At 43.0% G+C, this 71389-nt stretch overlaps 5 protein-coding genes across 5 annotated transcripts in view; 2 read left to right on the top strand and 3 right to left on the bottom strand.

Moving 5' to 3' along the window:
- Positions 1-1314, top strand: part of LOC139408699 (ring finger protein 208) — a 9842-nt gene extending 8528 nt beyond the window's left edge. The window contains exon 2 of the mRNA XM_071152917.1: positions 1-1314. This exon is cut by the window's left edge and continues 894 nt beyond it. Coding sequence (XP_071009018.1) covers positions 371-1162 — 792 coding nt within the window. The 5' untranslated portion in view covers positions 1-370 and the 3' untranslated portion in view covers positions 1163-1314.
- Positions 1315-6449: 5135 nt separating this feature from the next.
- On the bottom strand, positions 6450-13737 carry LOC139409968 (uncharacterized). The gene is made up of 6 exons (XM_071155384.1): positions 13060-13737; positions 10748-10912; positions 8763-8946; positions 8576-8655; positions 7506-7603; positions 6450-6775 (listed from the first exon to the last, which is right to left on the bottom strand). The coding sequence occupies exons 1-6, from the start codon at positions 13720-13722 to the stop codon at positions 6691-6693; spliced, it is 1275 nt and encodes a 424-aa protein (XP_071011485.1). The 5' UTR covers positions 13723-13737; the 3' UTR covers positions 6450-6690.
- A 2385-nt stretch (positions 13738-16122) lies between these two features.
- LOC139409967 (ciliary microtubule inner protein 2B) lies at positions 16123-22898 on the top strand. The gene is made up of 6 exons (XM_071155383.1): positions 16123-16207; positions 16862-17085; positions 17183-17337; positions 17795-17927; positions 22430-22642; positions 22804-22898. Exons 1-6 carry the CDS (start codon positions 16143-16145, stop codon positions 22896-22898), a joined length of 885 nt encoding a protein of 294 aa, XP_071011484.1. The 5' UTR covers positions 16123-16142.
- Positions 22899-23566: 668 nt separating this feature from the next.
- On the bottom strand, positions 23567-52885 carry LOC139408694 (AP-4 complex accessory subunit RUSC2). Its single transcript, XM_071152915.1, has 10 exons — positions 52853-52885; positions 33122-34465; positions 32654-32954; positions 31544-32545; positions 26598-26674; positions 26254-26428; positions 26009-26114; positions 25854-25900; positions 25033-25747; positions 23567-24947 (listed from the first exon to the last, which is right to left on the bottom strand). Exons 2-10 carry the CDS (start codon positions 34403-34405, stop codon positions 24836-24838), a joined length of 3819 nt encoding a protein of 1272 aa, XP_071009016.1. The 5' UTR covers positions 34406-34465; positions 52853-52885; the 3' UTR covers positions 23567-24835.
- Positions 52886-53178: 293 nt separating this feature from the next.
- LOC139408695 (ATPase phospholipid transporting 8B5b) lies at positions 53179-70846 on the bottom strand. Its single transcript, XM_071152916.1, has 28 exons — positions 70517-70846; positions 65228-65309; positions 64992-65050; positions 64742-64855; positions 63603-63701; positions 63406-63467; positions 61237-61309; positions 60974-61044; positions 60748-60830; positions 60467-60625; positions 60250-60338; positions 59899-60086; positions 59226-59434; positions 59045-59088; positions 58742-58907; positions 58227-58415; positions 57885-58000; positions 57569-57733; positions 57340-57451; positions 56984-57089; positions 56732-56882; positions 56084-56267; positions 55700-55923; positions 55430-55513; positions 55065-55310; positions 54720-54858; positions 54407-54537; positions 53179-54301 (listed from the first exon to the last, which is right to left on the bottom strand). The coding sequence occupies exons 2-28, from the start codon at positions 65280-65282 to the stop codon at positions 54038-54040; spliced, it is 3582 nt and encodes a 1193-aa protein (XP_071009017.1). The 5' UTR covers positions 65283-65309; positions 70517-70846; the 3' UTR covers positions 53179-54037.
- Positions 70847-71389: the final 543 nt, after the last annotated feature.

Raw genomic sequence — 71389 nt, 5'->3', positions numbered from 1 at the left:
AGTTTTAAGAGGACTAACTACCAGGCTCGGACTGTTATCGCTGTCTATCAGTAGTGTTATCAGCGGACAGTGTTTCTGTGTGATAGGGAAGTCTGTTTCACTGCTCCAGGTTTGAGGGCTCTGGCTTTAGTCCTCAGTCCTTCTGTCCCACATAAAGACTCAGGGTAACAGCACCACAGACGTGGGAGGCCTTCTAATTGAAACAATGGACAGAATCATACGTCCCCATGTCCCCTCTAATGGCTGACTTTGACACCCCCAGTTCACTTCAGAGCCCCACCCCACGCCCAACCCAAGCCAGGGGCATTGCCCGCTGAACCACCCACAGCCCCCTCTCTCTAACAAAGACACAGACACACAAATAAGCTTAATGTCCATGTCCTGCCTCAGGCGGCAGCCTGTGACAATCCCCATGGATACCGTCAAGATCATCCAGTCGGAAAAGTTCCCCCGGGAATGCACGGTGCCAGTCACCCAGCCTTGCTTCACCCCTCCCCCACGGGTGGCATGGGATGGAGGGGGAGAGGGAGAGATCATTGTGAACCAGGCGTGCAGTGACCTAGCCCTGGAGATGACCTGCACTGACCTGCCCCCCACCAGACCCATGGTCTCATCTCCCCCAGCTCCCATGGGCCGCAGGGAGAGCTACCTGGCCCAGCGCAAAGCCAGCGCCGCAGAGATCTGCTACCACCAGTTCCACTACAAGATGGAGGACGTCATAGTCAACCAGTACGTGCTGCGTTCTTCTTCCACCTCCTCCTCCACCTCCTCTTCCTCCTCAGGGCCCGTGATGCCTTGTGAGCCCCTGGACTGCCCCACCTGCGGCCACACCTACAACTTTGCAGGCAAGCGTCCACGCATCCTCTCCTGCCTGCACTCAGTGTGTGAGGAGTGCTTGCAGATCCTCTACGAGTCCTGCCCCAAGTACAAGTTCATCTCGTGCCCAACGTGCAGGCGTGAGACGGTGCTGTTCACTGACTATGGGCTGGCTGCCCTGGCCATCAACACCAGCATCCTGAGCCGGCTGCCCTCTGACCCCAATGGCCCGGTGCAGTGGGGCGGGGAGGCCGACCGGAGCTGCTACCAGACGGTACGCCAGTACTGCCAGTCAGCCTGCACCTGTCAGATCGCCAACCCCCTGTCCTCCTGTGGCATCATGTAGAGACCTAGGCAGGGGCCAAACTGGCATGCCTCCTCTCTTCTCACGTACATACAACCCGCCTCCTCTCTTCTCACATACATACAACCCGCCTTCTCTCTTCTCACACACATACAACCCGCCTTCTCTCTTCTCACACACATACAACCCGCCTTCTCTCTTCTCACATACATACAACCCCACACAGATGTATCTCTATATTTAATAGCACAGATGGATGCGGTCTGGGTCAAATGGATCGTGAAGGACACTGTCTTGCAGACGAAAACAGGGAAATAGCAAATAAATGTATTTTATGTATGAAGTATGAATCCTATTCCCCCTCTCTTGTTCGGATGTGTTTGTCATTGACATCTCTTTACATGGGAATGCTAGGGGAGGCCTATCCCCTCAACCTTGGTCAATAAAGAATAAACAAATTATTTTAAAAAACCCACTGCTGTTTGGTCTGAACTGGCTGTAGATGTTCAGTCATGTAGAGACTATTATATAAGGTTGTTAGGTTGATGATTTAGGATTTAGGATGTTTATACATTTATCTGAAGTCACACCTCTGTCTTGTGGTGAAAGAGTAAAAAGCCCCATAGCTCAGTTCATCATTAGACTAACTCCTCCACGCGTCATTACCGCTGCACTGTTTACTGTCAATAATAAGCGGTACATTGGTAATCGTCTGTGATTCTGTGTAGGTGTAATTGTTATGATGATCTGCCTATACATTTCAACACAGGGTTATTTGGAGTGCTGATGACTCATCAGTTACTATAAATAAATCGTCCCTTTTCTCATGGAAGATGTTATTTTCCTGGAACTAATCAAGTGCATAACAACTGGGGTAGTCATGATCAGGTGCATAACAACTGGGGTAGTCATGATCAGGTGCATAACAACTGGGGTAGTTATGATCAAGTGCATAACAACTAGGGTAGTCATGATCAGGTGCATAACAACTAGGGTAGTCATGATCAGGTGCATAACAACTGGGGTCGTCATGATCAGGTGCATAACAACTAGGGTAGTCATGATCAGGTGCATAGCAACTGGGGTCGTCATGATCAGGTGCATAGCAACTGGGGTCGTCAGGATCAGGTGCATAGCAACTGGGGTAGTTATGATCAAGTGCATAACAACTGGGGTAGTCATGATCAAGTGCATAAAACTGGGGTAGTCATGATCAAGTGCATAACAACTGGAGTAGTCATGATCAAGTGCATAACAACTGGGGTAGTTATGATCAAGTGCATAGTAATTGGGGTAGTTATGATCAAGTGCATAACAACTGGGGTAGTCATGATCAAGTGCATAACAACTGGGGTAGTCATGATCAAGTGCATAACAACTGGGGTAGTCATGATCAAGTGCATAGTAATTGGGGTAGTCATGATCAAGTGCATAACAACTGGGGTAGTCATTACATTATCAAGTGCATAACAACTGGGGTAGTTATGATCAAGTGCATAACAACTGGGGTAGTCATGATCAAGAGCATAACAACTGGGGTAGTCATGATCAAGTGCATAACAACTGGGGTAGTCATGATCAAGTGCATAGTAACTGGGGTAGTCATGATCAAGTGCATAACAACTGGGGTAGTCATGATCAAGTGCATAGTAATTGGGGTAGTCATGATCAAGTGCATAACAACTGGGGTAGTCATTATCAAGTGCATAACTGGGGTAGTTATGATCAAGTGCATAACAACTGGGGTAGTTCTGATCAAGTGCATAACAACTGGGGTAGTCATGATCAAGTGCATAACAACTGGGGTAGTCATGATCAAGTGCATAACAACTGGGGTAGTTATGATCAAGTGCATAGTAACTGGGGTAGTAGGAGTGGAGATAAAAAAAAAAGGATAAATAAAATAAAAGGAGCATAAATTATAAAATGATATTATATTCAATCAAGATCCAGTAAGGATAACTAAATCTCTGTTACGATTGCATTAATAAGTGCCTCAAATTTGTTGCAATGAAGATCTATTCAAAGTATGTTTCATATCTTGGTACAGGGCATAGCAGCACAGAACAAGTGTTCTGAACAAACATTACTCTTTCATTTAAGACAGCATATTTATTCTTCTTTTCACTTTTGGTATATTTGGTATACTTAAAAGGTCCAAAGCAGCCGTTTTTTTTTTATCTCAATATCAAATAATTTGATATTAAACATTAAGGACACCTGCTCTTTCCATGACACAGACTGACCAGGTGAATCCAGGTGAAAGCTATGATCCCTTATTGACGTCACTTGTTCAATTCACTTCAATCAGTGTAGATGAAGGGGAGGAGATGGGTTAATAATGAAGGATTTTTAAGCCTTGAGACATGGATTGTGTATGTGTGGGCAAGACAAAAGATTGAAGTGCCTTTGAACGGGTTATGGTAGTAGGTGCCAGGCGCACTGCTTTCTGTCGAGAAATGCAACGCTGCTGGGTTTTTCATGCTCAACAGTTTCCCGTGTGTATCTAGAATAGTCCACCACCCAAAGGACATCCAGCCAACTTGGCAGAACTGTGGGAAGCATTGGAGTCAACATGGGCCAGCCCCCAGGCTGCCAAAGGTGCTTCCACCAAGTATTAACTATGGGGTGTGAAGACATAAACAATCAATACATGTATCAACCTATGTGTCATCAAAGAGGGTCAACCAACTTTCTGGTAGAGAATACACTGAGTACTATTATTGTTGCCCATAATAAAGCGCAGTGTGCTATGATAAACTGCATCTAATGGCTTTAATGAGATGGCAGCTGTGTTCATATACTGTAGATGATGTCATCATAGTCTGGGACCAATAGGAATGTCGACTGAACAATCTGCTTTCTACTATTTACCGAGAGGCATGACCTATTTCTTAGTTTTACCTGCATTCAGTACTAATTCAGGTCAATAATGTTTTTCTGTAATACAAGAGGGCAGACTGTAGTTCAAATAGAGCCTGGTCAACTGTGGCGGCAATCGCATCTACAACAGTATCATCGACATACAAGTGCAGGTTGTCAATTTTGGTAATATAAACAGTGAAAAGTACAGGACCCTGAATCGAACCCTGCGGGACACCTTTCGTTATGTCCAGAAAACCTGATTTAACACCATCACATTGAGTTTTATCTGTCAAGTAATTTTTAAACCAGTTACATGCAGCCTGGTCTAGGCCAAATGAGGAAAACCTCTAAATTAGCAGTGAGTGATCAACAGTATCGAAGGCCTTTGACAGGTCAATGAAGGGGGCAACACAATGTGGCCTTTTATCCATACAGTTAACCACATAATTTATAACTAAATAACTAATGGGGCGGCAGGTAGCCTAGCAGTTAAGAATTTCCAGAAAATCTGGCGATGTGCCGTTGAGCAAGGCACTTAACCCTAATTCCTCCTGTATGTCGCTCTGGATAAAAGCATCGGCTAAATGACTAAAATGTAAACGTAAATAACTAGGGATCCAGCAGAGATAGTGCTATGACCTGGTCTAAAACCCTACTGATGTACAATTAGAATACATTTCAAAGATAAAAAAGATCTTAGCTAAGAATTAATCAAGGATTCTAAAATTTTAACTAGGCAAGAAAGTTTAGAAATAGAGTGATAATTATTTAGTTCACAAGGGTCACCACCTTTGTGAAGGGGGAGTACATGGGCCGCCTTCCAAACGTTGGGGATAGTACCAGATATAATCATCAGGTTAAAATATGGGTTATTGATTCAGCAATCAGGGGGGCAGAGAGCTGCAGCAAAAATGGATCAAGAATATCAGTGTATTTTTTATTTACATCAATCATAAGCAAGGCATCTAGCACATCACAAGTAGTAAATTGTTTAAATGAAAACAAAGATTAACTACAAGTTGACGGGTTAAATGTTGAGTCAGCGAGAGGCTGGCAGAGTGAAGAGCAGTCTATTGATTGACCAGGGTCAATTAAACCACCATTTCTCTCAAGTAAAAAGCCTGCCGAGATAAAATGACGATTAAAAGCATCACTTATCCCATTCTTCTCAGTTATAATGCCAGAGTCAGACAGGACTTGATTAGGCAGGGAAGAAGATGAATTTGTATGCTTCAGTGCATTAGCTGTTTTTCAAAATTCTGAGATAGAGCATAAAAAATAGCTTGATTTATACTGAACAAAAATATAAATGCAACATGCAACAATTTAAAAGATATTACTGAGTTACAGTTCATATAAGGAATTGAAATAAATTCAATAGGCCTGAACCTATGGATTTCACAACTGGGCAGGGGCACAGCCATAGGAGGGGCACAACCACAGCCATGGGCATAGGCCCACCCACTTGGAAGCCAGGTCCCCACAAAATGTCTTTATTACAGACAGAAATACTCCTCAGCACCCCACCCCCCCCCCCCTCCCCCTCCTCAGACGATCCTGCAGGTGAAGAAGACGGATGTGGAGGTCCTGGGCTGGCGTGGTTACACGTGGTCTACGGTTGTGAGGCCAGTTGGATGTACTGCCAAATTCTCTAAAACAATGTTAGAGGTGGCTTATGGTAGAGAAATTAACATTGACAACATTTTTGAGAAATAAGCTTTTTGTGCTATGGAAGATTTGGGGGATCTTTTATTTCAGCTCATGAAAAATGGGAACAAGACTTTACATGTTGCATTTATATTTTTGCTCAGTATAGCTTTCGTAATCGAGATAGTACATCTGCTTCTCAGTTGTCCGAAAGATTGTCAAATTGACAGTTGTCTGAAAGATTGCCACCTTTCAGTTTTCCTTGCTTTGGCCCAGGTCTGATTTTACATCTTAATGAGCTCAGATAGCTCATAAGAAAACCAACGGTTATATTTATCTTTGCCTCTGAATTGTTCAAAAGGGGTGTGTATATGGAGTGAAAAAATATGGAGGAGACATTTTCTAGAGCCAACTCAGGATCCTGAATACAAGAGAGAGTGGCTAAATCAGATTATAAACTGGGTGGTTCGAGCGCTGAATGCTGATTGGCTGAAAGCTGTGGCATATCAGACCATATACCACGGGTATGATAAAACATTTATTTGTATTGCTCTAATTACATTGGTAACCAGTTTATAATAGAAATAAGGCACCTTCGGGGTTTGTAATATATGGCTAATATACCATGGCTAAGGCCTGTATCCAGGCACTCAACGTAGCGTCGTACATAAGAACAGCCCTTAGCCATGGTATATTGACCATATACCACACCCCCTCGGGCCTTACTGCTTAAACAGATGTCATGTAAAAACCCTTGAGGAGAAACAATTTAAAAAGTTATCTTCTTAATTAAACAAGGATTCGTATTTTGATGTTTGGTATATTTAAAACATACTGTGGGACAATGATCACTGAGATCACATTAAAATTCCTATTTAACTACTAAGAATTAGACAATAAATATACATGTCAATATCCATATAATGAGATGACTAAATAGATTTGAGTCCTATTCATCCATAGCTTTGTGTAAAAGTGCTACAGTATGTGTCCTCATTCTCCAAGTCTTAGAGGAGGAATGTTACCAATGACTGTAATGTTGGAACATTCTGCTCTTCTCATTCTGGCACAGCTTTCCTGCTCCTGAACAGCTGTCCCAACCAACGCCCGCTAGCTTTCTTCACGGATGAATTCATCTGTTGGCTTTATGTGAAAGAAAAATCATGCACCAGAACCATTAAAGATTACACTGAAATTAATATTTATGTCTTACAACATAATTCCTTAGATGTACAGCGAGCACTGGTGTACCACACCCCACTCTGCAGCCCCCATTGTGGGGGGCCCAACAAACACTGGTTGGGGGTCTTTCCCCCCCAGATAGCATATGAACACGTCATAAGCCATAGCAAAATGTTTAGTTTTAAAACTGAAACATTTTCTCTCTGCCTCATGGCAAAATGTGTAGAATAGCAAGAAATTAGCTTTAAAACTACACAATTTTCCCTTAGCCTCTTGGCAAAATGTGCAAAATAGCATGAGATTAGCTATAAAGCTGCACATATTTCTCTCTGCCCCATGTGTAGAAGTCCTAAAACATATATTTTTTTTGGGGGGGGGGGGGGTTGGGCAGAAAGACCTTGCGGGGGGGCCTCGCGAAACTGAGGTAGGCCACTAACATAAGCCTATGTGTGATTGTAAACAAAGAGGCCATTTGGAATGGGTCAGAGTGAATTATCATGAACATATGCCTAGGCTAAATATGTGCTCTCCACAGCTCCTCAGCACTCTCTGCATTATCTATGCAACAGTGCATCATTCCCATTTGGCTGCCATGTTAGAGCAGCCATGGACATTTTATAAGAGCATCATGCACAGTATGACAACACACACGCACACACACACTGTCCTCTATTTGTCAATGTTGTCTCACCTGGATTTCTCTGTGGTCTCCCTCCTCAGAGAGCCAATCTTCAGCTTCCAGGTCTTTGTCCTACTTCCCTGTTCTTTCTTTCCTGCTTCTTCTTTCTCCTGGGGAGAAACATACAGTAGATATTTGTCAACGGAGACATTGATGCAAAACATTTACACATAGACACAAGCATACTTTCACACAGACATACTCTACCATAGGTTTGCATGCATCTAGCAACACACACAAATACAGAAACACAGCTTAAATATCAAAATCAAATCAAACGTTATTTGCCACATGCGCCGAACACAAGTGTAGACTTTACCGTGAAATGCTTATTTACAAGCCCTTAACCAACAGTGTAGTTCAAGAAGAAGAAAATATTTACCAAGTAGGCTAAAATAAAAAGTATCACAATAAGAATAACAATAACGAGGCTCTATACAGGGGGCACCGGTACCGAGTCAGTGTGCGGGGGTACAGGCTAGTTGAGGTAATCTGTACACGTAGGTGGGAGCAAAGTGACTACGCATAGGTAACAGACAAACAGCGAGTAGCAGCAGTGTACAATTGTGTCTATTTGAGTGTGTATACAATATGAGTAAGTGTTTGTGTGTTCATGCATGACTCCTTGCTGTCCCCAGTCCACCTGACCGTGCTGCTGCTCCAGTTTCAACTGTTCTGCCTTATTATTATTCGACCATGCTGGTCATTTATGAACATTTGAACATCTTGGCCATGTTCTGTTATAATCTCCACCCGGCACAGCCAGAAGAGGACTGGCCACCCCACATAGCCTGGTTCCTCTCTAGGTTTCTTCCTAGGTTTTGGCCTTTCTAGGGAGTTTTTCCTAGCCACCGTGCTTCTACACCTGCATTGCTTGCTGTTTGGGGTTTTAGGCTGGGTTTCTGTACAGCACTTTGAGATATCAGCTGATGTACGAAGGGCTATATAAATAAATTTGATTTGATTTGATTTGATGCATGCTTGTTCCCGTGTGTGTTTGTGCATACATGCATGCTTGTGTGTATATGTGCGTGTGTGCGTGTATGTGTGTGTGTGTGTGAGTTGAGTTCACATCATCTCACCTGCTTTTCATCATCCTCGGGATGCTCAAGCAGATCCTCTATAGTCCGGTACCTCCTTCCAGACACTTCCTTCCCCTTCTCTAGAACACACACAATTCAAAACCTTCAGTTTCAACCTAAATACACCAATGATGACACAGTATTTGACAGTTTACGCTGTGGGAATTATCATTGGATGGTAACTCACTTAGATGTCCCATCATGAGCACTGTGTCCGATGTTGACCTATGTCGAAAATGCTGATGCACATTACTATTGCTATGAGATGATTGGCAGGGTAAGTCCTCATAATCTTTGACTTCAAGTCTTTCATTGGCAGAGGGGCCGCCTTCCTCAGAAGCCTTGAAGTCACACTGGTTGCGTTCTGAATTCTATACGGATAGAAACATCAAGTCAAATGTTGGTTAATTACAGTTGATGTCGGAAGTTTACATACACCTTAGCCAAATAGATTTAAACTCAGTTTTTCACCATTTCTGACATTTAATCGTAGTAAAAATTCCCTGTTTTAGGTCAGTTAGGATCACCACTTTCTTTTAAGAATGTTAAATGTCAGAATAATAGTATAAATAATTATTATTTCAGCTTTATTTATTTTATCACATTCCCAGTGGCTCAGAGGTTTACATACACTCAATTAGTATTTGGTAGCATTGCCTTTAAATTGTTGAACTTGGGTCAAATGTTTCGGGTTGCCCTTCACAAGCTTCTCACAATAAGTTGGGTGAATTTTGGCCCATTCCTCCTGACAGAGCTGGTGTAACTGAATCTGGTTTGTAGGCCTCTTTGCTCGCACATGCTTTTTCAGTTCTGCTCACAAATGTTCTATAGGATTGAGGTCAGGGCTTTGTGATGGCCACTCCAATACCTTGACTTTGTTGTCCTTAAGCCATTTTGCCACAACTTTGGAAGTATGCTTGGGGTCATTGTCCATTTGGAAGACCCATTTGCGACCAAGCTTTAACTTCCTGACTGATGTCTTGAGATGTTGCTTCAATATATCCACATAATTTCCCCTCATGATGCCATCTATTTTGTGAAGTGCACCAGTCCCTCCTGGAGCAAAGCACCCCCACAACATGATGCTGCCACCCCTGTGCTTCACAGTTGGGCTGGTGTTCTTCCGCTTGCAAGCCTCCCCCCTTTTCCTCCAAACATAACGATGGTCATTATGGCCAAACAGTTCTATTTTTGTTTCATCAGACCAGAGGACATTTTTCCAAAAAGTACGATCATTGTCCCAATGTGCAGTTGCAAACCGTTGTCTGGCTTTTTTATGGCGGTTTTGGAGCAGTGGCTTCTTCCTTGCTGAGCGGCCTTTCAGGTTATGTCGATATAGGACTTGTTTTACTGTGGATATAGATACTTTTGTACCTGTTTCCTCCAGCATCTTCACAAGGTCCTTTGCTGTTGTTCTGGGATTGATTTGCACATTTCACACCAAAGTACGTTCATCTCTAGGAGACAGAACGCGTCTCCATCCTGAGCGGTATGACGGCTGCATGGTCCCATGGTGTTTATACTTGCGTACTATTGTTTGTACAGATGAAAGTGGTATCAAGTTTTTTGAAATTGCTCCCAAGGATGAACCAGACTTGTGGAGGTCTACAATTTATTTTTCTGAGGTCTTGGCTGATTTCTTTTGATTTTCCCATGATGTCAAGAAAAGAGGCATTGAGTTTGAAGGTAGGCCTTGAAATACATCCACAGGTACACCTCCAATTGACTCAAATTATGTCAATTAGCCTATCAGAAGCTTCTAAAGCCATGATGACATTTTCTGGAATTTTCCAAGCTGTTTAAATGCACAGTCAACTTCGTGTATGTAAACTTCTGACTCACTGGAATTGTGATACAGTGAATTATAAGTGAAATAATCTGTCTGTAAACAATTGTTGGAAAAATGACGTGTGTCATGCACAAAGTAGATGTCCTAACCGACTTGCCAAAACTATAGTTTGTTAATTAACAAGACATTTGTGGAGTGGTTGAAAAATGAGTTTTAATGACTCCAACCTAAGTGTATGTAAACTTCAACTGTACCTGTTACACTGACTGTGTCAATGGTCACAGCACATCTTGTCAAATATTGACTTGTTTATATACCTTCATCCACATAATTCTTTATTTACACATCATCCTGAGATGCCAAATGTCAACATATCTTTTTACCTGGCTCCCCTGCTGCTCCCAGAGAGCATCCATCTCCACCTGTAACCCTTGGTTACGTAGCTGTAGCCTGGCGATCTCCTCCAGCATCCGGCATACCTGCTCCAGGTAGCCCAGCCCAGGGGTGAGCCCCTCATACTCCTCCTCACACACATCCTTCTCCCTGATCTGTAAAGACGACACATGCAGGAAGGTAACAGTGCACATGGAAAAGTATACAGTAAATTAACTCTGGTGTATTACTTCACAAAACATTTATTGCTCAGAATAGATTAGCAATCTAAAGCTATGACTTCTGGGGCAGCAGACCTAACTAATCAGCAATGCACATTTGTTGCAGATACGTGGTAGTTGAGTATTGGCCTGAGGGCACACACTTAATGTGTTGTGAAATCTGTTGTGAATGTATGGCAATGTTTTTAAAATTGTATAACTGCCTTAATTTTGCTGGACCCCAGTAAGAGTAGCTAATGGGGATCCTTAATAAATACAAATACATAAAGTGCACCGTCATTAGGAGCAGGAAATAGATTTCTTCCCCAAAGAGAGCTAAGCTAATGAGGTGGCCTTTAACTGACCTTTGCCCTCCTCATAAACACTCAGCACCCTGTCTCTGAGTCCTGGCGAGAGCAAAGACCTCCACATACACCGACTAATCTCCCCATTTAATAAGACTTAATGATCCTCTATTACTGAGGCAAACATGAAACACAAGCATCTCTTTGCTTCATTACACCAAACATTGTCAACATGACCACTGGATAATAACTACACAAAGAGGAATCCTTGGTGCAGAAAACGGATCATTTGTGTAACGATTAAATACTATCTCCGTCAAAATGAGTAAATCAAGAATTTTCCCCCAATGGGACTGCCCTCGCTTCGCCATCTGACGCAGAAGCGCGACATGTCCGTCACAGTCTTATCAACAACACAGCAGACTGCTCAACACATCACCCACACACTCCATCTTCCCAGGCAGCCCCACACCAGCTTGGCTCCATTCCACTCATTCCTGTTGCTCACCTGGACAGACTGGTTCACTGTCTGATACTCTACAACAGACTATAGGCCTGGATGGATACTGTCATTTACTGGCATAGTAACAAACACCACCTCGTGACCCATGCAACCCGAAATTGTTCAAACTGTTCCCACCCTTCTTGTTGGCGGAGAGAAAATGTTGCCATTTTAAAGATCATTCCCTGCAATTCTACACATTTGGCCATGAGGCTTGATAGAAAATGTTGCAGTTTTAAACATAATTTCCAGCAATTATACACATTTTTCCATGTCTTGTGTGTGCTATGGTACCTGAGTGACTCAACAAAATCAATGTGGGCCACCTGGGGCGCTGAAGCCCCTGGGCACATAATCCTGTCATGATAACTACAATATTTAGATAGCTAGATGGGTAAGTCAGGCTAACCAGCTAACATAGCCAGCAATTGATCAACTGGACATCTGATTTGACAGGTTTAAAATAGCTCTCCAATGTCTGTCAGTGAATGAAATAACAAGAGGAAAACTGCCCATGCACTACAACATTTCGAAAATACATTCTACTATTACAACTCTCAGCAGCAGAAAGTTAAAAGTCTGAGTTCCTAAAAAAAGCTAACAGATTTAGATGACAACCCACAGACACGACACTGATTCAGTCGATGCAATTAGCGTTTGTTTTTCTGTGTGTCTAACTGTGTGTGTGTGTGTGTTGCAACTGTTAACTCTGGGAATGGTAAAACGCTCATTTCCTCCCTGACATTCCTTCAGTTCATTGTAAAAAAAAAAAGACATGAAAGGATTTATGTTCGGTATACCGCTTGAACATGACAATGGACTTCTGTCTGGCATATTGTGTAATATGTTTTTGAGTAATAACATATGTCATAACAACAACAACAACAGTGATAACAATCCCGATTCTAATGTACGTTCAATACATTTGGGAATAAACTTTCAAATGACTACTGAAAATGTCCTATACAACCAAGAAGAGGTTGTATATATATATTGCCAAACATTCAGATGGTGGAGATTTTGGAAAAGAAACTCAACACTATGGATCACTGTCTAGTCCCATTACATTGACATTTTAGTCATTTAGCAGATGCTATTATCCAGAGCAATTTACAGGAGCAATTATGGTTATGTGCCTTGCTCAAGGGCACATGGACAGATTTTTCACCTAGTTGACTCGGGGATTCGAACCAGCAACCTTTTGGCACAACACTCTGAACCACTACTACTTTCAAGGTAAGAAAACAGTCAGAGAATCATGAGATTGAAGTAAACTCCTTTCAATATAAACCTACCTCTGTGTTTGTCTGAGCAGGCAGTGTCTTGTGATGTGGGCAGAGCCCTCCTCTGTGCTGCAGCAGAGCCGTTGAGGCCTGTTCTTCCACTACTGACTGGCTGACTGTCCTCCTCAGACCAGCACTCCCTGACCTGTGACTTGCCCTCTGTATATGGGTCACTGTGTGAGGTGATGGTAGTGAAGCCGTGTGACACCGCTGTCGGGGCACAGCGTCTCTGTCTCCAGAGTCTGCCCTCCTCAGTGCCTGCTCCAATTTTAGGTGCATGACCGCAGCCAGCTCCCTGTGCCGCTGAGCCCTGGGGCAGAGGGACAGGGAAGAAGAGGAGCAGGAAGATGGCAGAGAGAGGACAGGAGAGCATGAAGGAGGGGTAGAGGGGAATCCCTCCTCGTCACTGACTGTAGGATCAATATCTGTATTACTCGTGGACACAGAGGGAGGAGAGGAGGGGAGAGAAGCCTCAGAACAGATCTCCACCCCAGAATCCTCTGTATCAGACCGCATCAGTGTCCCCACGTTAGATTTAGACATGAAAGTGGCCCCTGAAAGCATGAGGGAATCTCCAGATTCACCTCCTTCCCACTGGCCCTCCATAGCTACTCTCTCCTGGGGGCCCTCAATCACCCAGGTCTCCAGAGGATTGGTAAAGCGCATGAAATCCATTTCAAAAACCCAAATTCTGTCCCCTCTTCCTCATTCTTCTTCTGCTAAATGGTAGCAGCACGAGGTAGAAAATGAAAAGTCCCTGGTTTAGAGAAGCCCATAATCATTAACTGAGGTGAGTTTGGGATGTAGAATTTGAAACATCCCTGATGCTCCGCCTGCATTCTTATGACACACCTCCTCATCAATCATCCTGTCACGGCGCTGATGCTGCATGCATATAGAGGCCTGTGTGGAGCGGCTGTTCCCCGCAGGTATGACAGGGGCAAGCCATGACAAGGCCAAAGTGATAGCAACACCATGTGTCAGTCCCACAGACTGACTGTGGTGCCTCTCAACCAGTTAGCTGCTGATGAAAGATCAATCTTTCTGGACAATAATACCTTACATAACAGAGAGGTTTGTCATGTATGTGAGTGGGTAGGTGTGATGTGATGTGAGACAAGATAGATTGATAAGACAATCTAGGTAAAGCATCTGTAATAACTCGCGTCAGGGTAGCCTAGTGGTTAGAGAGTTGGACTAGTAACTGGAAGGTTGCCAGTTCAAACCCCCGAGCTGACAAGGTATAAATCTGTTGTTCTGCCCCTGAACAGGCAGTTAACCCACTGTTCCTAGGCCTTCATTGAAAATAAGAATTTGTTCTTAACTGACTTGCCTAGTTAAATAAAGGTCAAAACAAAAAAAACTCCAACACAATGTGATATCTGAGATTCAGAACTTGGAATGTGTAGAAGGTGTCTTCCTGTCTGCTTATTCTGATAAGGATCTACATTCCAGTTCCCTCGTGAATAGTGACGGTATGTCTCATCAGGTCAGAGACACAAAGAAGATCAAGATGTCCACACAATTTTATCGGTTGTCACTTAGTCATGAAGTTTGTATGTGGCCTAAAACTCCAAAGGCTGTGACCTATCTGAGCCACTTACTTACACAAGCATAGCCTATACATAGGCTGCCACTCGCTTATATTCTATTTGGATTTACACATAACTCATTTGTTTTGAGTGTACAGGCAGAATCGGCACCTGTAAACACTGATGTGAAATGAGAAGATTTTTTTGTTGTTGTTTTATTAATAGTTTCCTTACTTTTTAAGATATCAACGCTAAAGTTAATAGTTCAACATGGTAATGTCTTTGCTGACCCTTTCAAGTTGATAAGCGCTGTATATAATACATCTATTATTAACGGTACAAAGGATTTAAATGGACATGTACAATCTGATTTCCTGGTTTATCTATAACTCAACCCTCTCTTAACCAGTCCCTTAGCTTTCTCAAACTAAGTTAAGATATGCACCATGGGCCAGCATACCACATGTGGTGTTGTTATTGCTTATGAAAATACTTTTTTTTTTTAAAGGTTTTCCAAACTTTCCAAGGTGGAGGAAAATCTATCCTGACAGACCTTAAGGGTCCTTGAGGCAAATTTGTCCAGGATGAGGAAAGATACCTACATACAAAGTTTCAAGTCTCAAAGTTTAAAAAATACAAAGTTTCAACCTACATACAAAGTTTCAAGTTTCAAGTCCACTTCTAGTTTCTGTGTGCCAAATTAGTAAAAAGTTAATAATCTATGTTTGAAATATTTTACCATATCAAGGGAAAAAAAGTATACAAGAACAACAACAGGTTTCAGAGCTTTACTGTGAACACCTACTAAATACTATAGATGTATTTTATATAGTGCTTTCATAAGAATCTCAAAGTAGCTGGCAGGGAGCTGAAAGTTCATGGTAGACGATCTTCCCCAGCGGGATGATGATGTAGTTCAGAAGAGTAGTAGCTTGAGTGGCCCAGGAAATATCCCAGCCAATGCAGCAATGCTGCTTTAATTCACCAGGTGTCGCTATTTCATGCCACAAACTGTATATCCTTTCAGATAAGTAATTTTCTGTCAAAATGAACAATTAATCAACTCATTTATTTATACATACACAAGATCTGATAATAAAAGTGGGGGAAACATGTGAGATGGCTAAAACAGTAGGGCTTGTGTAAAAACAACTTTGGCTATAGAATAAAATTTAAATGTGAAATGTAAATATTTGGTAGGCTAGTGTTCATTCAAATGACACTACACCTATTTGACCATAAGGTGCATGGGAATGTGTGATGGCGGTGCTTATTTACCACCGCGGACTGAAGGAACACGTTGTAGCCTACAGTACAGCACTTAACAACCACAACAAGCTTTAGAATGTTGGGGGCAAAAGGCGCACAGATGAACGTCTTACCTCACAAAGCCAACAATGACGGAATAATGGATTCTTGACCTGGTCTAGTCGAAGAAATATCTCTGCGCGTTGTCCACATCCTCTCCACCTGACAACCACACACAAACACAGAACTGCAAAGTTGGCTGCTGTCCGGCGTCCATCTCAAGTTCCGTGTTCAGTGGTACAGTGTGCGGTCAACATGGATGAATTCCCCCCCAAATTCAGCAAGGTGCTGGTGACACCTGATCCGCAGTACATACCGGGGTAGGTTATTCACATTGAAACTACCTCTTTGAATTCTATCTAATGAATTAATTAAATATACACTCTAATAAGATGCGTGTTATATTGACATGTTATTTGTATCACGTGCATGGTGTGCTATTTATATTTAAATTCTAAACCTTTTTAATGATGCATTATTGTATTCGTGCATCATTCCATTGATTTTATGCTTGCGCATACCTTTACATTTTACTTGATTATATTATGCCTTTTTATGTCGTTACACATAGCATACATTCGGCCAACTATATGCCTAAGGAATTAACACAAACAACTGAACAAACCTACACAAAATGTCCATGAGCAAGAGCAAGTCCAGTGCTCGACGCCAAAAGTATTTTGTGATAGCCATCACCCATGGCAACCGTTCCCAGGAAGGTTGATATCTGAGGCTAAACTCGCTGACATTAAGGAACACAACACAGCTTAAACTAAATACCATGAGATCCATACAGTCACCTTTCACCTCAATAAAGCCTTACTTAGATATAAGCATTGTAAAGAAAAAAAAAGAGTTTCAAATATTTACACTAGGCCTACTGTCAACATAACAGAGAATAAATCCAAAAAGGCCTGTTTGAAATCTAATCACAATCCTCACCACAACCACCACCTCCCTCTCTATGTCCTCAGGTATGCAGGTTACTGCCCCCAGCTGAAGTACCACCTGGGGAAGACCTACGGCCAGCTGACTGCCAAGCTGCTGTCCTCTCCGGAGGTGTCACGCTCACGTCGCCTAGTCCTCCACACGGGCCGCTTCCCCTCCACAGAGACAGACACGGGCCCGCGGGACGAGAACTGGAGGAGCCACCATGGAGAACGCAGGAATCTAGAGAGGATGATACCGGGCTACACTGGTAAACACACTGTTACTCAGTTTTCATACATTAAGCAGAACATCTCTTCCATCTGTAAAGTATGCTTTGCATTGTTTTGACATGGCGTCTTTTCCAGGCTTTGTCCCCAAAAGCCAGAACTACTTCTCCCGTACCTACGCAGAGACGTGTCGCGAGGCACTGTCTGAGTTTGACCGAGACCAGCAGAGGAGGGTTCGTCTGGCACCAGCAAACATACCGCTTGTCAGCAACACCACCAATTCCGAGTTTAAAGTAATCAGCTCTAACCTCTCTCCTATTCACACACACACACACACACACACACACACACACACACACACACACACACACACACACACACGTTTAATAATCCATGCTGAGATCCTGTGGCATTTATCACTCTCTGTCTCAGTCTAAATGAGGCCGGCTGCATGACCTGAAGAGCTCTCCAATCATAGATTCAAACCAATTAAGTATTTGAGATTCACAGCCATTGTCTCTCGTTGTGTAGGAGCTGACAGGAAAGCTCAACAACACAAGCAATTACTGTTAGCCACTTAGGTTGATGGAATGATAACTTTACATTGATACCATGCGAGAAAATCTTCTCCTCTTATAATCAAAGGTCTATAGTCTGGGATAGGGCCGTTGGTAAGAGCCGGAAGCTTGAATACCTTCGCTGTCTCAACCATAGTGTCTGTATGTCTGCCATTCTGTCTACCCCCGTCAGCCTCGGAGACTGAGCCCCCCTCTGACGGCCATCTCCAAAGATCCAGACCCCTACGAGGCCCTGGACCCCTGGAAGCCCAAAGTGTCTCCTTACTTCATGGAGGACAGCAGTCCACACAAGTACTTCATCTCAGGTAGGTACAGTATGCTACAGGTACCATTTAAAAAAAACTCATACACAAGATGGCCAAAAGTATGTTGACACCCCTTCAAATGAGTGGATTCAGCTGTTTCAGCCACACCCGTTGCTGACAGGAGTATAAAATCAAGCACACAGCCATGCAATCTCCATAGACAAACAGTGGCAGTAGGACTTGGCACCGTCATAGGATGACATCCTTCTAAGTCAGTACGTCAAATTTCTGCCCTGCTAGAGCTGTCCCAGTCAACTGTAAGTGCTGTTATTGTAAAGTGGAGACGTCTAGGAGCAACAACAGCTCAGCCGCGAAGTGGTAGGCCACACAAGCTCACAGATATGGGACCGCCGAGTGCTGAAGCTCGTAGTGCATAAAAATTGTCTGTCCTCGGTTGCAACACTCGCTACTGAGTTCCAAACTGCCTCTCAAAGCAACGTCAGCACAATAACTGTTCGTCGGGAGCGTCAAGAAATGGATTTCCATGGCAGAGAGCCGCACACAAGCCTAAGATCACTATACGTAATGACAAGTGTCAGCTGGAGTGGTGTAAAGCTCGCAACCATTGGACTCTGGAGTGATGAATCACGCTTCACCATCTGGCAGTCCGAATGACGAATCTGAGTTTGGCGGATGCCAGGAGAACGCCAATGCATAGTGCCAACTGTCAAGTTTGGTGGAGGAGGAATAATGGTCTGGGGCTGTTTTTCATGGTTCGGGCTAGGCCTCTTAGTTCCAGTGAAGGGACATTCCAGTGAAGGGACATCATAATGCTACATTCTATACAAATCTGTGCTTACAACATTGTGGCAAGAGTTTGGTGAAGGCTCTTTCCTGTTTCAGCATGACAATGCCCCTGTGCACGAAGCAAGGTCCATACAGAATTTTTTTTTGAGATTATGTGGAATAACTTGACTAGCCTGCACAGAGCCCTGACCTCAACCCCATTGAACACCTTTGGGATGAATTGGAACGCCGACTGCGAGCCAGGCCTCATCTCCTGACATCAAATCAAATCAAATCAAATTTTATTTGTCACATACACATGGTTAGCAGATGTTAATGCGAGTGTAGCGAAATGCTTGTGCTTCTAGTTCCGACAATGCAGTAATAACCAACAAGTAATCTAACTAACAATACCAAAACTACTGTCTTATACACAGTGTAAGGGGATAAAGAATATGTACATAAGGATATATGAATGAATGATGGTACAGAGCAGCATAGGCAGGATACAGTAGATGGTATCGAGTACAGTATATACATGAGGTGAGTATGTAAACAAAGTGGCATAGTTAGTGGCTAGTGATACATGTATTACATAAGGATGCAGTCGATGATATAGAGTACAGTATATACGTATGCATATGAGATGAATAATGTAGGGTAAGTAACATTATATAAGGTAGCATTGTTTAAAGTGGCTAGTGATATATTTACATCATTTCCCATCAATTCCCATAATTAAAGTGGCTGGAGTTGAGTCAGTGTCAGTGTCAGTGTGTTGGCAGCAGCCACTCAATGTTAGTGGTGGATGTTTAACAGTCTGATGGCCTTGAGATAGAAGCTGTTTTTCAGTCTCTCGGTCCCAGCTTTGATGCACCTGTACTGACCTCGCCTTCTGGATGATAGCGGGGTGAACAGGCAGTGGCTCGGGTGGTTGATCTTTATGGCCTTCCTGTAACATCGGGTGGTGTAGGTGTCCTGGAGGGCAGGTAGTTTGCCCCCGGTGATGCGTTGTGCAGACCTCACTACCCTTTGGAGAGCCTTACGATTGTGGGCGGAGCAGTTGCCGTACCAGGCGGTGATACAGCCCGCCAGGATGCTCTCGATTGTGCATCTGCAGAAGTTTGTGAGTGCTTTTGGTGACAAACCAAATTTCTTCAGCCTCCTGAGGTTGAAGAGGCGCTGCTGCGCCTTCTTCACGATGCTGTCTGTGTGAGTGGACCAATTCAGTTTGTCTGTGATGTGTATGCCGAGGAACTTAAAACTTGCTACCCTCTCCACTACTGTTCCATCGATGTGGATAGGGGGGGTGTTCCCTCTGCTGTTTCCTGAAGTCCACAATCATCTCCTTAGTTTTGTTGACGTTGAGTGTGAGGTTATTTTCCTGACACCACACTCCGAGGGCCCTCACCTCCTCCCTGTAGGCCGTCTCGTCGTTGTTGGTAATCAAGCCTACCACTGTTGTGTCGTCCGCAAACTTGATGATTGAGTTGGAGGCGTGCGTGGCCACGCAGTCGTGGGTGAACAGGGAGTACAGGAGAGGGCTCAGAACGCACCCTTGTGGGGCCCCAGTGTTGAGGATCAGCGGGGTGGAGATGTTGTTGCCTACCCTCACCACCTGGGAGCGGCCCGTCAGGAAGTCCAGTACCCAGTTGCACAGTACGGGGTCGAGACCCAGGGTCTCGAGCTTGATGATGAGCTTGGAGGGTACTATGGTGTTGAATGCCGAGCTGTAGTCGATGAACAGCATTCTCACATAGGTATTCCTCTTGTCCAGATGGGTTAGGGCAGTGTGCAGTGTGGTTGAGATTGCATCGTCTGTGGACCTATTTGGGCGGTAAGCAAATTGGAGTGGGTCTAGGGTGTCGGGTAGGGTGGAGGTGATATGGTCCTTGACTAGTCTCTCAAAGCACTTCATGATGACGGAAGTGAGTGCTACGGGGCGGTAGTCGTTTAGCTCAGTTACCTTAGCTTTCTTGGGAACAGGAACAATGGTGGCCCTCTTGAAGCATGTGGGAACAGCAGACTGGTATAGGGATTGATTGAATATGTCCGTAAACACACCGGCCAGCTGGTCTGCGCATGCTCTGAGGGCGCGGCTGGGGATGCCGTCTGGGCCTGCAGCCTTGCGAGGGTTAACACGTTTAAATGTCTTACTCACCTCGGCTGCAGTGAAGGAGAGTCCGCATGTTTTCGTTGCAGGCCGTGTCAGTGGCACTGTATTGTCCTCAAAGCGGGCAAAAAAGTTATTTAGTCTGCCTGGGAGCAGGACATCCTGGTCCGTGACTGGGCTGGATTTCTTCTTGTAGTCCGTAAATGACTGTAGACCCTGCCACATGCCTCTTGTGTCTGAGCTGTTGAATTGAGATTCTACTTTGTCTCTATACTGACGCTTAGCTTGTTTGATAGCCTTGCGGAGGGAATAGCTGCACTGTTTGTATTCGGTCATGTTACCAGTCACCTTGCCCTGATTAAAAGCAGTGGTTTGCGCTTTCAGTTTCACACGAATGCTGCCATCAATCCACGGTTTCTGGTTAGGGAATGTTTTAATCGTTGCTATGGGAACGACATCTTCAACGCACGTTCTAATGAACTCGCACACCGAATCAGCGTATTCGTCAATATTGTTATCTGATGCAATACGAAACATGTCCCAGTCCACGTGATGGAAGCAGTCTTGGAGTGTGGAGTCAGCTTGGTCGGACCAGCGTTGGACAGACCTCAGCGTGGGAGCCTCTTGTTTTAGTTTCTGTCTGTAGGCAGGGATCAACAAAATGGAGTCGTGGTCAGCTTTTCCGAAAGGAGGGCGGGGCAGGGCCTTATATGCGTCGCGGAAGTTAGAGTAACAATGATCCAAGGTTTTTCCACCCCTGGTTGCGCAATCGATATGCTGATAAAATTTAGGGAGTCTTGTTTTCAGATTAGCTTTGTTAAAATCCCCAGCTACAATGAATGCAGCCTCCGGATAAATGGATTCCAGTTTGCAAAGAGTCAAATAAAGTTCGTTCGATTCCGATAGCGTCTCTCCAGTGAGCCATGTTTCCGTGAAGCAAAGAACGTTACAGTCTCTGATGTCCCTCTGGAATGCCACCCTTGCTCGGATTTCATCAACCTTGTTGTCAAGAGACTGGACATTGGCGAGAAGAATGCTAGGGAGTGGTGCACGATGTGCCCGTCTCCGGAGTCTGACCAGAAGACCGCCTCGTTTCCCTCTTTTTCGGAGTCGTTTTTTTGGGTCGCTGCATGGGATCCATTCCGTTGTCCTGGGTGAAAGGCAGAACACAGGATCCGCGTCGCGAAAAACATATTCTTGGTCGTACTGATGGTGAGTTGACGCTGATCTTATATTCAGTAGTTCTTCTTGACTGTATGTAATGAAACCTAAGATGACCTGGGGTACTAATGTAAGAAATAACACGTAAAAAAACAAAACACTGCATAGTTTCCTAGGAACGCGAAGCGAGGCGGCCATCTCTGTCGGCGCCGGAAGTAATGGTCCATACAGAATACAGTGCCCGACCTCACTAATGCTCTTGTGGCTGAATGGAAGCCCCCCGCAGCAATGTTCCAACATCTAGTGGAAAGCCTTCCCAGAAGAGAGGAGGCTGTTATAGCAGCAAAGGGGGGACCAACTCCATATTAATGCTCATGATTTTGGAATGAGATGTTTGACGAGCAGGTGTCCACATACTTTTGCGTGTATGAGTATATGCAACACAATCAACTGTATATGAGTCTCTGTATTGACTAGATCTTCCATTGAGGCATGTATTTAGGTTTCACAGGGTACGTGCCCAAATCTCGCTTCCTGATTGGCACGGGCTACCCCATCACCACCAACAAGGCCCTGGTCCAGTTTGGAAAAGAAATGAGGAGTGACCCCACCTCCCTGCGCCTCCCTGGGGAGGAATCAGGAGTCCTACCCCCCATCCCCACAGTCTACCCATCCCACCGGGGCCTGCTGCCCTCCTACACCGGCCATGTTCCAGGTGGACCTAAACTTATTCAAAACACCATAGTACCAAGCCTCACACACACAGTTCTGAAATCTCCATATTTTGTTTTAAAATGGATCATATCATCACATGGTAGATCATGTGATACTGTAACATTATTGCTTAACTATAATATTATTTTGATCTGCCCACAGGACACAAGTTCAGGTACGGCCAGACCTTTGGGCAGCTTACCCACAATGCCCTGGGGCTAAGCGGCACTCAGAAGATAGAGGCCAGAGCTCAGTAACGGAGGTACAATCCACAAGACAATCACATGATAAATGACTAGGGTAGAGAACACATCATGGAGTCGTGTTGAGTGATGAATCCAAGGACTTTGAAATAAATGCATATGTCTGTGGAACAGCAACACCTTGGTCTGTGGACTCTGTACATCCCAGAGTGAATCGTAATAATAATTTATGACCAGAACATGTACACACTGTGAATATGGGCAGTGGAACACTGTTTCTCCTGTATTTAGCGATATACACTACAGTTCAAAAGTTTTGGGTCACTTTTGAAAGAAAATCACATTTTTGGTCCATTAAAATAACATTAAATTGATCAGAAATACAGTATAGACATTGTTAATGTTGTAAATGACTATTGTAGCTGGAAACGGCAGATTTTTCTATGGAATATGAGCCATCATTATCAGCAATCATCACTCCTGTGTTCCAATGGCACGTTGTGTTAGCTAATGTGCTTTTCTTTAAAAGAATAAGGACATTTCTACGTGACCCCAAACTTTTGAACGTATATTTTTTCAATCTGCTGTACAAATGTGAAACATAAGTCACAAGAGAAATCAATACCTTTTTATTCAGAATGGTTGATTGTCACTGGGAACTTACACTCAGAGAGGGTGCATTCTGTGTAACCTTTATTCAACTAGGCAAGTCAGTTAAGAACAAATTCTTATTTACAATGACGGCCTACCGGGGGAACAGTGGGTTAACTGCCTTGTTCAGGGGCAGAATGACACATTTTTACCTTGTCAGCTCGGGGATTCAAACCAGGAACCTTTCGATTACTGGCCCAACGCTCTAACCACTAGGCTACCTGCCACCCCAGCGTAAACCATTCTTCTAAGGTTTTAGGGGAAGGACAGTTAGGTTGAGGAGGAAATATGATAAACTCACTTTCACATTTATTGCAAAGGCTATAATAACCAAGTCATTCCTGTCACGTAAATCCAGACTTTGCCTTTCTCTTTAGCTTAGTAGTACTGGCCTATCAAAATGGTGTACACCTGAAACACAACATGATAGCTTTATATTGTGCAAACAACACACTCCATTTGGAACCTAACAGTTCCACAAATCTAGACTTCTCTTCCCTAAATATTTACAAAACTCATTAAAAAAAACAGTATGATAAGATATTGTTGTAGGTAGTATAGTACAACCACACACAGTAGTAGGCCTAAATTAGCACCTAATGACTCCTTGAACGTTTGTTTTAAACCATGCTAGAGTCAGACCTCATGTTTGTCTAGTTGAATGTGAAGGCAACCCCCTTTTGGAAGATAAGCCACTGCACAAGGCTGCTGGCTGGCATAATATGTGGCACTAGTAAACATGGCTAGTAAAGATTGCCTTTCTGCATTTTTTGTTGTCATTCCATTCGCACATAGGATAGTCACGGGGTAGGGGTTGGAAAGTAGAGGATCAGATTGACAGTATTAGGAGAATAGGATGCTATTGTATGGTATGCATGCAGCTCCATGACATACTAATTGGTTTCTTCTGCAGAGTCTGGGATGTTGTACAAGGCTTTCAGATCAAGGCAAGACCCTAACATGGGAGGAGCCTCTCTGACCACACAGTTTGATTGACAGGTTCACAGGGAGAATATATTGCATAAATCCCAATTCATGACAGATGAAAAGAAGAACTTGTAAATATAATAATACATGGGGGGGGGGGGGGTTGTTATTGCCTAATAATAACATAGCAAAAAGTATCACCCATGCTCCGATAGTTGTATCAACTGGTCTACTGTGCTTTTCTGACCAGTGTGAGTATGTTCTAGCTGAGGTGTCTGTGTGTAACACTGTGCACTATAACACTGACTCAGGATCATGCGGTTGACATTTTTGGTGGTGTATCTTTTCTTCTCCTCCCTATCCCTCTCCACTCAGCAGAGGGTTGGGTGAGTGTGGTCATAGGGGCACAATGTCTATGTCTGGTGTTTCTGGTCAGGCTGTGGAGCTGGGAGTTTCCCTGACCACACTGTATGAGCCAATAGGCCCAGCTGAGACCTGTCCAACTGCAGCCACTGTGAAGGTCTCCTTTAAGACAAGAGAAATGCAGTTATTAAGGAGGAATTGTAATAACACCATAGGAACAGGTTAGCCAGAGTTAAGTAATTCTGACCTTTTCTGGGCCTGTGTCCCATTGAGATTTTGAGGTGCCCTCTGTGTCCTGGTGGGGGGATTCCCTCCTGATCCAAACAGCTTGGCCCAGCGTAGCCCACCCTGGGAGAGGCTCTCATCCTGGGGGTCTGCCGGCATCCTGGGGGTCTCCGGCCCAGTTCCCTCCCTCCTGCCCTCCTGTGAACTCTCACCTTCTCTCCGCCCCTCCATCCCCTGCTGAGGCTCAGTGTGGATGACATCCATGTAAATCTGTCCATATTCCACCCCCCCCTCTGCGTGGGCAGGCCGTCTCTGCCACCACCCTGGACTGGTGACTGACCACAGACTTCTGCTAGACTTGCCTAAATGCCTCACCCACTTCTCATGACCCATGACCTTTGACCCCTGGGTGGACCCCTGAAGATGCTGTACCAGCTGGTGTGGGTCACCTGGTGGCCTGCTGTTATCTCTGGGACCATCCATAGAACCATATGCCCCCTGTCTGTCTCCTCTCAGTAGGGGCCAACTGGTCATGAGAAAGGTGGAGCATGGTGGAGCTTGTTCCTCAGAGCAGAGCTGTCTGTTTTGCAGCAGGCGGGGCTCCAGCAGCAGGTTGAGGTCAAAGGGTAACATGGAAAGAGGCTGCAGCAGGAGAAGGAGCTCCTGGAACAGAGGCTGACACTGCCCCTGCGACATGGCGAGGAAACCCCATAGATGGTAGTGATCTGTCACCATGTCTGGGGATAGGAGAGTTGGGAAGAGTATGAGAGAGGTATGTTCCAAGAACCTTATGTTTTCTAATTTGGAGAAATTTGGAGAAATTAAAAAAATCTAAACGCATACCTTTTTGGTTGTAGAGGTGATTTAGCCAGAATTCCAAGGCTCTCAAGCTAAAAGAGAGAATATAGGTCCTTCATTTTACAATCATAACATTTAATAAATCACCATTAGAACACAATTTGATACACTAAAAAAGAGTGAGACTTGAAGGGACTCACTTGAGCAGGCCCATGATGAAGGCTCGTAGTCTCATACAGTGGCTGGTCAGCAGGGAGCACTGCCTCACTTTGGACAACAGGCTGTGTAGCACCTGGGTGGTAGGGCCTTAGATAGGAACAGAGACCATTGAACTACAACCCCCATTAGCAAATGCAGCACTGTAATCATACACTCATCAGCATCAAACCTACCACAACCACCCACATCATCATCATTACCATCATCACCACCATGTGTCTCTGACCTGTCTGAGTGGAGGCCTCCACCACATTCCAGACGTGGTTGCGTCGATGACCGATGATCAGGTCAAGTTTGTGGTCCCTAAGGCCATCCTGCAGAATGTTCTGGATGGTGGGACACAGATGCTCCAGGACTATACCACCAATGGTGGGACTCCTTGAGCTGTTCCCTAGCCGGATCTGGAGAGAAGTGGGACATTATCATATGATCATGATCAATAATTACACTTTAATTAAAAATAACATACATTTATGGGAGTTGATTCATCCTATTCAGGGTTACTGTCAGTTTTTGTGAATTGGTTATTCTAGTTCCCTTCAGATTGCTTTTAGCTCTGCTGCACTCTACCTTTTCCACAGGATCTCGACTGGTGCCAAAATGAGCCATGATCAAATCCACTGCCAAGCTCACAGATTTCAGCAGACCTGGAGAAACATGGAAAGAAGCAATCAGGAGTTAGCTCATTTAATATTCTGTGCCATGCAGGGGGGTTATCAAAATGCCTGAGGGACTGACATGAAGCAGATTTGATTCATTAACCAGAAACATCAGACACTGAATAAAAAGGGTGTATATACAGAACCACATGGGAACATCCATGATTCATCTCCCTTCCATCTTGCTCTGGCTCTCTCTAAAATGTCAGGTTACATTCTTAATGCGTATTGAATCTACCTACAATGCTCTCCCCTGCCAAACAGACAGTACATCACTGTTCACGCTTTGCTTTCACAAGACAATGTGCATACAAGCATGGGATTGACATTTACATTGTTTGGTTATAATCATGTGTGTCTGTATTGTGACACTAAAATAACATACATCTGTGAATCATATATCCAGCGTATCAACAACACTGCACCCACTGCAACAAACATAAACTGGAGCTTGCACACTCACATACACACACACACACTAAGTGTCTCAGCCAATCCAATGCAGGGAGAGAAAAATAGGTCATGTTTTAAAGAAACCCCCTTCAGGGTATTGAAGGCACTGCTGCAGAAAGCTCTGCTGCTGTTCTCTTTAGAACCCAGCAGCAGCACAGAGTAACAGACAGTGTAGGATTCCAGTTTCCCATAATGACTGTTCAGTAATAATCTAATTACTCTCCATCTTGAAATAACACTAGATTACTGACACTGTCTACCCACCACACACATCCTCTGATTTATACATTGACATCACACACAGTCAACATCACATCACACAATCCACATGATATGCTCTCAGCTCAAAACACACATAACCATATTAACTTAACTCTGTTTTATTCTACGACCCCCACAAGTTTCTTGGGACTTGTCTGAAGTCGGTACAGCCGACCCGCCAATTTCTGTCTGTAGCGTCCGTACAGTTTTGGCTACACACTAACTATGAGCGCTTTGTGTAAAGTTGAGAAGTACTGTATATATGGAGACTGTTTAGTAACAGGGTTCAAAACAGTGGTGGATAAAGTATCAAAATGTCATTCTGTAGTAAAAGTAAAGATACATTATAGAAAGATAGAAAGTTACTCAAGTAAAAGTAAACGTTACCCAGTAAAATACTACTTGAGTAAATGTATAAAAGTATTTGGTTCCAAATATACTTAAGTATCAAAAGTACATGTAATTGCTAAATACTTAAGTATCAAAAGTAAAAGTAGAAGTATAAATCATTTCAAATTCCGCAAAGCAGACTGCACCATTTTCTTGTTTTTAAAGGTACAAATAGCCAGGTGCACACTTCAACACTCAGACATAATTGACAAAAGATGCATTTGTGTTGAGTGAGTCCGCCAGACCATAGGCAGAAGGGATTACCATGTGTTGTCTTGATGAGTGTGTGAATTGCACAATTTTCCTGTCCTGCTAAGCATTCAAAATGTAATGAGTACTTTTGGGTGTCAGGTAAAATGTATGGAGTAAAAAATACATTATTTTCTTTAGGAATGTAGTGAAGTAAAAATAAGTTGTCAAAAATATAAATAGTAAAGTAATGTACAGATACCCCAAAAAATATTTAAGTAGTACTTTACACCACTGGTTAAAAAATAATAATATTTGTTTCCTGATCTTTCTTATATCTCTGAGATATAGATTAGAGACTTCCTTTAGATTTGTTTTTTGGACTATCTGTTGTTCCATGTAGTGAATATGTTATTCAATGCGTTTGTATGGGCTAATAGTAAGGCCAAATAAACATTTTCATAATTTTTGTTTTACATATACAGTACCAGTCAAATGTTTGGACACACCTACTCATTCAAGGGTTTTTCTTTATATTTACTATTTTCTATATTGTAGAATAATAATGAAGGCATCAAAACTATGAAATAACACATATGGAGTCATGTAGTAACCAACAAAAGTGTTAAACAAATTAAAATATATTTTATATTTGAGATTCTTCAAAGTGGCCACCCTTTGCCTTTTTGGCAAAAAAAAGAGTATCTCATGATAAGCTATAGACCACACTATCTGCCAAGAGAGTTTTCATCTATATTTTTCATAGCTGTCTATTTACCACCACAAATCGATGATGACACTACGACCACAACGAACTGTATAAAGCCTTAGGCAAACAAGAAAATGCTCATCCAGAGGCAGCGCTCCTAGTGGCCGGGGACTTTAATGCAGTGAAACTTAAATCCGTTGTACCTAATTTCTACCAGCATGTTACATGTGCAACAAGAGGAAAAAAAACTCTAGAGAGACACATACAAAGTTCTCCCTTGCCCTCCATTTGGCAAATCTGACCATATTTCTATCCTCCTGATTCCTGTTTACAAACAAAAGCAGGAAGTACCAGTGACTCACTTAATACGGACGTGGACAGATGACGCAGATGCTAAGCTACAGGGCTCTTTTAATAGCACAGACTGGAATGTGTTCCAGGACTCATCCATTGGCATTGAGGAGTATACCACATCAGTCAATGGCTTCATCAATAAGTGCATCGATTACATTGTCCTCACAGTGAATGTATGTACATCCCCTAACCAGAAGCCATGGATTACAGGCAACATCCTCACTGAGCTAAAGGCTAGAGCTGCCGCTTTCAAGGAGCGGGACTAACCCGGACGCTTATAAGAAATCCCGCTATGCCCTCATAAGAACCATCAAACAGGCAAAGTGTAAATATCGGACTAATATTAAATCCTACTATGTTGGCTCCGACGCACGTCGGCTGTGGCAGGCCTTGCAAACTATTACCGACTATAAAGGGAAGCCCGGCCGCGAGCTGCCCAGTGACACAAGCCTACCAGACGAGCTAAACAACTTCGATGCGTGCTTCGAGGCAAGCAACACTGAAGCATGCATAAGAGCACCAGCTGTTCTGGACGACTGTGTGATCACGCTCACCGTAGCCGATGTGAGCAAGACCTTTAAACAGGTCAACATTCACAAGGCTGCAGGGCCAGATGGATTACCAGCACGTGTACTCCGAGCATGCGCTGACCAACTGGCAAGTGTCTTCACTGACATTTTCAACCTGTCCCTGGCCGAGTCTGTAATACCAACATGTTTCAAGCAGACCACCATAGTCCCTGTGCCCATGAACACTAAGGTAACCTGCCTAAATGACTACCAACCCGTAGCACTCACGTCTCTAGCCATGAAGTGGCTCTCATCAACACCATCATCCCAGAAACCCTAGACCCACTTCCATTTGCATACCGCCCCAACAGATCCATAGATGATGCAATCGCTATTGCACTACACACTGCCCTTTGTCACCTGGGCAAAAGGAACACCTGCGTGAGAATGCTGTTCATTGACTACAGCTCTGTGTTCAACACCATAGTGCCCTCAAAGCTCATCACTAAGTTAAGGATCCTGGGACTAAACATCTACCTCTGCAACTGGATCCTAGACTTCCTGATGGGCCGTCCCCAGGTGGTAAGGGTAGGCAACAACACATCTGCCACGCTGATCCTCAACACAGGGTCCCCTCAGGGGTGCGTGCTTAGTACCCTCCTGTACTCCCTGTTCACCCATGACTGCGTGGCCAAGCACGACTCCAACAACATCATTAAGTTTGCCGACGACACAACGGTGGTATGCCTGATCACCGACAGCGATGAGACAGCCTATAGGGAGGAGGTCAGATACCTGGAAGTGTGGTGCCAGGACAACAACCTCTCCCTCAACGTGATCAAGACAAAGGAGATGATTGTGGACTTCTCATCGATGGGGCTGTAGTGGAGCAGGTTGAGAGTTTCAAGTTCCTTGGTGTCCACATTACCAACAAACTAGCATGGTCCAAACACACCAAGACAGTCGTTAAGAGGGCACAGCAATGCCTATTCTCCCTCAGGAAACTGAAAAGATTTGGCATGGGTCCTCAGATCCTCAAAAAGTTCTACAGAGGGCCTCCCGGGTGGCGCAGTGGTTAAGGGCGCTGTACTGCAGCGCAAGCTGTGCCACCAGAGATTCTGGGTTTGCGCCCAGGCTCTGTCGTAACAGGCCGCGACCGGGAGGTCCGTGGAGCGACGCACAATTGACCCAGCGTTGTCCGGGTTAGGGAGGGCTTGGCCGGTAGGGATATCCTTGACGCACCAGCGACTCCTGTGGCAGGCCGGAGCACAGTGTTTCCTCCGACACATTGGTGCAGCTGGCTTCCGGGTTGGATGTGCGCTGTGTTAAGAGGCAGTGCTGCTTGGTTGGATTGTGTATCGGAGGATGCATGACTTTCAACCTTTGTCTCTCCTGAGCCCGTACGGGAGTTGTAGCGATAAGACAAGATAGTAGCTACTAAAACAATTGTATACCACGAAATTGGGGAGAAAAAGGGGTAAAATTCAACAACACAAAAAAAAAAAAAATTCTACAGCTGCACCATCTAGAGCTTGTTTCACTGCCTGGTATGGCAACTGCTCGGCCTACGACCACAAGGAGCTACAGAGGGTAGTGTGTACGGCCCAGTACATCACTGGTGTCAAGCTTCCAGAACCTCTATACCAGGAAGAAGGCTGTTTATTATCTATGCATAGTCACTTTACCCCTACTGTACCTACATGTACATATTACCCCGACTAATCTGTACCCCCGCACATTGACTCGGTACCGGTACCCCCTGTATATAGCCTCGTTATTGTTATTTTGTTGTTGTTCTTTTATTTTTTTATTTTATTTAGTAAATATTTTTCTTAAAACATCATTGTTGGTAAGTAAGCATTCCACTGTTGTATTCGGCGCATTTGACAAATACAATTTGATTTGACTTGAAAATAATATGAAATGCTCTGAGACCAGGTTGATCCATGCTCTATCACCTATACACAGATCAGGCCCCTCCCTCTTCCTCACCTCTCCTCTGCAGGTGGCTGATGGACAGAGACTCGTAGGAGGCTTCAGGTGACAGGCAGAACTCCACAGGTGGCCTACTGTCACTCAGGCTGAAGGAGTCACAGTGCTGTTGTTGATGCTGCTTTACACTGGGCCCTGCAGACACCAGGGGCTGCAGAAGGGCGCTCAGAGAGGACAGAGGGGCCACTGACGAGAGAGCAGCAGTCAGGCTACGATGAGAGGCTGCAAACCCAGTCATAGGGACTGAGGATAGTGGGATTGTCTTATGGGGAAGTAAGGGTGGGTTTGGGGAGAAGGACACCAGCAAGTCTGGATGATGGATGTGACTGTCAGAGGGTGACATGGTTGCTACATGGGAGATGGGGCAGTGAGGGCTGTGGGTCAGGAGGACTGGGTTGAGGCTCTTCTGCTCTGTGGACAGGCGAATGAGATCTTGGCAGATCTGAGCCATGCCTTGGCTCCGTTTGATTGAATCTTTACAATGAGACTGGTTTGGGCTACTGTGGGCCTGAGCTGGGCTGGGGTAGATTTGGTCTAGGTCTTCATAGAGCTGGTCCTGGCATGAATAAGCCTGGGTTAGTTTGGTGCTTGTTTGTGCTTGTTTTGGACTGGCCGAAGTGAGACCAAGGTTAGTGTGGGGCCTGTATGGACTGGAGTGTGTCCAGTTGAGTCTGGACTGGAAGCGTTCTGGACTGGGGGTGCAGGTGGAGCAGGTATCAGAGCTGGAGGGGCCTTCCAGGAGGATGGCTCCATAGCTGCCTAGCGGTGAGGGATGCAGGTGGGTCAGGAGTCTGTTGCCTTTGCCTATGCACTTGGACCCTGGCTGGGAGCTGAAGCTGGGCTTGGTGTTCTTGTGGCTGATGTACTGGTCCAGCAGGGAGCCCAGGGGCTGGCTCTGAGGTTTACCCGCTGGGGGAAGCAGGACGAAGGGCTGGATGGGCAGGGAGGTGGGCCTCTGAGCCTTACTGTAGCGAACCACAGGAGTGGCCCATGAACATGCCCCTGACAGGGAGAGAGGGAGAGGGGATGAAAAGTTTTAAAGATAAGGAAAAACAAGGGTAGATCAGCTGAATCGTAATTACTCATGTACCAACTGGCTTGTTTTCTTACCCTCCTCCTCCGTCTCATGGTTCGGTGACACAGAAGGGTGGTTGGACACAGTGATACTGCCTTGGTTGGGACTCAGGAGTAGGGGGGAGTGGCTGCTACTCTGGCCCAGGGAAACTGCCTCTTGAATGGGACACAGATCCTGGGAGGTGTGGGAGTGGCTGGAGCTCTGGCAGCTGTCTGTATGTCTCTTACAGTAGGCAATCTCAGCAAAGGAGGTGACATGCTGGGAGTCCCAGCTCAAACAGCGAGGATGGTGCAATGGGGTAGCTCTCCTCCCTTCTTTGTCTAAGCCTTCTTCCTGCTGGCCATGGAGAAACAGATAAAACTTTGATTAGTTGACAGGAAAGTCAACTGCTATGAAAGTCATTCTGCTCATCATGCATCTTACAAATTAGTCAAAACCTGAAGAAGAAATTCAAAAGTTGTGCATTTTTTTAAACATACTGTAAGTCATTGTGGTATGCCAACCTGTTTCTCCTCCTGGCTCTGCTCTCCCCGGGCCTTACTGAAGAGGAAGTAGTGGCCCTCTGAGGTGACGCTGGTGGTGCTGGACCAGGCTGGGCTGGGCGAGGTTGATTGGGATGACAAGTCACAGGTCACCAGCTTGTAGTACTTCTGGGTGGTCCCTGTGGGCAGCAGCCTGGCCTGGCTCTGGAGACAGGAAGTGAGGTCAGAGACCTCCAGAGAGGACAGGAGACCGTGGGCGTCGGGAAGGTAGACATTACAGTTGGAGTCCAGCGCCTGTGGTGACCAGCAGGGGACAGAAGGCCCCCCGTCAAGAGGAAAGGAGGTTGTTCTGCCCTCCTGACTGGGGCCAGCAGCTTGAGGACCCTGGGGCTCCTGGGGGAAAGGTTGCAGGTTTAGGACGACAGTGCCTTCTGCTGGCTGGGATGACTGCATTGCAGGAATGCTGAGGTCGTTTGGGGTGGCAGGGTTGTTGCTCTTGTTGTAGATCGCACTAAAGTTGACGAGAACCCCATCTGAGCTGTTGCAGGAGGAGTCTGTGACGTACTCTAGAAGACCATCAGAGAAAGACTCAGGGAAACATTTTGTTTGGCCATAGCTGAAGCAGTAGCTCTCATCACCACATTTTAGCATATTATCTTCAACATCCTCCAGTCTCTCCTGCTCCCCACAGTCCTTCAACACAGTTTTACCCCTGTTGTCATGGTTCTGACTGGCTGATTGGCTAGAAGGTTTGGAGGTCTGCCTCCCAGCATTACTCAGGGCCCAGTTAGAGTTTCCATGCAACTGCAGCACAAAAGAGGAGTCCTCATGGTATCTGTGCAGGTTATCTCCATCACTATCTTCATCCTCCTCATCTTCATCCACCCCTTCATTAGGGAGAAAAGAGTTGTGTAGCCGTAAAGTACCTCTAACTACAGGGTGTTGTTTATGTCTTTGAGAGATTGTCATCTGTGACGCCTCCTCTGATGATGATCCAGAGTCACACTTCCCACTGCTGTCACTGCCCCCCTCCCCGTCCCCCTCGCCCCAGTCCTCGTTGAGGCTCCAGTAGCTGGAGGAGATATGTCTAAGGCGGTTGTGGAAGGGCTCTCTGTGGAGGTTGCCTTGCTCGGGGAGGGAGGCAGCGCGGGTCAGACCCACGGAGCTGGAGCACAGTCGACCAGGCCGCTTGGAAGAGCTGCTGCACAGAGCCGCCTGCACAGGAAGCTGCCAGGGGGGGAGCTGCACCAGGGGGAAGTGACACGCGATCAGAGTGTCCCCTGATAGGCTGGATGTCCTGTTCATTATCTCAGCTCAGCAGTTGATGTTATTACTGAAAGTGTCTCCATGCTCTGAAGGAAACATCTGAAACAGGAGGAAAGGAGAGCATTAAATGGGTTATGATGATACTAGAACAGATAAGCAGCCCAATGCTACTATGAAGCCTCATGCTAAATCTGGAGTCTATAGTCAGACTCAGAATACTAATGCCTCCTCTGCCCCAAGCCATCAGCATGGCCAGCGCCAGAGCTGCATGATTCACTCAGTCAGCCGTGGCGTGCTCCCTTCCTTCCCACCTAGCAAAAGTCACCCATAGCTACTCATAGTGGTGACCCGTCATTCAGGCCAGATGGGGCGGGTCCCGACATTTAGGCCAATTATTTTGGGGGGAGGTTGCCTGTTTTTCATGTTATTTTGCCATTAATATGTGTCACACATCAGTTTGAAAACAATGTAAAAAAAAAAAAAAAAAAAATATTATATTGAGTTAATAAAGCCTCCATACAAACATGGTCTCTTTTTTGCTTTCTTGAGTAAAGCAGGTCCAAAATACAGGTGTTTCAGCCTAGATCCGTGCTCTCTGTGGTGGTGGTGGTGGGGCAGCCAGCGGAAAATACGGAGCGTAGGGGTTGGTAATGTTCTCTAGTTGCGTCGTGAGTGGCTCAGTGTTCTGTCACTCTGTCGCTCGAAAATGCAAGCCCCTTTGGTGCTGCCATAGAGGTACATTAGAATTGTATTTATTTAACTAGGCAAATCAGTTAAGAACAAATTATTATTCACAATGATGGCCTACCAGAAGGCAAAAGGCCTCCTGCGGGGACGGGGGCTGGGATTAAATATAAAATATAGGACAAAACATATCACGACAAGAGACACACCATAACACTACATAAAGAGAAACCTAATACAACAACATAGCATGGCAGCAACACATGAAAACACAGCATGGTAGCAACACAACATGACCACAACTTGGTAGCAGCACAAAACATAGTACAAACAGTATTGGGCACAGACAACAGCACAAAGGGCAAGAAGATAGAGACAACAATACATCACGTGAAGCACCCACAACTGTCAGTAAGAGTGTCCATGATTGAGTCTTTGAATGAAGAGATAAAACGGTCCAGTATGAGTGTTTTTTTCGCAGCTCGTTCCAGTCACTAGCTGCAGCAAACTGAAAAGAGGAGCAACCCAGGGATGTGTGTGCTTTGGGGACCTTTAACAGAATATGACTGGCAGAACGGGTGTTGTATGTGGAGGATGGGGGCTACAGTAGGTATCTCATATAGGGGGAGTGAGGCCTAAGAGGGTTTTATAAATAAGCATCAACCAGTGGGTCTTTGCAACGTGTACACAGAGATGACCAGTTTACAGAGTATAGAATGCAGTGATGTGTCCTATAAGGAGCATTGGTGGCAAATCTGATGGCCGAATGATAAAGAACATCTAGCCGCTCGAGAGCACCCTTACCTGCCGATCTATAAATTACATCTCCCTAATCTAGCATGGGTAGGATGGTCATCTGAATCAGGGTTAATTTGACAGCTGGGGTGAAAGATGAGTGATTACAATAGAGGAAACCAAGTCTAGATTGAACCTTAGGCTGCAGCTTTGATATGTGCTGTGAGAAGGACAGTGTACCGTCAAGCCATACTCCCAAGTACTTGTATGAGGTGACTACCTCAAGCTCTAAACCCTCAGAGGTAGTAATCACACCTGTGGGGAGAGGGGCATTCTTCTTACCAAACCACATGACCTTTGTTTTGGAGGTGGTCAGAACAAGGTTAAGGGCAGAGAAAGATCATTGGAAACTAAGAAAGCGTTTTTGTAGAACGTTCAACACAAAATACAGGGAGGGGCCAGCTGAGTATAAGTATTTAAATGAATGAGAGAGCTTCCTACTGCTTGAGCTATGTTGTTGATGTAAATTGAGAAGCGTGTGGGGCCTAGGATCGAGCCTTGGGGTACTCCCTTGGTGACAGGCAGTGGCTGAGACAGCAGATGTTCTGACTTTATACACTGCACTCTTTGAGCGAGGTAGTTAGCAAACCAGGCCAAAGACCCCTCAGAGACACCAATACTCCTGCCAGGTTGTGCGCTACTGGTAAGAAGTCAGGTGCAGGAGAGTGGAGAGTTGTGATCAGGCGCACACTTTAATTGGCAGAAGTAACAACAGACGGATGCAACTGTGTCAAAAACCTCCAGCCAAATGGCAAAAGTGCAAAGCGTGACAACAGTCACAATAATGCATAAGTAAAACAATTAAACACACTGGGAAAACCAGCCTGGTACGTAACACGAAACATGTAACAATTCCACACAAAGACATGGGGGGGAACAGAGGGAATATATATGTAGTGTGATTAGGGAATGTAAACCAGGTGTGCGGGGAAACAAGACAAAACAAATGGAACAATGAACAGTGGAGCGGCGATGGCTAGAAGACCGGTGACGTCGACCGCCGCCCGAACAAGGAGAGGGGGCGTCTTCGGCGGAAGTCGTGACAACTCCTTAGCCGGCCCACAAGAATGGATTGGTCTACCATATCAAAAGCTTTGGCCAAGTCAATAAAAATAGAAGCACAACATTTCTTAGAATCAAGGGCAATGGTGACATCATTTAGAACCCTTAACGTTGCAGTGACACATCCATAACCTGAGCGGAAACCAGATTGAATACCCGAGAGAATACGCTAGGCATCAAGAAAGCCAGTCAGTTGATTATTGACAAGTTTTTCCAACACTTTTGGGGAAACAGGACAAAATAGATATTACAGTATATAACAGTTAGGATCAACTTTATCTCCCCTTTAAATAAAGGATGCACCGTGGCTGCCTCCCCAGAGAGGAGAGACACCTCTTAGAACTACCCATCCCGGATCCGGGAGAATTGTCATCAACTACACTAATTAGCATAGTGCAACGGTCAAAAAATATTACTAGAAAATATTCCGATTCATGAAATCACAAGTGAAATATAGTGAAACACAGCTTAGCCTTTTGTTAATCACCCTGTCATCTCAGATGATGCTTTACAGCCAAAGCAAGACAAGTGTTTGTGTAAGTTTATCGATAGCCTAGCATAGTATTATGTCCAGCTAGCAGCAGGAAGCTTGGTCACGAAAATCAGAAAAGCAATCAAATTAAATCGTTTACCTTTGATGAGCTTCGGATGTTTTCACTCACGAGGCTCCCAGTTAGACAGCAAATGTTCCTTTTGTTCCATAAAGATTATTTTTATAGCCGAAATACCTCAGTTTCTTGTCCACGTTTTGTTGAGAAATTCACCGGAAATTGCGGTCACAACAACGCCGAAAAAAACTCCAAATTAGATCCATAATATCGATAGAAACATGGCAAACGTTTTTTATAATCAATCCTCAAGGTGTTTTTCAAATATCTATTTGATAATATATCAACCGGGACAATTGGCTTTTCAGTAGGAGCGAGAGGAACAATGGCCGCCTTTGTCTATTACGCACAAATCACTCTGAGAGCCACCACCTGACCACTGACGCAATGTTGTCGTTCACGCTCATTTTTCAAAATAAAAGCCTGAAACTATGTCTAGTGGCTGTAGACACATTAGGGAAGTCATATGAAAAGGAATCTGGTTGATATCCCTTTCAATGGGCAATAGGGATGCATAGAAACACAGGGGTTTCAAAATAAGATTTTTCTCAGGCTTTCGCCTGCAATATCAGTTCTGTTATACTCACAGACAATATTTTTACAGTTTTGGAATCTTTAGAGTGTTTTCTGTCCTAAGCTGTCAATTATATGTATATTCTAGCATCTGGTCCTGAGAAATCGCCCATTTACTTTGGGAACGTTATTTTTCCAAAAAATTAAAATAGTGCCCCCTAGTTTCAAGAGGTTTTAATTAAAAAGGTCCGAGATAGGCTTGGCGATGATAGGGGCAGCAACTTAAAGAAGGGTCACGTTTAAGGAGCTGCTTTAACACTTCAGACTCAGTGACCACTTGCAGGGAGAAACTTTGTAGTGGGGCAGGGGAAAAATAGGGAGGAGCATTGGGGATCATCACATTAGAAGGGGCGGGAGATGAGGAAATGTTGGACAGGCAAGGAGGCATGGCAGAGTCAAATAGGAATAATGACTTAATGAAGTGGTGATTAAAGAGCTCAGCCATGTGCTTCTTGTCAGTAACAACTACATCATCAACATTAAGGGACATGGGCAGCTGTGAGGAGGAGGGTTTATTCTCCAGGTCTTTAACCGTTTTCCAGAACGTCTTGGGGTTAGACCCACAGAGAGAGAACTGCTCCTTAAAGTAACTAACTTTGGCCTTCCGGATAGCCTGAATGCACTTATTTCTAATTTGCCTTAACGAGAGCCAATCAGCCTGAGTATGCGTGGGCTGAGCGATTTGCCAAATTGAATTCTTGAGGTGGAGTAACTCTGACAGATAACAGTCGAACCAGGGGCTGAACCTGTTTTTTATTCTCATTTTCTTTATGGCCGTGTATTTGTTAACGATACCACTGAAAATATAAAAAAAGAAGGTCTAAGCGTCTTCGACAGAGTGTATCAAGCTGATTCTGAAGTGCCTATCCAAGAAGGCTCAAAGTCATTGGCCACAGTTAAAATGACGTAAAATCATGTTATATCTACAGTAGCTTTGATTGGACAGATCATGTCAACATCTTACTTTCAAAATCTTAGCTAGCAGTCATCATCATGAATCAAGACGACAATCTACTGGTGAATCCTGGTCATATGAAGAGAAATAATGAAGAGAAATTATAGATAAAATGTGCCGGTGCTCATTGGCCATTGGACATAAACATTACACAAGTTGGAAATTGTCATTTCAACAATGAGTGGTTTGGAAGAAATCAGTGGCTAACTGCAAGCATTGCAAAGCAATCACTAGCCTGCTATTCAGTGGAGTGGGTGTGTGGTCACAATTCTCGGTTTAAGGGTCTCTTTTCCAAGCTTAAAATTATAAACATTCAACATAAGCCATGCAGTCAATCCAGCATGATTTCTGCCGCGCTCAAAACAACTGTTAACTCAGAACTGGGAAATCTTTCTTCAGTGAGTTCAAGACAACTGGGAACTCAGGAAAAAAACAAGCTCCGACTGGGAAAATACAGTTTGAACAGTCATCCAAATCGGGATCTCTGGCCTCTTTCTAGAGCTACAACCTGAAGATCACTGACGTCATCATGATTCTACCTTGTTTTTTTTCTGAGTTCCCTGTTGTCTTGAAAACACCATAAATCCAGAGAATGCCAGACTTTGATGACAAAATTTGCCCAAAATAATGCTGCTGCATAAATTATGTAAAATGCCAGGGTGATATGTATACTGTAGCTAAGAAAGTAATACTAAGTGTATGTTGTGTAGTAAGCTGTTAGTAGCCCATTCTCATCCTAATAATTTGGTATATTTTCCCCTTTTAATTTCGCCTAATGTTCTGACATGTAGCCTATAACCGGTTTAGAGAATGTAATCATTGAATATTGTAAGAGCTTTCATTGTCTGCGTATATGCCCCCTTTATTTATCCTGCGGTTCTGACTTGGTGTACAGGGAGAATACTGTAAGAACGGCCCATGTTCTGAATTCTGTCGCTGTACATTTCAAAAGTGCTGAACAAATATTTATATTAACTACGTTCATTAATGTCTTAATCGAAATTACGGATTGCCTCTTGTCTGCTTATCGTCCCCTTATGCCATAGTTTGTACATCACAATTGTCAGTAGAAATCACATTTGTTTAAGCAAGTCAGACATACAGTGCCTTGCAAAAGTATTCGGCCCCCTTGAACTTTGCGACCTTTTGCCACATTTCAGGCTTCAAACATAAAGATATAAAACTGTATTTTTTTGTGAAGAATCAACAACAAGTGGGACACAATCATGAAGTGGAACGACATTTATTGGATTTTTCAAACTTTTTTAACAAATCAAAAACTGAAAAATTGGGCGTGCAAAATTATTCAGCCCCTTTACTTTCAGTGCAGCAAACTCTCTCCAGAAGTTCAGTGAGGATCTCTGAATGATCCAATGTTGACCTAAATGACTAATGATGATAAATACAATCCACCTGTGTGTAATCAAGTCTCCGTATAAATGCACCTGCACTGTGATAGTCTCAGAGGTCCGTTAAAAGCGCAGAGAGCATCATGAAGAACAAGGAACACACCAGGCAGGTCCGAGATACTGTTGTAAAGAAATGTAAAGCCGGATTTGGATACAAAAAGATTTCCCAAGCTTTAAACATCCCAAGGAGCACTTTGCAAGCGATAATATTGAAATGGAAGGAGTATCAGACCACTGCAAATCTACCAAGACCTGGCCGTCCCTCTAAACTTTCAGCTCATACAAGGAGAAGACTGATCAGAGATGCAGCCAAGAGGCCCATGATCACTCTGGATGAACTGCAGAGATCTACAGCTGAGGTGGGAGACTCTGTCCATAGGACAACAATCAGTCGTATATTGCACAAATCTGGCCTTTATGGAAGAGCGGCAAGAAGAAAGCCATTTCTTAAAGATATCCATAAAAAGTGTTGTTTAAAGTTTGCCACAAGCCACCTGGGAGACACACCAAACATGTGGAAGAAGGTGCTCTGGTCAGATGAAACCAAAATTGAACTTTTTGGCAACAATGCAAAACGTTATGTTTGGCGTAAAAGCAACACAGCTGAACACATCATCCCCACCAAACATGGTGGTGGCAGCATCATGGTTTGGGCCTGCTTTTCTTCAGCAGGGACAGGGAAGATGGTTAAAATTGATGGGAAGATGGATGGAGCCAAATACAGGACCATTCTGGAAGAAAACCTGATGGAGTCTGCAAAAGACCTGAGACTGGGACGGAGATTTGTCTTCCAACAAGACAATGATCCAAAACATAAAGCAAAATCTACAATGGAATGGTTCAAAAATAAACATATCCAGGTGTTAGAATGGCCAAGTCAAAGTCCAGACCTGAATCCAATCGAGAATCTGTGGAAAGAACTGAAAACTGCTGTTCACAAATGCTCTCCATCCAACCTCACTGAGCTCGAGCTGTTTTGCAAGGAGGAATGGGAAAAAATTTCAGTCTCTCGATGTGCAAAACTGATAGAGACATATTCAAGCGACTTACAGCTGTAATCGCAGCAAAAGGTGGCGCTACAAAGTATTAACTTAAGGGGGCTGAATAATTTTGCACGCCCAATTTTTCAGTTTTTGATTTGTTAAAAAAGTTTGAAATATCCAATAAATGTTGTTCCACTTCATGATTGTGTCCCACTTGTTGTTGATTCTTCACAAAAAAATACAGTTTTATCTTTATGTTTGAAGCCTGAAATGTGGCAAAAGGTCGCAAAGTTCAAGGGGGCCGAATACTTTTGCAAGGCACTGTATCAGTGTGTGTTAAAGGCAGTAAATGAATTAACTGTTTTGCTGTTAGACAAGGCTCTGCTGATAGCCAGGTGTAGTAGTGGCAAGGTGTTTGGACTGCTGTTGGGGCTCTGCTGTTGGGACAGCTTTATGTAGGCCCTAACAGTTAACAGGCTACTCATAGTTTGTCTGACTCTGCCCTGCAACTGGGGCAGCAATACTGCAGATAACCAACAAAGACGAGACAGCCTATAGAGAGGAGGTAAGTTAACTGGCATTCCGGTGCCAGGACAACAACCTATCCCTCAACCTCAGCAAAACAAAGGAGTTGATTGTTGACTTAAGGAAGCAGAGGATGGAACACGCCCCGATCCACATCAACGGGACTGCAGTAGAGAGAATCAGCAGTTTTAAGTTTCTCAGTGTCCACATCACAGAGGACGTTACATGGACAAACATACTGTATAAAACTTGAAACTTGATAGTCTGATAGAAAGACCGTGTTACACAACACAGCCATTCATGTACACCTCTTAAAGGCCCGGTGCAGTCGGAAACGTGATTTTCCTGTGTTTTATATACAAGTAACTGCCAAAATAAAGGAAACACCAACATAAAGTGTCTTAATAAGGCTTTGGGCCACCACAAGCGGCAAAAACAGCTTCAATGTGCCTTGGCATAGATTCTACAAGTGTCTGGAACTCTATTGGAGGAATGCAACAATTAGCATCACGTCTAACGCTATTGTTAAACACGGCTAACGCTATTGTTAATAATGACAAATAACACTGCCATAAATGTCATTAATGTAAAGAAAGAAAGGTAGTGTTTTATGTCACACGATCTGTGAATGCTCCATGCATTAAAACTGACAGTCCCCAAAATCGTACTAGAATTACTGAAATAAATATGTATATGTTTACATATAAGTCAGAAGACAGCCATCCAGACCTTCCTGGGACCATGTAAATGTCCTCTGTCGATTAAACTTGTATTTGCCTCCCTCTGGTGGTCGGCTGCATCATTACATCCATTTATATCACTTCACCGTAATGTTACTTCAAAGCAGTCTTTGAATTTGTCCCAAGAAGGCGGATCTAAATACATAACTCTCATAGCTCTACGATAAAGAATCCGACCTACACTTTTCCTTAAACCTAAAATAAGTAAAGAAGTAATTTTGTGTGGAAGTCAAAAATGTGTTTTACGTCGGAGACAGACACATTGCATATACTAAGGATTCCCCCTCGTCTATAAGAGGGACGCACGCTGTTTAAATGGACCAAATGTTGATTTAGACGTTCACAAATGTAACAGATTTTGACTCTCACTAATGTCATAATATGTTTGGTAAAGTAATAAAGGTGAAATATTTTGGGTAGATATTCCTAAAACGGATTATAGCAATATACTGTATGGACATATTATAAAGTATGAAAAGGCTTATTCATTCACAATTGTATTTTATCATATCATCTTGGTATAGATTTTATTGTACTTTTATGTGTACTGGATCATATTTGTTGAAAAGTTTTTTTTCTTTCTCAGACATAAATGAACAATTCCTGGTGAAAGCCAAAGGTCATAGCTTTCTAGGGAGGAGACACTACTAGATTAACAAAATATTACCCTCTTGTTAGATTGATGACTAAAGCCATAGCAAAACAGTGCAAAACGTCTGTCAGCTCAACTTTAAATCAACTTTAAGACAACTCTTGAACTAGGGTGTAAAATATGTTTTGATTAAACTCATGTTTTATAATGAATGTATACTATTCTGCATGTGTTCATTTGTTAAAAATTGCCTTGCCTGAGAGGGTAGGCTACCAACAGTGGTGTAAGCCTAGTGGAGGGTAAACGCAAGTAAACACCGTTTTACCCACCTTTTTCAGATTTTTGGGGGAAAGTAGGCATTACTTTTTTCACCACGACCGGAAATTAGAGTTTACCCACATTTTTTTTTACCACTAAACACTGGCTACCCACTGGTAGGCCTATTTGAAGTTTATGTTAATACACATTGTAGCCTAGTCCGTGTTAGGATGACCATCCCGTTTTCCCGGGACAGTTTCACCCCATTTCAGGTGTCCCAACTTTTCAGGCTACAAAAAATGTAATTTTGTCAGCAAGATGTTTCAATTAATGTAGGCCTAATCAATGTCAGTCACTAAAAGTTATTAGGCATACTTTCAGGTGTTTTGTAACGATGTATATTTCAATTTATCAAATGGCGTGAGTATACATGAAGTTTGGATGCTTGAAGTGGAGTGGACGAACATGCACAAGTTATTTGAAGATATTTGTTTGACAATCAAATTAAAATATCCTTATTGGTTGTGTTCATGCCAAATTAAAAGGTAATACAATTTGACAGTTTAAATAATGTTTATATGATTAGGCCCTTAATTATTTTAGTCACGCACTCAATAGAGTGACCCCCCCGAATGTCATTGGGTAATTCACACTCAGCGTATGGGTCCATCAAAAAAAAAAAAATGAAAAAAAGTTGCCAATATTGTTTCAATTTTGTAATTGTCATTTTTTGTTGTTGTCACGCTTTACCAACCATAGCTAGCTAAAGTGTGACAGCATGGAGCAGCTAAAGTAGGACAGCATGGAGCAGCTAAAGTAGGACAGCACGGAGCAGCTAAAGTAGGACAGCATGGAGCAGCTAAAGTAGGACAGCATGGAGCAGCTAAAGTAGGACAGCATGGAGCAGCTAAAGTAGGACAGCATGGAGCAGCTAAAGTGTGACAGCATGGAGCAGCTAAAGTGTGACAGCATGGAGCAGCTAAAGTAGGACAGCATGGAGCAGCTAAATTAGGGCAGCATGGAGCAGCTAAATTAGGGCAGCATGGAGCAGCTAAAGTGGGACAACATGGAGCAGCTAAAGTGGGACAACATGGAGCAGCTAAAGTGGGACAACATGGAGCAGCTAAAGTGGGACAACATGGAGCAGCTAAAGTGGGGACAACTTGGAGCAACTAAAGCAGGATAGTCTTATAGGCTTTTTCAATGGAGGAAAGCGATTCAGTTCACATTAGGGACCCCCTGTACTTAGGTTAGGCAGAGCTCTGGGTCTTGTAATACTATATCCTGTTTATTTGTTCTTGTAGAACTGATATTAGTACTGTTATTTGAATGAATTCAGAAAAAGTGGGACACTTTTTTGCATTTCGGTCTTCTGTAACCTCTTCAGACATCTATCCAACATCTTAGTCCAACACATGATACATTTCTGAAATCGTCAATGTTTCCTTATCACACAACATTGAATTTAATTGTCATTGGGGTACAATTAGGACTTTAATAATAATGTCCCAGTTTATTTAACATTCTGTCCCAGTCAACCAAATGCGAACTGAAAACAGGCCTCATGTGAAAAGGACATTTTTGTTCTTGTTGTTGTGTGATTAGGAAACGTCTTGAGGATTTCAGAAATGTATCATGTGTTGGACTAACCTATTATGTGGGATAGATGTTGAAAGAAGTTACAGAACCGGAAAAGGCTAAATGTATCCCACTTGTTCCGAATTCACCCTACCTACAATTTTAAGATGATATATAATTAGAATAGATCAATACAATAGAATGGCCCACCCTGTTCTTCAATCACAATAATTACATAATTATGCATCATTCGCTTCGATCATCAACTCACCCATTTGTCCCCTTTATCCCCCATCATACTTTACTTAATTTATTTCATCTGTTGTTATATATGTGAAACTAGTTTCAGTATAGTTTAGGTTCAGTTTCTAGGCAATTATCGGGGTGATTATCAACTGGGCACGGCACCTCCAACTGTTGGAAAAAAGAGGGGAACAGGCCCTACTGTCAGGCGAAGGAGGGGCAACAGGGAAAACCATTTAGAAAATGACATGCCCTCCTAAAAGTGGTTATAACTCCAGTTATGTTTGTGATATTACGATTCTAACAGCAACAGTGTGTTAATATAGACTTTAAAAAGGGGCATGACTTTAAAAATGGCAGAATAATCTTCTTTTTTTTTTACAGTAGATAATACATTTATGAGCAGTCCAAATGACTGCCTTAGCTGTTATAGTGTTAATAGACCCGTAATAAAGAAAGTTCTAAATCTCTCTGCCAATAACAGCTAGTTTTCAGTTCCCCTTCCAAACTCAGACCACTCCCAGACAGTCCTAGAAAAATTATTGCTTGAGAAATTGCTCTTTGCTAAGAAGCTATTTTTGACAATTTTTGACAATTTTAATTGAAAACAATCACAGTAAGGTAATTATTTGAAATTGAGATAAAAAACAGCTGCACAGCATTGGAACTTTAACAGTTAGACCTATGCACACAGCAGACTATCACATACTGTTTATATATATCAAGGTTATTACAGTAAATGAAAACGAAAACGAATCCTGAAAAAACTATTTAGTAAACTGAAATAAAATAATTAACAAACCCGTTTCAAAAACTAAAACTATACAGAAATTATTTTTGCTTACTCCAAAACTAACTAAAATAAAAACCATCATGAATTATGTTCAGTTTTAGTATTTTTTCTAAACTTTGGGCAAAAATCTAATGGGGATTTCAAATGTTTTTTTTAAGATTTTGGAGTTATCAAGCTACTGAATCTGGCTGGTGTCACACACTGATTTGTCTTGTGCTTGTCTCCACCCCCCTCCAGGTGTGGCCCATTTTCCCCATTATCCCATGTGCATTTATACCTGTGTTTTCTGTTTGTCTGTTGCCAGGTTATCTTGTCTCGTCAAGCCTACCAGCGTGTTCTTTCGTACTCCTGTTCTCTTTAGTCCCTGTTTTCTAGTTCTACATAACAGCATCACTTGTCATCAACAAGACTACTGTTCCTGATTTGGCACAACAGTTGGGTCGTACCACCAATTCAGTGTCTTTTGAGAAGTGTAACTTGGTTTAAAAAAAGAAAAAAGATTTGATTTCACCTAATTGTAACATTCTGTCATCAAGAACACATGTTCAACTTAATAAAAAATGAATTTTCCCATCTCAAGAAGTTACATTAAAAAAAATGACTATAGTGAGTGCCTATTAAAGGGCATTTCATTTAATAACAGGCTTTTAAAATGCAATATTGTTGCACAATTTCTACTTAAAATATCAAAGGGACACAAAAGGTACTCCTTTCGTGGAACTACCCAGTTGAAGATGATCTCTGATCACATAGACGTCATATCAGTGAGAACTGGGGTTTGTGCACTGACAATACCTTGGAGCCTCTCACCTTTAAATAAGACAATTGAATTAAATACCAGGAGAGAACTTCCTGTGGAAAGTGGGCCATGCAGGCTTACAAGATGTTGTTGTAGATGACTAACCACTGCCACTGCATATTTGATATGCCCCCTGCATCCCAGTCAGCACCCATGCCTGCCTGGCTACTAATAGACACAAACTAGTGGAGCAAAGACTCACTGTGGCCTGGATACAGGAATATTAGAGGAAACCAGATCAACCCAACTATTGCGGTAGCAACATTTCTGTCAGATCTACTAATCCATCTCATATGAGAGAAGAAATTGTCGTAACATGAGATACACAGACAACTCACTATTCTGTTCTTAGCCCTGGAATCAGAGGCTGTGGTCTAGTCGAAGACAGATCAAGATGACAAACTTGAGTTGTTGTTGTCTGTTTCTATAAAGTTTGTTTCTCTGTAATGAGCAGTTGGAGGGGAGTACAGAAGACATTATGATGCTCCGATTAGAACAGCTTGGCCTATATTCTGTGAAAACAATTGTTGTAAGATAAGGGGTAATGTGGAATGAGCAAGGTGACTGACAGGGTTTTAAAAAAGTCTATGTTCAGTCATTTCAACAGAATATTTCTCAAACAGAGTGGATGGAAAACTGTGTGTTTGTGTTTACATATTTAACTATACTTGTGGGCACCAGAAGTCCCCACAAGAGTAGTGAACAAACAAAGAATTTGACCAAGTGGGGACATTTTGTTGGTCCCCACAAGGTCAAATGCTGTCTCTAGGGTGTTTAGGGTTAAGGTTAGAATTAGTGTTAGGGTTAGAATTAGGTTTAGGGTTAGGAGATAGGGTTAGTTTTAGGGTTAGAAGCTATGGTTAGGTTTAGGGTTAAGGTTAGGTTTTGCAGTTAAGGTTAGGACAAGTATGTGTGTGTTATGGAGCAATTTCAGTGCGAACAGACATTTTATTTGAATTAGATATTGTATTAGGATATTGAATTTGAATGTAATATTTTTTCATTTGTAATGCACAAATTGAATAATAAAATTCATAATTTCAACTTTTTGCAATCAGTTTTAAAATTCAATTTCAATATAATTGAAAATTCAAATTCAATATTTATATATTGGTAGATATTGCATTCATTGTCCGTGTATCAAGTTTACAAACTATTATGTCAAGTTTATCAAAGTTTCATATATTCAATTTATCGGATACATTCAGATTCAGTTTTCTAATTCAGTAATCTAAATTCCGATTCAAAACCAGAGACAACATCATGGTACTTTGGCAGCCAGGAAAAGTAGAGGAGAACAGATAGAATAAAACACTGTGGTAAACAGAAGCTTCTGGTGGTTTCTGAAGCCAATGTGGCATGTTGAATAAATGTTCTTCTTTATGAATTTGGCTCTACTGTTGGAACTGTTTTGGCTATAAACTATTATGACCCTTTTCCTGAAAGCTCAGACTCTCTGAAGCATGGATGTGCCTTTTGTTCCCCTCCATGATGACCACATGCCGCGCAGGACACATCAGAAGGGAGTGTCCCAAAAACTGCAATTTGGCTGAATAGTTGAATAGCCCTGTCATAGCCCTTCTAGGGATAGTCATTCCAGTTTCCACTCCCTATTAATCTTGCTCTTGTGACTGACTGGGGTCGATGCAGGCCCACTGCATGTCACAAGACTGTGTTAGCCCACTTAGCTAAAGCTCAAAGGGATGAGTTCAGGAAGCTAACACAAGTCTTAAAGTCTCCAGCAAGGTTACTCATCAAAAGAGCGTGGTTTATCGAACCACCTCTGTTACATTTCACCCCCCTTTGACCAACTCAGAGATCACGGCACCAATATAACTGACTGGGTTCTAAATCAGGCCTTTTGCACAACAAACCCTTCCTGTGGCAAACAGAAGCAGAAGGATCTGTGCACCCCATTTAATGGTTTGGTGATCCATGCGTGTGATGAGCAACCTTGCCTGAGACCTAAAGACGTGTTAGTTTGACTGATGGGGTTCTAACCCAGGGCTCCTGTGTGCCAGGCAATGCAACTTTTCAGGTCTCAGACAAGTTACTCATTATGCGAGCGTGGTCACCGAACCACCCGTCTTACACTTCACCCCCCTTTGACCTCCTCCTTGAAGAGACCCATCCAAGTCACAGGACCAATGCCTAGGCTTTAGCTCAACAGGCTAACAAATTCTTAACCTAGTCAGTCACATTACCCTTATGACTACCCTTGCCGGAAACTTGAAACTAACGCGTCTAACATGTATTCGTGTAGCAGATGTGGATCCGTGAAACTTACCACTCGGCCTGAAGTGACCTTGCGCCATTGAAGGAGGCTGTCACGTGTGTTTACGAGGCAGAAGTCCTGAGTTTGAATCTCCATCTGAGCTATATCATAGGGAAGCGGTACTCGCAGGCATCGTGGCGTCCTTGGTGCCACTGGACAATGGTGCCACTGGACTCAGATCTACAGTTGCGCTCAGTTTAACCACTGGGGTCGCTGTGGAGTGAATTTAGGGTGGGAATGTAGCAGATGGGGATTTGTAAACTCACTCTTCAGCCTGAAGTGTCGCACCTTGCGCCATTGAAGAAGGCCTTTTTCAATAGCGTGTTGGGCTGGAATGCTTCTGGGGGGGGGGGGGGGGGGGAGTAGTGAGTAGTGTATCATCCTTTAAATCAAATCAAAGTTAATTTGTTAAGTGGGCCGAATACAACAGGCTTACTTACAGGCTCTAACAAATAGTGCAAAAAAGGTATTAGGTGAACAATAGGTAGGTAAAGAAATAAAAAGACAGGCTACAGTGGAGCAAAAAAGTATTTAGTCAGCCACCAATTGTGCAAGTTCTCCCACTTAAAAAGATGAGAGAGGCCTGTAATTTTCATCATAGGTACACTTCAACTATGACAGACAAAATGAGAAAAAAAATCCAGAAAATCACATTGTAGGATTTTTAATGAATTTATTTGCAAATTATGGTGGAAAATAAGTATTTGGTCACCTACAATCAAGCAAGATTTCTGGCTCTCACAGACCTGTAACTTCTTCTTTAAGAGGCTCCTCTGTCCTCCACTCGTTACCTGTATTAATGGCACCTGTTTGAACTTGTTATCAGTATAAAAGACACCTGTCCACAACCTCAAACTGTCACACTCCAAACTCCACTGTGGCCAAGACCAAAGAGCTGTCAAAGGACACCAGAAACAAAATTGTAGACCTGCACCAGGCTGGGAAGACTGAATCTGCAATAGGTAAGCAGCTTGGTTTGAAGAAATCAACTGTGGGAGCAATTATTAGGAAATAGAAGACATACAAGACCACTGATAATCTCCCTCGATCTGGGGCTTCACGCAAGATCTCACCCGTGGGGTCAAAATGATCACAAGAACGGTGAGCAAAAATCCCAGAACCACACGGGGGGACCTAGTGAATGACCTGCAGAGAGCTGGGACCAAAGTAACAAAGCCTACCATCAGTAACACACTACGCCGCCAGGGACTCAAACCCTGCAGTGCCAGACGTGTCCCCCTGCTTAAGCCAGTACATGTCCAGGCCAGTCTGAAGTTTGCTAGAGAGCATTTGTATGATCCAGAAGAAGATTGGGAGAATGTCATATGGTCAGATGAAACCAAAATAGAACCTTTTGGTAAAAACTCAACTCGTCGTGTTTGGAGGACAAAGAATGCTGAGTTGCATCCAAAGAACACCATACCTACTGTGAAGCATGGGGGTGGAAACATCATGCTTTGGGGCTGTTTTTCTGCAAAGGGACCAGGACGACTGATTCGTGTAAAGGAAAGAATGAATGGGGCCATGTATCGTGAGATTTTGAGTGAAAACCTCCTTCCATCAGCAAGGACATTGAAGATGAAACGTGGCTGGGTCTTTCAGCATGACAATGATCCCAAACACACCGCCCGGGCAACGAAGGAGTGGCTTCGTAAGAAGCATTTCAAGGTCCTGGAGTGGCCTAGCCAGTCTCCAGATCTCAACCCCATAGAAAATCTTTGGAGGGAGTTGAAAGTCTGTGTTGCCCAGCAACAGCCCCAAAACATCACTGCTCTAGAGGAGATCTGCATGAAGGAATGGGCCAAAATACCAGCAACAGTGTGTGAAAACCTTGTGAAGACCTACAGAAAACGTTTGACCTCTGTCATTGCCAACAAAGGGTATATAACAAAGTATTGAGATATTTTTGTTATTGACCAAATACTTATTTTCCACCATAATTTGCAAATAAATTCATTAAAAATCCTACAATGTGATTTTCTGGATTTTTTTTCTTCTCATTTTGTCTGTCATAGTTGAAGTAAACCTATGATGAAAATTACAGGCCTCTCTCATCTTTTTAAGTGGGAGAACTTGCACAATTGGTGGCTGACTAAATACTTTTTTGCCCCACTGTATATACAGTAGCGAGGCTATAAAAGTAGCGAGGCTACATAGACACTGGTTAGTCAGGCTGATTGTGGTAGTATGTACATGTAGATATGGTTAAAGTGACTACGCATATATGATTAACAGAGAGTAGCAGCGCTAGCTTTATATGAATTACCTGAACTTACAGGCTTTAGCTAAGTGGGCTAACACAGTCTTGTGACCTGTTTCGACCCCAGTCAGTCACAAGGGCAAAATTGAAAAGGGGGTGGAAAGACTATCCTGAGGGGTTATGACAGGGCTATTCAAGTATATTCTTATGGGGGCCAAATTGTGTTTTTTTGTGACACTCCCTTCTAACGTGTCGTACGCGGCATGTGATCATCATAGAGGGGAACAGAAGGTACGTCCATGCTTCAGAGAGTCTAAGCTTTCATTAAAGGGGTCATAATAGTTTAGAGCCGAAACAGTTCAAACGGTAGAGCCAAATTCATAAAGAAGAACATTTATTCAACATGCCACATTGGCTTCAGAAACCACCAGAAGCTTCTGTTTACCACAGTGTTTTATTCTATCTGTTCTCCTCTACTTTTCCTGACTGCCAAAGTACCATGATGTTGTCTCTGGTTTTGAATCGGAATTTAGATGACTGAATTAGAAAACTGAATCTGAATGCATCTGAGAAGTTGAATATATGAAATATATTAACATATTCAATAATAGTATGTAAACGTTATACACAGACAATGAATTCAATATCTACCATATTGAAACTGAATATATAAACATTCAATTTGAATATTAAATTAAATTAAAATTTTAAAATGTAATGTAATATTAATTAAATTCAGTTTCAAATCATGAAATACAAGTTCAAATGATGAATTCTATAATTACATTTGTGCATTACAAATTCTAAAATATTACATTCAAATTCTATTTCCTAATACAAATTACAAATGATGTAGCCTAATTGAAATACAATTTCTGTTCGCACTGAAAACGCTCCAAAACACACACAGTTTTCAGACATAGGGTCTGCATGAAAGATGGGGAAGGCGAGTAAAATAGGGCGAGTGCGAAAGCGAGAAACTGACAGCGGAGCCCAGAACGTGTGTCACCGCATCATGCCAGTAGTCTACCGCAACACACACATGACCAACATTTGCCAGTCGCACTACAATGTCCTAAATCCGTTTACATTAAATAACATTCTAAATGAACACACACTAAAGCAATAAAAAACAAAGAAATGCATTTACATTTGTCAGGAAAGCATCATGGAAAAGCATCTCCTAACCTACATTTTATTTTAACAGCTGTAGGTAAAAACTTGCACTGTAATCTTCTCCCAATTTTCCAACTTAAAGTTGCAATGGATGCATATGCATATTATATAATTGAGAAGAATAACGATATGTGTTTCCTTCCAACTCTTCAATATAATGCAATTGAATGATTAATAAAACATGCGCCCCTCGAATGGTGATGTATTACGTAAAATAAACAACATTAAACATACATACGGTGGATGTTCCAGGTAGTTTGAAGGTTTAAATCGATAATTTTGTTGTACATTGTTAAATAGTTCCAACCGTTGCAGGACAGTTCCTTGTTTCCAACAGTCAGGGCGCCGCGCTTCTAGTGCTGGTGAAAACAGAGGCCAGACCGGTCAGCCGTATACAGTATATTTGCGTCACAACGTGTCTATCCAATGCGCACAGCGCAGGACTTGCCACTCAAGCTGTTTCCAACAATAACAATAGCGAATGGAAATACATGTAGGCTATTTAGACTAGTCGATTTGAAAATAATCAATGATTAAGAACAACAATCGCAACAATAAAAGGAATACAAAAATATCAAACATTTATTATGGCTGTAGCCTACAATGCTGAAAAAGTACATACTTGAAATCATATTGGAGAGTGTCTATGATTAGTGTTTCAGTGATTGAGAATCATTTCACATTGCCATACAATAACGACCATACATACATTAAACAAATTACATTATTCACAGATTCAAAAAAAATATGACAACTTAACGTAGGTCCAACAAATATTACAAAAATACATATACTATGTCAGTTACTCAGATATAGGCTATGATTGACATAATGCACCCATGATATCTCAAATAATAATGTAATGTATCATAAATAACTCAATGCAAGACCCTGAGTACACAGTTCACTAGAATGTCAGTTGAACAATATTTAAAGGTCTAAGATTCAACAAGATCATTTTAGTCTCACCAAATGGTATAATAACACCATTATGACTCAATAATAACTACATTTCATGTATACATCTATAATAAAACATATTAGAAATCTGCATTGTAAAATCTTGAACATAATAACACATAATTATCACTTTGACTAATGCCCAGCATGATATTTTTGCTGTTTCACAAATCGTTTTTTGTACTTACACATACATCTAAGCCTGGCACCATAGAGATCCTATTAAATTACAGTATTTTCATTCTGAATTCTATGCCTGGCAATAAATGCTTGGGGTTGTCCTTGTATTTAAAAAAAAATCCTGACAAAGAATGTTACACATCCTCACATCAGTGGAAATCAGACTCAAGTGTTGAAGTGTTTCACAGAAACATGGCTGATTGATATTTGATAGATGTTTGGGATGGATTGAGTGAGTGTTTTCAGACTTAATGACCTGAACACTGTGTGCTTGTCATTAGTCCTAGGGACTCAGTGGTGGCTCCTCCCGCTCGCTGATGGTGCGGTAGAACTGAGGCTGGGTCTGGGCCAATGGGGAGTCTGTCTGGGAGAAGAGGGCTGGCCGGCTCTTTGGGGTCCTCCTCAGAAACTTGCCTGAGGTCACCAGGTCACCGTAGCCCTGGGCGTGGGAGAAGGCATAGCCTGAACGGCGGGTACTGGTGCGGCGGGCTTGGACACGGCGAGGGGTAGGGGGCAGCACCTTGTCCTGTCTCACCTTGTACCTCACCTAGAGGGGGAGGGATGAGGATAAATGAGAGAGACAGTGAGGGAAAAGTAATAATTTGTGAATCTTCTATGCCAATGACAAATGTGTTGACCCTCGACCTCTGACCTTGTCATTGATGGTGGGCCACAACAGAATGCGCAGGAAGCGGTATGCCACCACGGGAAGCACACAGAGCACGGAGGTGAGTAGCATGGTCAGCCACACGTTGGGCTGGTTCAGGGAGTTCCTGGCTGTGCCTGTTACATACAGTACAGCATGACAAAATGCGTTTAGATACAGACACTTACCTACATAGTGACAGATGATGTCACCGACTGAACATACACACCACAGTACTACCAAACGTTCAGACAGAAAGACATGAATGATGAAGGGAGAGGAGGTGGATGGATGGGGGGTGCTGAGGGGTACTACTCACCAATGAAGGGGAAGGAGGAGGTTAACGTGAGGAACATGCCATTGCTGTACATGGTGAATATGACAGCAAAGTACACAGACAGACTGCCCCACAGGAAGAACTGGTTCATTGCTGTCCAATAATGGGTGTCCAGACCCAGCTTTAACAAAGACACATGCAGCTACCTCAGACTCTGTCACTGTGTGTGTGTGTGTGTGTGTGTGTGTGTGTGTGTGTATTTACATGGATATGGTTTCGCCTCAGCTGTAACCCCACCCAACATCAATTCACAGGACACTCATGTACCACCACAAACTGACCATACTGTATGTCGTATCATGAGTCAACACGCTCCCCCGCACTTACTTGTATGCTGACGGCGATGAGCAGGCAGGTCTGGGCCAGCAGGGCGAAGGACTGATAGTCCACAATTTCTTTGCCGTCGTCTCGGACCGTGTCGTACATGGCTGCCCAGGGAATGAAGAAGAGGACCAGGGAGCTGTAGCCACTGTGTAACACCGTGTAGACAAAGGCCCTCTTACTGAAGTACTGGTTCAGCTGGCCTGGGGTGTAAAGCTGGGGGTACTGGAAACTCCACCAGTCATTCACATCCTAAAGATAAACACATGAATACAAAACATATTAAGTACATACATTGGAATAAATACTAGGTGTGAATAATATGCCACTGACGTACGTTACAGACATGTCAGATATGTTACTATAATTACCTGGTCAAAAAGACTTAAGCTGAGCACAGGTAGAGCTGTGTAAACCAGGTTAAACAGGGTGATGAACCACTCGTCAAATACTGTCTGTGGGAAAAACAACACAGCATACACACATTACATTACATGCCAGAGTTTTTCCTGGCCTGGTCATGTGCTCAGGAAAATCTCCTGGCACTAGCAAAAATATCATTAACTAAATGAACCAAAGCATAATCTCAGACATCTTTTCCGTCATGCCTCTATGTGTCGGTGTGTGCATTTTTGTCTCACCTGTGCTGAGAAACCGCAGAAGAAGCCGTACCAGAAGTGGACAAAGGTGAAGGTGAAGTTCTTGTAGAAGAAGTAGCGCAGGAACTTGCACATCCTCAGGTAGGACCAGCGGCCGTGCACCAGCAGGAGGCGCTGTAGGTAGCGGAACTGAGCGAAGGAGTAATCACTGGAGAGCACCGCCTGCATACCCTCCTGACCTGATATACCCACCCCTATATGAGCAGCTGGGGTGGGGGCAAGAGAGAGGGGTCAAGGGAGAGAGAGAGAGTGAGAGGATGAGCGTGTGCTTGTGTGTATGAGTTGATAAGAGCATCAGGGTCAGTCTTTAACTACAGTGGTTCATATAATCGGATTCTCTTTCCAGTCTCCCGATCTCCCTCCTACCCTTGATCATGCTGACATCGTTGGCCCCGTCGCCGATGGCTAGAGTCACGGCCTGTTTGTACTTCTTCACCAGCTCCACCACCTGGGCCTTCTGCAGTGGAGTCACCCTGCAGCAGATCACTGTCTGACACATACACGCCGTCCGCAGCAGCTCTATCTCCATGTCCTTCTCCAGGGCGAATGCCTGGGGGGAGAGGGAGGTTGGGGGGAGAGTGAGATGGGGCGGGATGGGAAGAAGGAAAGTAATGAAGGATTGTTCATGAAATATTGGAACAATTCTACTAGTGTTGGAACACGTCCTGTTTTCGCAAGAATCACACACACACACACACACACACACACACACACACACACACACACACACACACACACACGAGGACCACACACACAAAGAATCACACACACAGAGGATTGACGCAAGCCGTCAAGACAGCGATTTTCATCACAAGAATCAATAGATTCCTCCTTTTTTTTTGTGTGTGTGTCTTTTGTTCACTTAAATTTTTTATTTTTTTGTATTGTACGATCATCATTAAAAAAGTAATTACATCTATCAATCGGGGCTCAGAATATGTTACGTTTCCAGTAACTTGTCCTGTGACCCACCAGGGTCCTTGTCCTGTGACCCACCAGGGTCCTTGTCCTTACCAGACTGTGTCCGTTAATCACCATAGCATACTCTCCATTCACTGGCTCATCCGCCACCGTCTCCGTCTTTTGAAGACAAAACAGGCCACTTCTACTCTTCTTGACAGTAGGTTCCTCTGTTCCATCAGGTGTCATCTTCCTCCTCGCAGTCCTGGTCAGGTCGAAAGGGAGAGATAGGTACTTTTACATGTCGCCGTACTGTGGTGCTTCAAGTTACAAATGTGGCTGCTAATAGTCTGTCTGTGGACTCACTGGAGTTCCTTTCTGACTTCCTCTGCTGTGTTTGCCGACACAATGAAAACCTCATTCATCTCCTCTCTCAACATGTTGCAGGAGTAGCCAATGTTCTCTGCTGTTTCTATTCCCGACAGAGAGAAAAGAGACTCAGGAAGTGCCAGATAAAAACATTTGCCGATTGATTTTTATTTTATTTATTTAACCTTTATTGAACTAGGCAAGTCAGTTAAGAACAAATTCTTACTTACAATGACAGCCTACCCCGGCCAAACCTGGACAACGCTGGGCCAATTGTGCACCGCCCTATGGGACTCCCAATCACGGCCGGATGTGATACAGCCTGATAGTGTATTCTAAGGAAGATGACCCACCTTGCTTGTCTCCAGTGAGCACCCAGATCTTGATGTCGGCTTTGGACAGCTGTTCGATGGTCTGGGGCACTCCATCTTGTAGCTTATCCTCTACGGCAGTGGATCCTAACAGCTACACACATACCGTTACAAACGGTAAGATTCAGTAAGATTCAGTCTATGCTAGTAGATTGTCTTGTAGGCCTTATGATAAGACATTGAAATGATATATTTTTTCTGTGGTACACACCAGCAGGCCTTTCTCTATCTCCTCATACAGCGCATCCAGCTTCTCCTCCCTTTCGTCCATGTCAGTGTTGGCCACATGGTGGCGCAGTTTCCAATCCTCCATATACTCTGGGTCTATGTCCTTGTAGGCCAGAGCCAGTGTACGCAGACCCTCTCCAGCAAACTCCTGTCGATAGAACAGTTTAGAGTTATAGTCTTATACACATGTACAGGGTTGGACACAAGATGTAGTCGATCTTGTAGCATATATTCACATGGTCCACAAGAAATACATAATCATAAACACACACACAGACACAGACATTCTGGTTACTCACATTGAGGTGCAAGGTGGTGACCTCCGTTAGGTTGCTGCAGGAAGGGTTCAGTCTCTCAAAGATGATGGTGTCTGCTCCCTTACAGTACAGAGTCAGCTTGCCCTCTGGACTGCGCACTTGGGGCCACACAAGATATAATCAGGTTTGGTTTGCTCAAAAAAAAAAAAAAAAAAAAAAAAAAAAAAAAACCTCAACCTCTTACAATAAAGCCACCAAAGTTTGAACAAACGTTGTAGATTCCTAGATTCTTCATGTCATTCAGATCATTCTAGATAGCTATGGTTTCAGAACATATTTCCTTCAAATTGTGAAAGCATAACTGTTAGTGTTTGTTGGACTCACCGATGACCGACATCCTCTTGCGGATGTTGTTGAAGTCCAGAACAGCCAGCAGCTCGTAGGTGACCAGCTCTCCCATCTCCACCACAGTGATGCTCTCTGGCGTACGAGAGCGGAACACAAAGCCAAAGTTCCTGGCCGCTGTGACCAGAGCGCCCTCGTCTGGTGACTGGGCCTGGTAGTACAACTCACCTAGAAGATCACAATGGAGTGATTCATTTGTCACCTTGTCTAACCTTGTCCTGGGTACCAGTCTTTCGAGCTAACATTCCACTCCTTGCCACTCCTGTCATTTGCCAGAGGAACGGCAAAGAGTGGAATGTTAGCTAAAAAGACTGGTACCCAGACTAGTCTAGCGTACGGAGTAGGTAGCAGTTGTCCCAACCACTGGTATCACAGATAGTTCTCTCATTAAGGGGTAGACATAGGGCTGTGGTGAGGTACAATTTGTACCTCAAGCCTTCAGTCACCTACACCCATGCAATAACATGTGAATCCAGCAGGAGGCGCTTGCTCACCCTCCTTCTTCTCCTCGGGCATGACGGTGTGGCACAGTGCCAGCAGGCGGAAGAAGGCCTGCACCTCAGGGTTGCCCTCCCTCACAACCTCCACCAGGCTGTTGTCATGGAAACAGAACTTTGGGTCTGCCAAGTTGTTCCAAGAGAAGTCCACCTTCTCTGTTTTCTACCGGAGAGAGAAAAAGGAGGGTTAGGAATGTTTATGTCACAGAATGTAAGGACGTATTGACAAAGAAAGGGACTTAGAGATGTTCTTTCATACATTAAATCCATAAACCCAACACGCCCTGTTCCACCTCTCACCTCATTAATCTCAACTCTTTGTCCTGAGAAGTCCAACAACTCCCCTGGAGAACAGAAGTACATTTCGTCAGTTACATGGTACAGTGATTGATTGGCTCCAATGTGTATTAAATTAAGTCTTAATGTATCTGTGTGTGTAAACACATGACAACTGTTTATGTATTCCAGCGCCAGGCCTCACCATAGGACTTCCCGTTGATGGAGCACTTGTTGAAGGTCATGATGTTCTGTGTGAGTGTTCCAGTCTTGTCAGAGAAGATGTATTTGATCTGGCCCAGCTCCTCATTGAGCGTGGTGGTCCTGGCCTCGGCAGGCGTGTCATTCTTGGGATAATACATCTTCCTGTCCCAGTTTATGTAGAAACTGTTCCCCAGGCGAATTATCTCCACACTGCACCCAACACACAGGAGGAAGAGAAAGAAAGAGAGAGAGAGAAAGAAATGCAATCATTTCACTTTGATGATTAGTGGTGAAACAGTCCTGTCATCAAAGGCACAGTAAGAGTAACACATTTGGGAATTTTGATGCACATGCAGTGAATGACTACATCATGGGTGCCAAACTCATTTTGCCATGAGGCCGTGGCCTTCAACGAGATCCGGAGGGCCGCACTGAAAATTGGTTATGTTTCCTCAACGTCAAAATTGGCAAAAAATAGTCATCTATCCATATTTTTGGGATGATTTTTTAATGCTCCCTGACTGTCCAGCTTTCATTTCAGTGATCATTAGCTGGACACATTCAAAAAAACAGTATGAATGTAGGTCCATTATAATTTCCATATATATTTATTTTTTTACAACAATATCTAAAACATATGTTTGTCACTCCAAGAGAATATGTAGTGCACTGACCTGACATAGAGAGATATAGGCACCACAGTGTTGAGGATGATGACATAGGACCAGAAAGTGAGGAAGGCTGAGAAGGGAGCGTTAACCCCCTTGGGCAGGAATGCAGCGAACTTAGAGCCCTCCTGGTATTCCCAGATCCCATTCCCAATGGCCAGGATTAAACACATAATCATCAGGAAACCAAAGATCTGGAAGACCAAACAACAGTTGTAGCGGTATTTATTAGAGAGGGGTAAAGAAAGATTAGGCAGGTATTAACCTGTAAGAGGTGTGTGTGTGTGTGTGTGTGTGTGTGTGTGTGTGTGTGTGTGTGTGTATATATGTCTGTGTGTGTATAATACTCAAACTCACACTCAGCACCAGCACATTCATGAGGCGGTCAATGCTGGTCCGTTTGAATGTGGTCCTTCCGCAGTTCTGCATTAGCTTTGTGTCTGGACCTAAAAGAATGAATAGACCTATCATCGGTTGAGGATTTTTTTTTTTTAATGAAAGTTTTGGCCATATAAAGGGACACCCTAACCTAATAGGTCATGTCTCAGTCATTATGTGGACCAATATGGCTCACCTCCAAAGACGACCAGGCCGAAGCACCACTGGGTGTTCCTCAGAGTGCAGCCTCTCAGCAGTATCCTTTCGTTGTCCAGTGAGTACGTCTCTCCCTTCAGGGTCAGGGTGCCAGTGAACTTATCTAGGCGGTTGTTGGGAGGCTCACAGCGCACCTCGCCTACACAGGGACAGAAAGGTTCAGGGACTATACAACAGTGACTGATGAACAGGTAAGAGTTTTCTAAATAATATGATCTAGACTTTTAAGCCATGATAATCTATCTGTTTTTCCAGTCTTACCATTGAAGTTTGCCAGTTTCTCTACGCTATCCTCCAGCTTCCCTGTCACAGTCAGGGCCTGCTTCACCTTCAAGTTAGTTTCTCTAGAGGAGGAAGAAAGCAGGATGAGAAACACGGAGTGAGAGCTGATACAATTAAAAATGGCAGTGAAATTTCACAGGTGTGAAAGGTACACACACAAACATGCAAACACATACATGCATGCATGCAACACACAGAGACACACCCGTCTAGTTCAGCAGTTTCTATGTAGACAAGATTGAGAGGCTCACTGCTGGACAGCAACAGAAGATCAGCCTGGAGAAGGAGTGATAGACACAACAAAAGAAGGGAGAGAGAGAGAGAGAGACTCCATAAATTATGAAATCAGTTAGATTTTCAATTCTGTAGAATGACTGGTGAACCTCACTGGCTGATTGTATTTCTATTGTACATCTGCCCTTTGACCTTATCACCATCTGAAGACACCTTTATCACCTCCATCCTTACCGTGACAAACTGATTATTCTCTAGCTTGACGATGTCCCCAACTTGAACATCCATCCACTTTTCACTCTGTAGTCTGAAAAGAGCAAGAATGTAATGATGCAGCGCTAAAGCATGCCTACAGTGACCTCTGGTGTTTGAGAAAGCTAAGAACACTGACTAACGTCAACGCCAGATGCATTCATAACAAATATATAGACCTCTCGAGAGGGGAGAGGCTATATGGACATGCCTGGTGCCCAAATCGATGACGTGTGTTGCGCAGTTGATTGGACACAAATGGATTTGGTTCAGTGAGAGCCATGCATTTATACTGAACTAAAATATAAACGCAACATGTAGTGTTGGTCCCATGTTTCACTAGCTAGAATAAAAGATCCCAGAACTGTTCCATACGCACAAAAAGTTTATTTCTATAAAATGTTATGCACACATTTGTTTACATTACATTTCTGCTTTGCCAAGATAATCCACCCACATGACAGGGGTGGCATATTTTGAGCGTGCAACTGGCATGCTGACTGCTAGAATGTCCACCAGAGCTGTGCCAGAGAATGAAATATGAATTTCTCTACCATAAATTGCCTCCAATGTTGTTTTACAGAATGTGGCAGTACGTCCAACCGGCCTCACAACCACAGACCACGTGTAACCACGCCAGTCCAGGACCTCCACATCTGGCTTCTTCTCCTGCAGGATCGTCTGAGACCAGCTACCCGGACAGCCGATGAAACTGTGCGTTTGCACAACCAAATAATCTGCACAAACTGTCACAAACAGTTTCAGGGAAGCTCAACCGACTTCAGTGGGCAAATGCTCACCTTCGATGGCCCCTGGCACGCTGGAGAACTGTGCTCTTCACGGATGAATCCTGGTTTCAACTGTAGCGGGCAGATGGCAGACGTTGTGTATGGCATCCTGTGGGCAGGTAGTTGTGAACAGAGAGCCCATGGTGGTGGTGGGGTTATGGTATGTGCTGGCATAAACTACGAGCAACAAAAAAAATCGCATTTTATAAACGGAAATGTTAATGCACAGAGATACCGTGACGAGATCCTGAGGCCCATTATCGAGCCATTAATCCGCCGCCATTACCCTTATGTTATAGCGTAATAATGCACGGCCCCATGTCGCAAGGATTTGTACACAACTCCTGGACCCTGAAAATGCCCCAGTTTTTCCATGGCCAGACATGTCACCCATTGAGCAGGTTTTACATTCTCTTGATCGGCGTGTATGACAGCGTGTTCCAGTTCCCACCAATATCAAGCTACTTCACACAGCCATTGATCAATAGTCCACAATCAACAGCCTGATCAACTCTATGTGAAGGAGATGTGTCTGGTTACACCAGATACTGACTGGTATTCTGATTCACGCCACTATCTTTTTTTTGAAGGTATCTGTGACCAACCAATGTGAAATCCATAGATTAGGGCCTAATGAATTTATTTCAATTGACTGATTTCCTTATATGAACTGTAACTCAGTAAAATCTTTGAAATTGGCACAGTGTGTCCTATGCTCCCACTTGCTGCGGACTGGTGTCCTGGATTAAGAAGAGGGAAGTAGTTAGATAGTGTAGCCAATATCAGAGTGACAGCTAAAGGACATTTATACTAGTGATTTTCAATGTAGCCTAGAACTACGGCATTAACGTCTACATTTTTATTAAAAATAAGGAACAATTACTCCTATAAAAACGGAATGATTCTGAAAACTCTCCGAAATCCCAACTTCAGTAGGCAAGTGTCAAATTCAAGTTTCTTGTCACAAGCATAAACTGAGCAAGCCGGGGAGGTTGTTATGGGTGTAAGATGGCACCTAGATACCATCTGTTGGTAAATGTTCATAACTGCAACACCAGTGTTTTTTACCGGCGTGCTTGATATACCCGGACGTATCGCAATGTACTGAACAAGACTGGTTACTCGCATCAATGACTCTGTCTCGTCATTTAACATCCAAATTGAGGTCTCATTATGATGACTGACTGAACCGCATCCGTTCATCCCCACTGAACTCTCGCTGCGCGACATACGTCATATACTTTGGGCACCAGGCGTGCCCTTGTAGCCTCTCCCTCTTGAGACTATTGCTAATCTTTGACATTCAAGCACTTTCCAAGCACTGAGAATCTGGTTTACACAACAACAGCAAAAAGAGACTCACTCTCCTTCGACGAGGACCTCCACCTGCCGGTTGTTCACCTGTTTGTCACATCTGTGTCTGTTCTACACAGGCGAAGGAAACGGAAAGAGAATAAGGATTTGGAGACCAGGACATGTACATAATTGTGACGACAAACAGGTCGATGTGGACCATCTCCTGCATGCAGTCTTAATACTGTAGTTAGATGTTGAGCTCACCATGTCGTCGCTGCCATCCTTGGCCATGGTCATGGAGAGCACCAGGACCAGGGGGACCACGGTGGTGTACCAGGGCAGGGACGAGACCTCTGGGATGCTCTGAGAGGAGCCAGGAGAGACAAAACTCACCTTTCTGCTGCTATATTGTACTACTATACTCCCTACTATACACTGTACACAAAAAATTAAGGACACTTGCTCTATGCATGACAGAGTGACCAGGTGAATCCGGGTGAAAGCTATGATCCCTTATTGATGTCACTTATTAAATCCACTTCAAGCAGTGTAAATGAATGGGAGGAGACAGGTTAAAGAAGGATTTTTAAGCCTTGAGACAATTGAGACATGGATTATGTGTATGCTATTCAGAGAATGAATGGGCAAGACAAAATATGTATGGGCTTTTAAACGGGGTATGGTAGTAGGTGCCAGGCACAACGGTTTGTGTCAACAACTGCAACGCTGCTGGGTTTTTCACACTCAACAGTTTTCTGTGTGTATCAAGAATGGTCCACCACCCAAAGGACTTCCAGCCACCTTGATACAACTGTGGCATTGGAGTCAACATGGGCCAGCATCCCTGTGGAACGCTTTCGACACCTTGTAGAGTCCATGCCCCAACAAATTGAGGGAGGGAGGGGGGGGGGGGGGGTGCAACTCAATATTAGGAAGGTGTCCTTAATGTTTTCTAGTACTGTATAGGCCTGCAGCCAGCTCCATTGGCACGAGGACGCTTACGTGGATACTATGAAGAAATACACATTTGCACTCAGATTCATTCACACAGATTCAATGTACGTTTTTTGTATATTTCAGGAGTTTGAATATGTGTACAATGATTCCCTTGATTTGGCCTTGGACTGATGCCATCTAAATCATATGTAGATATGCTGAACAATAACTGGATAAGATATTAGAACTGGTTCAAATCAAAAGAGTTCAGAGAAGCATATCTAATGTCTGTTGAAAGCCAGTGAAGATGTCCAATTACATGTACATTGTGTCATACGGATGTTCTCCTAACAGGTATAGTATGTAGGCGTACAGTCCCAGTGCATTTGTCAACAGGACTCAGCCCTGTGCAGCAGTGAGAGGATACGGCTTAGAGCGGCTGCATTATGAGACTGTGTAAAGGTTACCTGGAGACAGAGGAGGAAGAGGAAGTAGGCATTGGCCAGTCTCTGGAACTGCTCAAACAGATTGAGTGGGAGAAAGGTGAATATGTTGTATTTGGAGGTTTTGATGGCATTGTCCTGCATGGGGAGCAAGAGGGGAACGTGTTACTGTGACATATACACATGAAAACATATATAACATGCATACAACATATACGCAGACACACATCATGTAAACGTTGGTTTGGAATGAATAGTCAACCCCAGTACTCACAGTGTACTTGTAAGACAAGTTGAGTTCTCGGTCATTTGCTCGTAGGTGTCTTTCTTCTTCTGTAGGTGGAAACACAACATCATTTAAAGATCACTGGTGTGGCCATTAAAGTAGCAACTTTTCCACGAATAAACTCTGGTTTTAACACACTTTAGGGCTGAGACACAGGTGTGGCAGTAAAATAATAAATTCCGCACCAGAGTGGGCATCAGACATCAACAGGTCATTTAACTCACCTTTCACAGCCTTCCCCCCACACTCCAGGCCCAACTGTGACAGTAGGGACCCCATGTTCACCTCAACACTTCCATATTCCACCTGGGAGACAAAAATAGATGGGTGATGTGGAATAGTAGCTAGAAACATAATGGAACAATAGTGAAACTCGTAGGAAGAAATCGTGGTCAGGAATTTTCCCAACCTTGCTTCTCATCATTTTAGATTACAAGGGTGGTGCAGCTACAGTATACTGTAACTATTTAACAACAGGAACGGTCTCATTTACTCTAGTAAATCAAATCAAATCAAATGTTATTTGTCACATACTCATGGTTAGAAGATGTTAATGTGAGTGTAGCGAAATGCTTGTGCTTCTAGTTCCGACCATGCAGTAATACCTAACAAGTAATCTAGCAATTTCACAACAACTACCTTATACACACAAGTGTAAAGGAATGAATCAGAATATGTACATAAAAATACATGGATGAGCGATGGCCGAACATGCAAGATGCAGTAGATGGTGTAGTAGGTCTATATTCTCTAACCAATGTGTGGAACAGCAAGTGTAGAACAGCTATAATTGTATTGTGACAAGTTCATGGTGAGCCTTGCAGTGATGTACTCACGTAGGCCTTTAAATGTAGTGTCATTGGTAACGACCACTCTTATCAGTTTTACACTACTGATGAGAGCGATAATTAGTTAATCACTGCCCCCGCCTCCATACATATCCTTCTGCCCACAGACAAAGGCACACACCTGTTCCCTAAGCAAAGAGTGAGCTTCCTGATATCTAAATTAACACAGAGAATTGACTAGGTGAAATTGAGCAACATTAGAGCATTGATAATGTTACAGAGGTGCTCTAATGGGCTTTATAGAGATTGTCTATTAAGTTTTGGACAAGGAGCAGGTTCCTATGAACATGTTTCTCATACACAGATTAAATGGATCCTGGAGGAGGCCTAATTCAATAACTAAATCAGGGATTCTTGAAAATCCTTGTCAGGCAGGGAAACTTTATTTTTATAGTTGATTGTTTTATATAATTTTTTGGACATTTTAAACAACAAAATTGCATTTAGTGGAATATGCCCCTGTCCGGAGCAAAGGATCCCAATTTCAAAATCTCCAAAAATGTGTTTAAAATTCTTAAAAGTGGCAATAACGAATATTAACTGAAATTAGGTGAACTATTAGAATTTTTGCAACCAGGAAATGGCGGAGCGATTTCTACAAAGTGCATCTTCAATTGAAAACAATCACAGTAAGGTACTGAATTGTTACCTAGAAATAATTTGATATGATAAAAAAGGCAGCATTGGAACTTTAAGATAGAATATACATTTGTTAAAATATGTACATTTTAATTAGTTTTTTTGTCAACTCGTGCTGAGTACTGAAAGATCTCAGAGAATGGTTGTTTTTATTTAAGATTTTTTATTGAATAATTTTCCATAATTTAGAAATGTTTGTGTTGAATTTGCATTTTTAGAGGCAAAATCATGTACAGTGCCTTCAGAAAGTATTCACACCCCTTGACATTTTCCTCATTTTGTTTTTACAGCCTGAATTTAAAATGTATTAAATTCATTCGATTTTTTTTGTCACTGGCCTACACACAATACCCCATAATGTCAAAGTGGAATTATATTTTTCAAAATCTTGAAAAGCTGTAATGCCTTGAGTCAATAAGTATTCAACACCTTTGTTATGACAAGCCTAAATCAATTCAGGAGTTAAACATTTCTTAACAAGTTTTATTCTTAAGTTACAAGGACTTTAATAGTGTTTAACATGATTTTTGAATGACTACCTCATCTCTGTACCCCACACATACAATTATCTGTGAGGTTCCTCAGTCGAGCAGGGAATTTCAACCACAGATTCAACCACAAAGACCAGGTAGGTTTTCCAATGACTCGCAAAGATGAGAACCTAGATGGGTACATTTGTTTTTATCACATATTGACTATTCCTTTGAGCTTGGTGAAGTTATTAATTACACTTTGGATGGTGTATCAATAAAACACTACAAAGATAAAGGTGTCCTTCCTAACTAAGTTGCCGGAGAGGAATGCCAATGGTGACTTTAAAACAGTTACAGTTTAATGGCTGTGATAGGAGAAAACTGAGGATGGATCAAGAACATTGTAGTTACTCCACAATACTAACCTACTGTAATTGATTGAGTGAAAAGAAGGAAGCCTGTACAGAATGCAAATATTCCTAAACAAGCATCCTGTTTGCAACAAGGCACTAAAGTAATACTGCAAAACATGTGGCAAAGAAATTAACTTTTTGGCCTGAATTCAAAGTGTTATGTTTGGGGCAAATCCAATACAGCATTTTACTGAGTAACACTCTCCATAATATACATATGCTTTCAATATTTGTGTATTCATTTCTACAATTTATAGTTGGTTTAAAGTTATTCAAATTTGGAGTTTTAACATATTGTTCCATGTACGTACATTGTGCAATTGACCGTTGATCCTTACCTAGACCCATAGGGATATCCAAAGGTGATCCACATTTACCACAGGCATTATGATCGGGTAGCGTACCGCTGTACTCTGAATGATGATTACTTGTGTGCTGCCAGCTTTGGGAATGTGGGCAGTGTTGAAACAATTGAAACAGGTTTGAAACAAACCCAACCTTGTGACGCAGTCACAATCACAAGTCTCACAAAACTCTGTTTTGGACGAGACAGACTATGACCAGAATTATCCTATTTACCCTTTGTAGTCAATCTTGACAGTAGAATAAATGTTTCTGACTCATATCAATGCCAAATAGGCTGTTTTGCAAACAAAACGTTTTTTTTAGGGACAGATATTCAGAATTTTTATTTGAATCACTGTTCTGCAACATATTCTTAACTCATTGAAGTATTTGCAGTTCTAGGCCTACAGTAATGTATAATGTTTGCTTTATAAATGTTGTTTTATGTTCTGAATCTAGAAAAACATGTCAAAAAGCTAAATAAATTAGCCCTGGAGCATTATATAACGCTATAACACAAAACAAAAATATGTTTGGAGATTTATATTACATATTTGACTAATCTAATGTTAGAACTTAACAATCAAGGCCTTTTATCACTTGCTGAACAATACATGTAGAAATTAAATGCCTTTTATGGTGTCTGACAGAGGTGACATAAAATGCAACTAAATGGATTTATCAGGATATTGTTCCTTTACATGGTGATAGATGATACTGTACTTTGGTCTATCAAAATGTATATTTCAAATGTTGTTCATATTTAGACAAATATTTGTGAAGAAAAGTTGAGATTGTTCCATCTTTCAAGATTCCCTGAAATATGAATTTCATAAATGTTGTTCTGGATTACTGTGGCTGGAGCCTTTAAATATTAAAATAAACCATAGTCCCTGGGAATATCTTAGTCCACGTGGCCAAACTATGACTCATCTTTAGTACGGTGTAATTTGTTTCAGTAGGAGTCTTTGAAACTTGTTCAAAGAGTCGTTCCATTATATTTTCAGTCATTTTTGTGCACAAATATTTAATTTTTAAAACATGTTATATAAAATTAAGGGCCTTTAATAATATAGACCACATGCAAAATTCAATAAAGACTTGCTAAAATTTCCCTCTGTGACTTCTAGGAAGATTTGAACACAGACACACATTTCTCCAAGTTTTCACCCTCATTGTGAAGCCCTAGTTATTTTGTTGCTTTGACAGTCATTTTTAAAGATGATTTATTTAATGTTATTAGTGATTCACTTTAAAGTAAAACAAACCCTGTCTCTCATTTTAAGTCTTGTTTTAACATGTTGAAACTACTCCTTTAAAAAAAAATCTAAATCTAAAGAGACATTGAACATATAATAGTCAAAAATAGAGTCCACCTGTTGTAAATTCAATTGACTGGACATGATTTGGAAAGGCACACTCCTGTCTATGTAAGGTCCCCACAGTTGACAGTGCATGTCAGAGCAAAAACCAAGCAATTAAGTCAAAGGAATTGTCCGTAGCGCTCCGAGACAGGATTGTGTCGAGGCACAGATCTGGCGAAGGGTATCAGAAAATGTCTGCAGCATTGAATGTCCCCAAGAACACAGTGGCCTCCATCATTCTTAAATAGAAGAAGTTTGGAACTACCAGGACTCGTCCTATAGCTGGCTGCCCCAACAAACTGAGCAGTCAGGGGAGAAGGACCTTGATCAGGGAGGTGACCAAGAACATGACAGAGCTGTATTGTGTGTAGATTGATGAGGGGATAAAACATTTTTGAATCCATTTTAGAATAAGGCTGTAACGTAACAAAATTTGGAAAAAGTCTGAATACTTTTTGAATGCACTGTTTGTCATGTTGAGATGTAGCGCCAATCCTTATCAACGCTTAGTACCAGAGAAAAATATCCTGTCGATAATGCATACTGAGTCACTACACGTGAGATAGCTCATAACCCTGAACATTAGACCTGGTATTCCCTACAGTATATTCACAAAGCTCCTCTCAAGTTATCTTATCTCTCTTCTTATCCGTTTTCTAGGTCCTTCGTGATGGGCGCCACCAGCTTGACCTCATATTAAAAAAGCCCACACTTTTTATTTAAGTAAATGGAAAGCATTAGAATTACATAAATTGTATTTAATCTATATGTATTTATAGTATATAGCAATGGAGATCACATGATGAGCCACTTATATAATTTGCCATTTCAGATTCTCAACGGAGCAATTTTCCTTTCCACAATGGGATTACAATAAAGGGTCATATATTTTTGAGGGAGACGACAGTCTCTGTGCGTTCATAATGTCAACAGGGTTGTCACCATGACACTGTGCAGTTCAATCACCATAGCTACATTTATTTTTTGGCAGAAACTGACAAATCAACAGCTGTATCCACAACTCCAAACCAGAGGTCATAAGGTGATCTATCCCTCTCACGCCCACCACAACACCCCAAACCAAAACAACTAGGTAATCACAATGCTTCCCCACACCTATAAACTAAACACACACAGTATTCCATTCATTTTTGTTTTAGTTGAGACTCACATTGGACATCTATACTCCTTTCATTGTACCAGAAAATACACTTGGATACAGTGCTTTATTGTGTTTAAGATAATTGAGACGCTGGAGGTCAATTTGACTTTGATCCGGTTTTACTCAATAGCCAAATACTGTATCTCGGAAGTCTCTGAACTTGTAGACAGTCTCCCTCCTAGACCCCAGACACAGGTTCACCACATTGTTAGAAGCAATATCAGTAGAAAGTCATAAAAATGAAAAATCCAATCATGACAGTCACTTACGTCAGTGAGAAGAATGGTATCAGAGTCCTTAGGAACGGCAAGGTCCTTCAGCAAAACACACAGATAGGTACAAATCAGAGGAGCGGGGAGAAAGTACAATACCAATGACTCCCAGTTCTCTCACTCAGCGCTATGCTTCAGTCTGGTCAAATACAGACACAGGCCGAGACGTAGACGCAGACAGAGGCGCTCCTCACAGACCCCTAGGTAGAAGGCAGGAGCAGAGCAGAAAAGGTGGAGTCCCAGTGCTGGGATGTGAGGGGCTGGGGGAGCCACAGTCAGCAGTAGGTAACGGAACGGGATCCCATTCAGTGTAATGGCACAAAGCTTGAGCAAACACTGCAGGCAGCGATCTTTGGACTTCGATGGTGAGCCACAGAGCAGGGCAGGAGCAGAGGCAGTAAAACTGTGCGGTAAGGGACTGACACTAGCCAATCAGAACAAGCAATGGGGTAATGACCAGGGAGATCAGAGGATGCAAGGTATGTCACACACACAGAGGTGGGGACACATGCGCAGACGCACATCATTTTCCACTTCTTATATGAATTCATATCAAAACAGGCATACTGCCCAAAGTTACAATAGATTACATATTGATTTTGACAAGATTTATTAATGTCTATAAATGTTGCTCTTATCAGACAATGAAATTGCTCATACGTACGAAGTGTCAGTACCATCGGAGTTGTGATAATTGTTATGAAAGTAGGGGGAGGATGTTGACCAGAATCTCAGCGCTTCAGAGCCACAGGTGAAATCCAACACCTGGACATGAGTAAGGGTCCTCTGTAGTCCCCAGGACTACGTTATGAGCCAATGAGTAAACGGATGCACAGACACGAATATAGACACATGATACCAAGGACCGTT

Source organism: Oncorhynchus clarkii, chromosome 5 (genome assembly GCF_045791955.1).
Source record: "Oncorhynchus clarkii lewisi isolate Uvic-CL-2024 chromosome 5, UVic_Ocla_1.0, whole genome shotgun sequence".
Taxonomy (NCBI): Eukaryota; Metazoa; Chordata; class Actinopteri; order Salmoniformes; family Salmonidae; genus Oncorhynchus; species Oncorhynchus clarkii.
Note: the sequence above shows the minus strand (reverse complement) of the source record. Positions and strands in the feature narration are given on the sequence as shown.

Bases quoted from the DNA above. Each gene is read 5' to 3' on its own strand.
- LOC139409968 (XM_071155384.1), bottom strand. From the start codon at position 13,722: ATGGATTTCATGCGCTTTACCAATCCTCTGGAGACCTGGGTGATTGAG. The intron at 8,947-10,747 runs GTAAAAAGATAT...CTATCCGTATAG, and splicing joins GGGAGCAGCAGGGGAGCCAG to AATTCAGAACGCAACCAGTG. The intron at 8,656-8,762 runs GTGAGTTACCAT...TGTGTGTTCTAG, and splicing joins GCTCATGATGGGACATCTAA to AGAAGGGGAAGGAAGTGTCT.
- LOC139409967 (XM_071155383.1), top strand. From the start codon at position 16,143: ATGGATGAATTCCCCCCCAAATTCAGCAAGGTGCTGGTGACACCTGAT. The intron at 17,338-17,794 runs GTAATCAGCTCT...TACCCCCGTCAG, and splicing joins CCACCAATTCCGAGTTTAAA to CCTCGGAGACTGAGCCCCCC. The intron at 22,643-22,803 runs GTGGACCTAAAC...ATCTGCCCACAG, and splicing joins CTACACCGGCCATGTTCCAG to GACACAAGTTCAGGTACGGC.
- LOC139408694 (XM_071152915.1), bottom strand. From the start codon at position 34,405: ATGAACAGGACATCCAGCCTATCAGGGGACACTCTGATCGCGTGTCAC. The intron at 32,955-33,121 runs GTTGGCATACCA...CTCCATGGCCAG, and splicing joins AGAGCCAGGAGGAGAAACAG to CAGGAAGAAGGCTTAGACAA. The intron at 26,115-26,253 runs GTCAGAGACACA...TTCCTATCTAAG, and splicing joins GGAGGCCTCCACTCAGACAG to GCCCTACCACCCAGGTGCTA.
- LOC139408695 (XM_071152916.1), bottom strand. From the start codon at position 65,282: ATGGGGTCCCTACTGTCACAGTTGGGCCTGGAGTGTGGGGGGAAGGCT. The intron at 57,090-57,339 runs GTGGGTCATCTT...TGTCGGGAATAG, and splicing joins GCTCACTGGAGACAAGCAAG to AAACAGCAGAGAACATTGGC. The intron at 56,883-56,983 runs GTGAGTCCACAG...CGACCTGACCAG, and splicing joins GAAGTCAGAAAGGAACTCCA to GACTGCGAGGAGGAAGATGA.